Below are 53,113 nucleotides of genomic sequence, written 5' to 3'. Positions count from 1 at the left end.
GGATAAGCTTTGGCATGAGTCAGCATCTGAATTTCTTTATTCACAAAATGTGGCTAAACATCGCATTTTTCAGTACAGTATTTCAATATATTTTCAAAATACTTTGAATGAGGCATGCTAAGAAGGTACTGAGCATTATTACCTGCTTGTACGTTTTTCACACCATTTTTTAGCCTAGCAGTGTATATTCCCAAGATGTGCGCTGTCCCTACAAACACTCAGAGAAATTGAACCTGTTCTATTTCTGAAGCTTCATCCTGACAGATTTATGAAAGAAATGTTTGTTCCTGCCCAATTGCCTGATGGTTATCTATGAAGAAATTTCATCTGAAAGTAGTCTCTTGTGTATGGAACCAGTTTTGTTTCTTAGCAAGGTTTCAGGTTTCTTTCCCTGAAAGCTGCTGTGGAAATGCATGTGTACATGTATATATGTTTCCACGTTTGTATAAAGTCAAAGTTCTAGTTGCACAGAAAGACTTGAAAAATGCATGGCTGTAACATGACACTTTAAGAAGTGTAACACCCTAAAAGCAAGTAAGTTAGATTAGATAAAAGGAGCAACTAAAACGATAAAAACTAGGAAATTGCAAGAAAATATCATTATCTGAGATAGAAGTAAAATGTATCCTAGACATTGTAAAAAGACAACAATCATGCTTAGACATGGGGAGCAGCAGAAATAGAGTGGAAGTCATATGTAATTGGTGAAAATAAAGAGCAGTCTAAATTCTGACAAGTGGCAACATATAACTCGGGTAAAAAGATATTTTTTTTTTAATTGGAAATCTAACAAAGTTGATGGAATCAGTAGGTAAGCAAGATATAAAAGGGGACGTTAAGGTTCCTGCAGAAAAGCTGTGCATCCCTTAGGTTGACACATGCTACGGAGCGGGACTGGGATGTTCTTGATCAGATCATTCCTTACAGGAGTTGATCTGAGGAAATCTCAGGTTCAGGAAGAACGTCTCAGAAGAAACATGATTGCTTAGAAGAAAGGGGTTTACCACAAATCAGTGCAATGAACAGTAACAACTTGCTAGGAGCAGATGACACTCATCCAGGAGTTCAGAGGCAGCTCACGTATGAAACTGCTCGGCTGCTGAGTGAGCTCGGTAAGTGCCGCTTAAATCACCGCAGCACCAGATCTATGGGAAAGTGCAATCAAACTTTAAAAAGGATCCAGGATGAGTGATTGTATTTCTTCCATATCCAGGGTTGGAAGAAATATGTAATAAAAATGGAAATAGTAGACTCAGGGATAAATACCGTATTTTGGGGCTGAATAAACACAGCCTTCACAGACCCTGAAAAGCAATCTTCTAGAGGTCTCTGAAGAAGGCAATGATGATCCAGTAGGTGATGCAGTGGATATAGCTACCTAAGCTGCAGTTGTGTTTACTGGACAGTCCGCACTGGGGTATAGGGAGTGAGGAAGGCTGTTGTAACATGTTTGTAGCTTTCAGGGATGGAGGGTGCCAACAGACCTTAATGGCTCCTGACTGGCCTCAGTGGGGGCCTCCACCCATGGCCTCTGTCTGTCAGCCCAGGGGCTCCATTTAAGCTCTGGCCTTAGCCTTTGCTCCTTGCTTGGACTGTGTTGTAGAAGTACATATAGCCAGTTTGGTCTTGGTCTCCTTGCTGGATCTTGGACCTAAGTTGTATCCTTGTTTTTAGTCTTGTCTCTGCCTTTGGCTTCTGGATGGGCTTTGGATGTGATTCAACACCTCGTCAACAGGCTGTGCTATCTGCCCACCCCTGCTCTGCTGAGGTACTGTGGGGCTGTGCTGGAGTCATAGCTCCTAAGGAGCTCCCCTGGTGGAGTAGCCCTTTTCTTGCTCCCCTCAGGCCCATTTGTCTTGATTCTCTTTCAAGGCAAACCAGGGAATGGGTCAATGACATGTGTTGTGAAGTCAAAGTGGAGTAGGGCAGAGCAAGAAGAGTATTTGGGTTCCAAAAGCTTTTAGGAGGACTTATCAATAAAATATATCTTAAGACTTAAAAATCCTTTAGGGAAAAAGGTGCAGGTAAATGTCTCATTGTCCTAATGGGCCATCGGAGCACCTCAGAAATCCATTGTGGCATCTGTATGTGTAATCTTTAAGTACTTGGAGAAGGTGAATAGTGAAGTAACAAGCTGCAGGTGCTAAAACAAAGTTTTGAGATGGTTCGGGCTAAAACTGATGCATTACTTCTCAGTGTGGATTACAGGACAGACTCTTCATGCTTGCAAGTGTTTTCTGCAGGAAGCAGTTACTGGTGGGTACTGTGCAGACAGGGATCAAAGGGGTGAACAGGCTGTCAGTCATGATGGGGAGGTCCTGACTGTTTCTGGAAACATGTCCCGCTTGCACAAACGGCAATCCACTAGAGAGCAGCAATAGATCAAGACTTTTGTGCCTGGACAACTTATGAATAAAACAAAGCATTAGGGTGATGCTTGCAGTTGGACACTGGTTCCAGATCAGATTTTATTGGAACCAGGGAAACTACAGACCAGCCAGTCCCATCTGGCCCAGCCCTTGGGTACTTAGATACGCAAATACTGAAACCAGCCTTTGTAGCTTGTCTCCAGGAACCCAGCTTTCCCCATGAATCAAGTTCAAAAACTACAATAAAGTTCTCTTCAGCCTACAGCTACTACAAACCAGATAAAACCAAGTGAGCTGTAAAACTTTCAGCCGATTCTTGTCTCTAGCCATCATCTCAGGTTAAGGCTCACTGACACCTGTAGTTATCTCCAGTGCAGAGTCTTTGGAGTTGCGCCTCTCCTTTCTAACCTTATGGTATCATTCTGACACTGGCAAGGTAAAAGATAAATGGTGGTAAAATAGCAGAGATCACGTTGCTGCAGGAATGGTTTAGGAGGAACAGAGTCCAAACATGCTCTGGTTTCAAACTAATTTCAACACATCTCAGTATTTACACTGGAGATTTTTTCTTTAAAAAAAATAAATCTTTCTTTTAAATAAAAATGTACCTAAAATGTGGAAATATGTCAATATATGCTATGGCATAAGATACTCTAACCTACACTAAAATCGACTAATTATATTAAAACTAGCATTCAAGTGTTCATGTATCAAGCATATACTATGCTCGATAGTAACATTTTCAGTGAAAGGTTTGCTTTTGCTGCCTGGTAACTGGGGCAGAGTAAGGACTAGGCACCAGGGAACAGATTTACAAAATCTTATTTTTGTGATTTTGACCTTTTCTGTAAAATCCAAAACATTCTTTCAGACTTGATCAATGTCAATGATTTAATTATTCTAACCTGATTAACTGACTGGCAACTGAAAAGCAGGAAAGCTAATTTTCTTCTCTCTATCAGTAAATAATGAGGCATGAATTGCACGCTTTCACTAATCCTAGCATCCTAAAGGACACAATATCTGTAAACAGATAACTGTTATTTAACATAATTTTAAACACAAAGGAAAGGAAGTTTTGTGCATGTTTTTATTATTTGACTCTTTTCAGACTGGTATAGTGCAGTATAATAGTTTAATTTAACGGCTACAAAGTTATTTTAAAATGCTCTTCAGCAGAATCTGATTTCTGTCCAAATGAAGCATCACACAAAACAGTTTTAAAAAGAATTGTCATGTAGTAAGTGCAATACCTTCTATTATTGTGACTTAAAAAATTAGGACTCTTAATGTAGTAAGAACAATTGGCCTGTTTAAACATGTAGAGATAACTGTGAATCCTCCTGAAAAGTAATAAGCTTCCTAAGGTGAACATGCAGCTGAGTTAAGCCAACTGCTTGTTCACTAGCAATTGTCTGCGTAACCTTTTGTGCGAATAGCTGAGAAACTGAGCATTACAGTGATATTCCACTGGATCCTTAGGCAGTCACATGGCCTTTCACTCTGCTGAATGTTGTTTCCCTTGAGGTTCATACACTCTAATGCTTTAGCCAGGGAAAGTGCCCTCTGCACTTTCTCGTTATGGAAAGATCATTGGACTTACTATTCCTGTTACTTCTGATGATACCTAGCTAGGAATTCTGATGATACAAAGCTAGGAAAAAAACCTGTACTTAAACACCAAGTGTTTGGTTTTTCTGCTTCTGTCATTTAATATTATGCTAAGAGGGACTTGGATTACATGGTGAAAAAGTGCTCATTCTCTGCCGTGGAATGAAGGTGAAACTGAGTAAGCATCACTAAGAATATGATAAACATCGTATTAAAATTACTAACAAACAGCAGTGATAAAATATCTGGCAGATCAAGGACAGTGCGGATAAGAATGAGAAATGTCAGAAGACAGGGTAAGAAAGGGCGTACAGCAGAAAGTATGCAAGTCACAGCTGTGTAATCAAATTATTTGGATAGATAATGAGACTGAGACCTGAACATCTGCTAGAATATCAAAGCAGACAATGTAGACAAGCAGCATCAAAAAGGAAATTTGCATCTATGAAATAACTTCTGATAACGTGCTATCAGGTGATATGAGACTTTGGTCTATTAATTAGCCTTGAAAAATACCGAATTCTTTCTGGCAGTCAGGAAAATGAATTAAACCATGGGATAAATCTCCTGACTCAAAGGTTACTTCCATGGAACGGATATGCAAAGCCGCATGGCAGAACTTCAATAGGCCCTTCTGTCCCTCCTTCCTGCACACCTGGAGTGACCCAGCTCCAGACTCTGCACAGTGACCTGGTCTTGTTCTCTTGCTTTTATTGTCTAATAACTTCTGCTCTCTCCCCTGTCATTTTGTGATGTGTAGCAGCAGAAATGTGCTCCTCTGACTCCCTCTGTCTCTCTTTTCAACCTGATCTCGAATAGACATGGAGGCTGCTTGGAACTGCACGGAAGGACCTCAGGTTACTGCTGTAACAAACTAACGAGGACTTAAGAACTTCATCCTCCTAACAGCCAAGGCAAAAGGGGTCATTTATGTCTGCACCTCGTTACTGCAGTATAATCTACGTGGGGATTGTAACTGTAGATGAATTGTGGAAGTCACAGAAACATGGAATATTTTAGGAAGTTTAGGAACAAACTATTAGTAGGGTAAAAGGAAAATGTTAGTAGCAAAGCTTTACATAATATCAGCTAAAATTTTCCTAGCAAAGTACTCCTCAAAAGCAAAGGACCAGCCCATACATCTCTCTGGAAAGGCACCCTCCGCCATCTCAGTCTGCTGTGAACCATATATATTCCTCTGAATTTTGCCTTTGCAGGCAATTCTGAAGGTTTTCTTTCATGTTTTTTATAGATCTGAGGCAGCAAATTCATAGGATTTTCTATAGCACTAGGTATTTGTGCGGGGACTGAAGCTGGGGGGAGAAAGCAACATCTGCCTGCCTGTGGTGGTGTTCGTGTGGTTTCAACATGAATATTCCCGTTGTGCGGCTTACTCTTCCAGTGTGGGTTTTCTAGGATTCAGCCACTTTTCTAGGCTTGTTGCTATTCGTGGACGTCAAAGGAAGGAGGGCTTCCCAGAAGGTGGGAAACCAAAACTCTGGGAGCTGGTGGTGTTATTTATTTGTAGACTGTGAAAGACACACTGTCGCTGCCAGTGATGATTCTATTGCACGATATGATATTGGAAAAACAATCAGATTCACCTCTGGCTCCACCAGATTTCCCGTGCTCCTGGACAGCAATGCCTGGCTGAGAGCTGTGCCCAGACCAGGCAGGCTGGCAGACGGGCTCTGCGGAGTGGGATGGCTCCTGGCAGCAAGGTAAGGAGTTTCTAGGACAGGTAATCAGTGTGGATGGGTCAGAGTTCCTTGACATTGAGTTTTGCTGTAAACATACTGCTACCGGATATCCTGTCCCTTGGTCAGCAGTGAGGGGACCCTTAGCAGCTCATGAGTTCTTCTTAGAATTAAAGATGAGTCACTTTAAGGTTACTGGATTTTCTTTCCTATTGCTCCACTTCCTCTGTTTTCTGAAGATAAATAAGAAATGAGAGCCTGGAAATTCTCTTGAGAGGTCCTGCAGCTTGTTTGTTTTGTGAAAATACTTCTTGTTATCAAATTTTGTTACACTTGTTAACAACAGCAGCAGTTTTCCCATAAAACTTGCCCCAAGTAAACTAACCACAGCTTTGAGAACTGAGCTGCAGAGCAGAGAAGATCATCTTGGAAATTTGAAGATGAAGTACTTTCTTCTGCCAATTCATTTAGCATTTCTCTATAGCTTTGCACTAAGTAAACCTGTCCAGGTGTGTCCCTGCTCTAAGACGTTGAGAATTTACATTGCTGCTGCTGAGTTGCTCTGACTATCTGAAAATTAGTTACAAACTTTTACTGCTGTGATTCCACATGATAGAAGCTTTCTGCTGTGGAGATAAGCATGTATTAAAAGATAATGCTCTTTTTTTTTTTTTTTTTTCAGATAGCTACAAGAAACAATGACTTAGGTGAGTTTGATTGTAATTATTATATAAATAACTGTAACTTTTGCTGGGGATGCTTCTCTATACCTCGTTCTCATTATTCAGTATATTTTTCTCTTTGAAAATATTTTCCAGCATCAGTGGAAAACAATTCACAGAATGCAGGTGTGTTTTAAAGTCACATTCAGTGTGATTATTTATGCTGTCATAATAAAGAAATTAAGAAGACTTATTGAGCAATTGCTACATGGAATGCTCTTTTCTATATGTAGCCTCAGCAAATCAGAATACATTTCACTTTGATTTCTTTCCTATGTGATATAAGGCACTTCCCTGTCTGCTGTACCCAAGGCTATTGTACATTTTTGGCATAATAACCAATAGCTCTTGTCTGTGAGAAATGTATTCTAAGTATTTTGGAGTCAGAACTGAAGAGCATGTCACGATGTCTTATGTCAAATTAACAGTTAACCTGCAAATTAACAGCTTAATTGTGCATTCAATGTGCATGATAAAAATAGTCATTTCTTTTGTATGATTCATCCCATTTTTATAGAGGTCAGTTATGATTTTTCTTTAATTCCACAACCTCTAATGAAGAGAACAATGACTTATAATACTTATCCTTCCACTCTGAAGGCTCCCAAAGCTTCTTAAGCTAAAATATATTTAGTCATGACTTTGATTACAGCTGCACTGTGACATCTATATTAATATTAATCTTTTCTATCCAGGAAGCAAGGCAGACCTAACCAGTGTTAGCATATTGTGAATGCTAGATTCACTCAGTCTTAATTTACTAATCCTTTTTCACATTATTGCAAAATGAACTTCTCTGAAAGAAATTTCCAAAGGTACAAAAGCTTGGTTAGTGTATACCTCTCATCTCCCTTTTGCACATCTATGTGCCTTCTCAGTGCCTTGTATGCTCTTTATTTTCTTCATCTGCCAGGTAGTGAAATAGCTGTGTATGAAGGAGACATCCTCTTGAGAAGAGGACGACGCAGTGCAATTAACTGTGAGAGTTGTTTATGGCCCAAGTCACAAGATGGACTAGTCAAGGTTCCAATTAACATCTCTTCTGACTTCTGTGAGTGTATGCAAATGGATGCTGTAAAGTTAGCATTGATCTTCCAGTCCCTATACTCTCTGTTATTTTGTGTTTCTGTGGCATGCACCAAAACCAATCTTTGTCCAAATGAGAATTTATTGACATGTCTCCTTTGGTAATCTGTTAGCCCGATGGTAGTTTGGCTAAGACTCCAAATATTTCAGTTACAGACACTAAAATACATGGTTACTTGGGCAGTAGTAGTTATGTAAATACCACCTAATTAATTTTAATTACAAATATTAGCTCATTCCTGCTAGCTACAATGCACTTTGATATTTAGCAAGTACAGAAGAAATACAACTGGTTCATATTATGAATGTATTTTTGTCAAAATTACCACTAGGAGCACTTTTTTGAACACTATAATTTTCTTCCAAATCTCTCACAGAAATGTTCCTGCACTAGAAATCCTGTAGAGGCAAAAATGGAGAAAAAATCCTGGGAGATGTCTTTTCCCTTATTCCCTCTAGTCAGTCAATAGCTCTGTCCTGTGCAAAAGGCTACAGAACTGATGCTTTAATCTACAAAATTTTCTTCCAGAAGACTTCATATGGTCTGTGCAGGTCGTCCATCTCTCCCCTCCTGAGGCTTCTCTGGTCTGAGGCTTCCATACAGACCCTTCTTAAAAGATCTTACCTTGAGAGAAAGTGGCATGGAAGTGAAATACAGCCTGTGCCTGATTCCTATTCCTGGGGAATGGGAATCTGTGTCATCATTTCAGCTGAGGAGAGCCCAGTCCCTGCGTTATTTAGGCTGCTACTCTGCCCACGTGCTTCCAGAACCGCAGCATATACTCTCATGGTTAGGTGAGGGTTATTCCATCTCTATTCCACCTCTCTCCAAACTTTAAAGATGAGGAAATTAAGATACAAATCAGTTGTACGTGATTCATAACTGAGGAAGCTAAACTAGGCCAAAATGTTCAAAAGTAGATAAACACTCTGATCTTTATTTGGTACCTGAATAGAAACAGTCATCTTCAGAGCCTCTGAACGCTGGCTGTCTCAAGTAATTCCAAGGGGTATGTGGCAGACATTTATTATCTCTGATAAACAAAATTGGGTTTTGGTGCTTAGCTACGGTCAGCTGGCTCATTTGGGATACTTTAATCCCATTATTTGTATCTGAAACGGTTTCATTTTTTCCGTTCTGTCTAATGGAAGAAACAATGCCAGTCTTTTGTTTTCCATCAGCTGTCTCCTACAGAATATGCATAAGGGACAGCGATAATTCTTACATCTCCCCTTAAAAGTCCAATCAACTGCAAGATCTCTGAAGGCTTTGTGCTCTTTTTTTATTATATTTGTATGATAAAAAGCTAATGAGTGCTGTGAAGTTTTAAAGGAATGCACCCCATCAATGCACCTCGGTTTTGATTAACTGAGGAAGATTTCTCCTGGCACCTTTCTCTTTCTAGCAGTGACAGAAAGGTCTTGGATTGCTGATGCTCTGCAAGAGATCTCCACGCTGACCTGTGTGCAGTTTGTAAATCGCACTACAGAAAAAGACTACGTGTATGTTGAACGTGGGCAGAGGTAAGCTCCTTGTCTCCTGGGAGTGGAAGCACTCAAAAGGTCTTTCAGCTTCTTTTCTGTTTTGATCTGGATTTAAGTAATTGCCCTTTTTTATCCTAGCAGTCAAGATTCAGAGAGCAGGTGCAATTTTTTGTTTATCTTTAGAGATACTGGTAGTTACATCAGTTAATAAGCTGCAGGAATAAATGTGTGTGTGGACTTAAAGACAATGGGGTATAATTCAAAATGAGATATTTTCCTTAATTGTTGCAAAAATTTAAAGAAGTATAATTGTTTCGGGTTCTTTGCCTGAAACAATTTGCTTGCCTACTTAAACTCTTTCATCTTAGTTTGATATAGCCATTTTACTGTTTTAAAATTTGCCATACTCATCACAAAGGCTTTATTTCTCCCCCTATGCAGTTTGGTAGCTTTTGGAGGCCTGGATATCTCATGCCAGTGACTATTTGCATGTCCCCTTCTGAGGCTGCACATCTGGAGACCCTTGGTGGCATAATCAGTGCATCTATTTCTTTGTATTTGCTAAATGTGATAATTTTTATTATTGATTGCCTATTCTTAGCTGCTGGTCTTACTTTGGAAAAATTGGAGGACGTCAAGCAGTAGGCCTGGTGACAAATGGTTGCATGGATAAAGGAGCAATTCAGCATGAAATGAACCACGCACTGGGTTTCATCCATGAACAGGCACGGAGTGATCGGGACAGGTTTGTCAAGATTATGTGGGAACACATTGTGGCAGGTATGTCCACTAAATCTTAAGAGAAAACATGTACTTTCAGATAAAGGAGAAAGTTTCTTCTGTGAATAGCTATGCAAATAAGAATCATGATTAATGCTGGCTCAGTTGCAGCCACAGCACATTCAGTGTGATGGAATTTCTCATTCAGTGTTTGTACTAGGGGAATTTCTGTGGCTACACTTACATTACTGTGGTCCTCCAAGGCAGACGCAGCCTAAAAGTAATTCTACGATCTTATTTTGATTGCCATCTTGATCCCAGACTCACCTTATGTCCAAAATACCAAGAATGCAAAATATTGCTGGAAAGACTTGGCCAGGAGGCAAGACTATGGGACTTTTAGCTGAGATGGGGTGAAACATAATATTCAGAGATTATGGTGGGGAATTGCACAGGAACTCTCTCTTGGGGAAAGCCATGGAAGTAGGGAAGGCAGAGGTAGGCATCTTGGCAGTGGCAGTGAGTGGAATGCACACAGCCTAAAATGTAGATGAACAAGGGACTCGATGTGGAGAGAATGGAAGCACATGCAACCACTAGCATGTGCAAAATTCTGGGACCTGGCATGGTGTGAGAGGAAGGACTGCAATTATTTCCTCCTTGAGGAGAGAATAATATACACTGCCATGAAAAGAAGGAGCAATGAGGAGCAATCAGGACTGGTAAATCTGTAGGGGGAAAACAAGTGAATGTTATTTACGGAAAGGATGCAAGATGAATAGTTTGTGTGTGTACCTTTGATCTGTGTGCTGGCAACATGGGAGCATATACAAAGCGCCAGGCTCCGGGGAGGGGAGAGTAGAGAGAATGGTAGGAGGTCCCAGGGAAAGTGAGAAAGTGGTACATAGAAGGAAAGTAGAGGAAGAAAGGATGCAAGGAATCACTTGTCTGACAGCTATGAGAGAGCTGGACAACCCACAACAATTGTAAAAAGGTAATAGTGTACTTAGTTCATTATAGAAAATAATAATAAATGAGGCTGGACAATTGAATACCAAATTCTAAGAAGTCTCTTCAACAAATAAGATATTCAATTCTTCAATGGCATGCACAGCTGAAAATATGTCTATCTTTTTCTCCAGATGGAACTTCATTGTTTTTACTGCAAATTCCTAACACACTGTTCTCCAAAGTTTTTTCAGCTATTCCCATGATGTCCTAAGTAAATTCCATTTGTGCTGTTCTTTATTGAAGTTTGAGCTCTAGTGTTAAGGTGTAATTTTGCTATAAATTGTTCACCATTGTACAAGGGTGTGCCATGTTCGAAATGCTAGTAAAGGATGTGCTAGGAAAGAGGAGTTGAAAGCATGAAGTTGTACCAAAGATAATAGACACATGTGAAATCTTACACTAGTTTTGCAGGGGGAAGTCCACAGGTTCAGATGTCATCATTCCTAAAGGACACAGATGTAACCAAGCTCTTATTCAGGCACAGTGTCATGAGAGGATAAAAGAGGGGGAAGAGGTGAAGACAAGACTATGCAAAAGGAGATGGGGTGTATCTTCAGTGTTTTAACAGCATTCAGCAGGAATGGAGGCTGAGAAGACTGGTGTGATGAGGGAGCTAGAATGCAAAACGTGTGCAGCACAAGCACTGTAGGGAAAAAATGCAAAGATATGCAGCGAAAATTAAATTAAGAAATGCAGCTATGTTCATGAGGACTGTTAGTGTATATCTCCTACAGAAACATGCTGCTGCTAACCGTGCTGATGGCAGAGGTCCCCCTGACCTCAGTGGTGCAGAGTTAGACCCCAAGACCTTTCGCAGCTTCCCAGCTCTCCCACACAAGCTGTTTTTCTCTTGCCAGGACTTCAATACGGTGGATGTTTGCTGAGTTTTGTTTTTACCCAGCAATTTGCCTTGGAAGCCATCCTACTTCTTTGTTTTGACAAAATGCAGCCTGATAGGTTGCTGTCTACTTAGCCACTTGAAACTCAGCTTGTTTTTCCCAAACTTTTGGGGAAAAAAACTGTATTCAGAGTCTTCAGCCAAAGCTTCCTCTTCAGCTCTTCTGAGTCATTACATTTAGATTCTGGCAGAGGTAAATTTATCCCTTTTTTTGGAGTGGAAAAGATGGGTTAAGGCCCCACATGTGTGCAGGTCTAGACAGCCAAATCTCTCTGCCATGTGATGAGGCAGATACTAGTCTGCTGGCAGTGCCTCTGTCCAGACAGGCTGCTGTTACTTTTTCTTTTTTAGCAAACAAATTCAGCAAAGCACTTATGTGCCAAACAGTAGCCATATGCTTAAATGTTTCACTGCATATGAGCTTGTGTTCTCTGTTCATCACCTTAAAAGAAGTTGTGCACTTGCTGATAATTCTTTCTGAAGTCAGTATAACAGATAAGAGGAACTCAGATAAAAACCTAACAGAGTCAGGAAAGCCAATGCTGTTGAGAACAAGTTTTGAGTCTTAACTGAGTTTTTGAGCTATGAAAAGCTCCACAGTCATGTTTATCCCCAAACTTTCTGTAATTCAGGATTTTGAAGCTTCTCTTTGTATTTCCTAGCCCTCATTGGGATCAGTGCTAAAGGACATTACTGGAAGAGACTGGCTCTGATTGCAAGCCTGCCAGCCAAGTTGTGCAGACTCCAGAGATTTTTCTGACAAGTGTCCAACACTGAACTCTTGTCCAGATGGTTTGTGGTTTACAAACCACTAGTTACAGTAATGAAGGTACAGATGTTGAACTGGAAAGGAGTTCTCAGTGGTTAGGGCATTAGCCTCAAGGCCAGGCTGACTGTATTCACCTCCCTATTCTGACATTGCTTGCTTGCCTGTCTTACCACGGACAAGAGACCCAGGGTGCAATTCATATTCATGCTCTCCAGTCAATGGAGAGACATAGGTGCCTTCAGATGAAACTCTCTCCAACTGTGTCTCTCTTTCTCTCCCTCTCCTCCAACCATCCTGGGAGCCTTGCTGAATAGCTTCAGTGCCTAACTTAGACAAATAAAACTAGATTACATGAATTCCAGTCTGTATCTTTGCACCCCAGTCCTGTATCACTGTAACACTTTCTTACTTCATATAGGCTTTTTAAGGCTAAAGAGATGAAAAGTGATGAGGTGCTCAGCAGCTGTGATGAGAGGGGCTATTAGTAGCAGCTGTATTTAGACAGAACATTTCTAGCTGATCTTATTGAGTGCCCTTGCTTCACGCGAGTCATATCACTTCACGGTAGTCACTGATGATGGGTTTGACCAGAGGCAAAGCCAGAACATGGCTAATAACATATCCTTTGGTGTGAGTAACAGGAAAACTGTATCCCTTTCTTCTGTGGTCTTATAACCCTTTGGTGGAAGGACTCAGCAAGACAGGTTGGTGGTCACCCACACATACTTCTGAATTTTTGATCGAGATGGTCAGCCAGATTTCCCTCTCAAGGTATGGATGTAGCTTTGGGGACATAGGTTGGATGCTTATAATGTTCAAGATAATGCACTGAAATATATTTGCAGACACCTTAGTGAAAATGGACAGATTAATACCTTTACTTGGAAGAGTGGAATGGATTCATTGATTATACTGAAACTTTGACTTATTTGATTCAGTTTATATTCTGAGACCTACTAGACTGAGTGAAAATGGGTCCCCATGAGCTTCAAAAGGCTACAGTGGTTTTGATGGATCCAATATCTCATGAGAACAAGTATTTGTATTCTAAGTTACTCTTAGGATTATGACAGCAGGCAGTGTACTATTAGAGCAGCAATAATTGTTCTGACTGAAATGTTGCTTTCCTACCTTACAGGAGAACAAGGGAACTTTGGAAAAGTGAATTCCAAAAACCTGGGCCTTCCCTATGACTATTCTTCAGTAATGCACTATGGCGCGTAAGTTGTTTTCTGAGATGTCTTTTCAAAGGAGCAAAGAAGTGTCAGATCTTCAGCTCAGATCTAGGAAGAAGGAGTTGGTCTGTGCAAGGAATGACTTTTGCTGTTCACTTCAAATTGAGTGAATGGACATAATTAAGGGTGAGCATATGTCCTTTGTCAGCAGGATTCCTGAAAAACACAGTTTATATGGATAGAAGAAAAAATTAGGACAATGTTTTCTTTCACTGTACTCCTGTCTCTCGCTAGAGGCCTTTGACATGACTATGGTCTAAAGTCTAACTTTACTGAGTCACTGATCTAAAACAGTTCTGAAGTCTAAATGATTTCATTAATGTAGTAACAGCTGATCATAGACAACAATATTTAGGTACAGAGGGAAGAAAGATGGAATTTTTTTATATCATTAAGATGTTGTGTGCTGCCTCATATTCATCTGGGAACACTGTCTAAGGTTGCATTTTAGTCCATTAATGTACAAGCTTGTATCATGTACCTTCTCCTTTATTTCCACTAGCGAGTAACAACTTCTGAACAAAACTCTGAAATAAAACATGTCTAGCCAGAGGCGGGAAATTGCAGATAGCAGATAAACAATTAGTAACTGAGACAGAGCTACTCTGGTCCTCTGCCTCTGGAACCATGAAGGTAGGATTCAGCTCACTTTGCCAGGACATTGGTGAAAGCTCTCCTCACTCAGGACAGTGCAGCTTTTTCTTGTTTCTTGCTTTCAGCTGCTGCACACAAAATGTCTGCCATGCTGGTTGTCTTCAGGGAAGACTAACTGGGCTCTGATAAGTTTCTTACCCTTTTCCATTGAAATTCTGTGCATGTGGTACATGAATATGATTATGCAGTTAGAGTACTTCACTGTTTAAGAGAAGTGATCTACAGATGTTTTTTTCTTTATTTATACAGGTATGATTTCTCCAGCGCTGCAGGGAAACCAACTATTGTACCAGTTCCTGACCCCTCTATACCCATTGGGCAGAGAGAAGGGCTGAGTAACTTGGATGTAGCTAAAATCAACAAGCTCTACAAGTGCAGTAAGTGCTGTAGATGGAAGGCATGTGAATCCTTATACAGCTGATGTCTGTACACACTGTCAGACATCCCCCAAAGGAACTCAGCCCACTGTCCTTTGAATACATCCCTCCCTCACCCTACAAGAGGGCTGGTATGCACGTGGAAACAGACCTGTCCCTGTGCCAAGCTGCTGCCTTCTTGGAAAGAACAATTTACTTTCAATACTGTCATTCTGAGTTATCCTCACCTAGTCCCTGCTCTTTGCCATAAGCAAAACCCATCAGAGAAATCATGGTTGCTGCCTCTGTCAACTTCCCATTTCAGGAAAGCTCTGAAGGTTGCAAAGCATGTAAGCCATCCTCAGCCATGATTATAGCCTAGAGTCACGTGCATCAGTAGTGCCAGCAGGTTTGTGATTTCTTTCAATGAGAAAATGAAGGCAGGGCATTAGGTATGGGTTCCATTTCAGCTGATCAGAACATCTCTTTGAGGTGAGTTCCTAAGGCTTTTTGTATAGTTATCTACTTTCTCGCCCCATCCATTTCTTAACTCATCACTGTGGTATCTTAAGGTCTAGAAATACCTAGCATTCCTCTGTATGAGGTAGCCTTTAGCTGAGATGCACAAAACATAGGTGAAACACCAGACACGCTCCTGCAGTGCAGTTTTTGCCTTGACTGACAGTACATAGGCTAATTGATTTATATGGTATTGGACTTTTCTGAGATGTTATTCAATTAGTTTCCACCAAAACAGCAAGAAACATTAACATGGCCAAAATATTAGTGTACCAAGTTCTGCTCTGGATTGTGTTAGAACTTAGTTAAATAAACATCAGTAATTAGTGGGAATCAGCATTCCTTCAGTTGGGTAGTTACATACAGAAATCATTGCTGAGAGTGGTTCCTCCCAAATTCTTAAGTTCAGATAAGACAAGTTTACAATTTACATGTCTGTCATGGTATCAAAGATAGTGATAACAAGCATTTAATGATATTTATTCTTGATAGTGGGGCTGGGAATGAATCACTCTTCAATACCTTTATTATGTAATTTCATAATTACATCTATTTGTTTTGGAAGAAAAGGGCTACATTTAAAAAAAGGAGAACAACTCAGAAGCTAAAAAAAAGTGGACAAAAAGTCCAGTTGTCTCAAGGAAAGTATGGAGCAAGAGAAAAATGTCATAAATTCATATGTTCAGATGTCATATATTCATATTTTGTAATTTGGGGAGTTACACATAGTGCAATAAATGAAGACTACATGTGGAAAAATGAAAGACAGATGAGATCAGACTTTGTATACCAGTCACTAGGTCTGTAGCTTAACTTCAGTGCTCTCTGTCACTGTTTTCCCCCAGTGACTACCCCTCTTTGCTTTGAGAGAATCTAGTTTTCAAGCTTGATTTTTGCATGCACTTATGAATACACACACATTTGCTGATGAGAACTGATGCACTAATGTCATTGAAACTACTCCTGGGATTGAGGTTAAGGAAGTTCATGAAAGATCCAGGCCTTTTTTAGTAAACTAAAATATGTGAGTGGATCCCTACTGTCTTAAAAAAAAAATAGTAGCTGAAACAGGTAAGTACCTTAGCTAGCTTTATTTCACTTGCAGATTTTGAATAACTTTCATACTAGGAACATCAACACCACTCTAAGCATTACAATTCATTTTTCTTTTACAAGCTTGACTGATGCAAATGGTTGGAGAGACTTGTCAGACATTTCTGGAAGATTTTTGTGCAGTTTTCATTCTCTTCAACACTGTTTGGTTCCTCCCTTCAGATTGCTGTAGCTCTGTGTTGCCTAAATCCAAAGGCTCATTCTCCTCTGTCAATTACCCATCCCCATACCCGAACAACAGCAACTGCCTGTGGTTGATCCGCATCCATCGAAGTAAGGTAATTTTTATTAGAAGAAGAAAGGCTTGAACCACAGTGTCAAGGCTACACACCATTATTTCATTATTATGACTACCCTCTGGGAGTCGTTTTCGTGGAGCAAGACATTTGTTTTGTTACACGGCGAATGAAAAGACAGCCTCAACAATTTTGATAAGACTTATTAAGACTATCAATCAGATGCATTACTTAACTTGATTTTTGTCCAGTTAAGATTGGATGGCTTTTCAAAGACAAGCAATAGTCAAACATCAATCACTGGGCTCAGTAAAGAGGGTAGCTAGGTGAAAGTCTAAGCTCTTTATATACAGAAAGTAAAATTTCAGTGATACATAGATAGTAAAATGAACACAAAGTCCTAGTTCACTTCATAACAATTAGATGGCTTGAATCTTTCCCTGTGTATAGCACTAAACCCAACACCTGTTTTCTTGTTTCTCAAGATTTTTCTGCAGTTTGAGGCTTTTGATCTCCAACCCTCCTCAGACTGTTCTTCTGACTATCTAAAAATTTACAACGGAAACAGCAAGAATTCCCCTGTCTTGCTGAACAAATACTGTGGGAAGGCACCACTGCCCTCCTTAGTGGCATCTGGATCGACAATGCTGGTAGAGTTTGCAAGTGATGAGAGCATTACAGCCACAGGATTCAGAGCCTCCTATAACAGGGGTATGAACACTCCTTTACAAAGCTTGGAGAACAGAATTAATAGTCTTTGTATGGAAGAACTGAAAATTTTGAACATGTACTCCAAAGTAGTTTTTTTCTGTGTTATTCTTCACACTCCCATAGCAATTGCTAATGTGGAAGGCTAAGCAATGATGGAGCTGAAGGTTAGCAGAAAACAGAAAATGTGATGTTGCATGGGTCTCATGTTAGTAATCCTGAGAACCCACTCACATTCTTCTGAGAGCCTCTGCTAGGCTTCTTCACATCTTTAGAACAATTTATTTAAATAAAAACAATGCAATGACTGTAAGAGGAGCAGCGCAACCAAAAAGCACAAAGACTGCAAAACTCGACAAGACATCTCAACCAATGAGATGTAAAGCTAGTATCTGGGCAATATGTTATTCAGGGTTTTGTGGCATTTTATGCAAGGGGAGAGGTACTAACCTTGGGTAACTTACATTTTCTGAATTAAAGGCTTTGTTATGTTACATGAAACACAGTGCTTACTGTAGTCACTTGAGGGGTGTCTGTTTTACAAACATACAAATGCATTATGAACTGCCGGATAAAATTCTGTTGTGCTGCAACATGCTTTCAGTTAGAAGGCAGTAGCCCAAATAACTTGTTATTGCCTTATTTCAACTCAAAACGCAAACTTTTTTAAAGCATAAGTTGAAGAAGTCTTAGAAATCTGTCATTTTTACTCTTTGCATTAGTCTTGATGGAGTAATTTCTAGATAGCATTAGATCTAGCTTGATAATGCAATCTTGAATACTTGAGCTAATTATTTTCTGAAAGTGCAGTAAGTTCCATTAGAATGCTATGCTAATATGGTTAACACTCAATTGTAAAGACAGATATAGCTTTAGATGCAGCTGTCCTCCAAAAGTTATTTAGCAGACATGTTTTAGTTCCTTCAGTAGAGCTGCTGATACAAATACTAAGCAAAGAAATAAAATATTTCAGCAGTAGATTTTCATGGTAGGGTATTTTTTCTTGGCTTGAAGAAAGAATACAATAAGCAAGCTCACTTCTACTGCTGAAATACTCTTGTTAATATGCCTTTCTCTGTTTTTCTCCTTTATTCTTCAGTGAATTGTGGAGATACTTTCACAGACTCAAATGGAGTCATCAGCTCTCCAAACTACCCCAATAAATACCCCAAAAACCGAGCATGCTTCTGGGTCATCAGTTCTCCAGTAGGATACAAGGTAAGACACAGATGAATTCATTTGTGGGTTTCATCAGGGTTCTCTAATGGAATCTTTTTTTTTTGCCTTGGAGAATAACAGCTGTAATGTCACTTTTTGAGCAGGCATCCTCAGAGTAAAAATCTGAACACAAAAATCCAGTTTAAGAACTTGTGCTGCATCTTGGTATCTGAGGTGTTCATCAAGGGAAAACCTTTACACACGCGTGTGAACTCTCATGAATTTAGCTTGTACCAGTAGGCTTTGTTCAGAATAATGCCTAGGTAAGAGTTCTCACTAGAAAACAGAAATGTTGCACAGGTGCTGTTTTTGTATTTCTCCAGAGAAAAGAATTTAAAGTGTACAAAATCAGTCTTGTCCCTTGCTCTCCTTCCATTGCAAATGCTGATGAACTAAGCAAATAATTTGCTACTAATTTGCATTATAATATGGGATCGGGATGTGATGCAAACGGTGCCTGCACATAAGGAATTTAGACTATTTGTGCTTGAAACAAAGGGTAAGAGAAAAGGATAGGAAAAAAACCTGGAAGCAAAGTGCTTTGGTTGTATTTTCTCCAGATATCTCTCAAAATGTTATCCTTTGAGCTGGAAGATAGTGACAGATGCATCTATGACTACTTGCTCATACATGATGGAAGCCAACCTACATCACCTGCAGTTGGCCCTTACTGTGGGACAGAGACGGTTGCAGACTTTACTTCCACTGGGAACTTTGTACTGGTTGAATTTCACAGTGATATAGTTTGGGAGTTGCCTGGATTCGTGATGAGTTACACATTTGGTAGGTAGTAGTATTACAGATGGGAGTTGGAAAACACAGAATGAAAGTAAGAGACCAGCTAGCCACAAGTAAAAGTTAAGATGCCACCAACGTTAGCAAAAAAATATAGCTCCCTGATACCTTTAGCAAGCTTGAAGCTTGATCTCTTAGTCTTACATCTACAGTGGTGTAATTTGCATGGTGAACTATGGACAAAAATGTTCCTGCCCATGGGATGCTTCTGTCTGAGACTGTAAGTTTTTTCTTACAGTATTCCCACTGCTGGTGTTACATGGTGAAATACAATAGCAGAACTGAAACTACGTAAGCAGATTTTCAAGAACTTCTAGTGTTAGAAACTGTGCCCATGAAATTTCAGAATATGGCTATGCAGTAACTTTAACCTGTATTCTGACAAATGTTATTACCCAACCCTAAAGTATGTATGCATACAGGAAAAACTTTCAGACCCGACTGGACGCGTTCCTGTGCAACCTGCCCTAGGTGATCCTGCTTTGGCAGGGGGGTTGGACCAGATGATCTTCAGAGGTCACTTCCAACCCCTACCATTCTGTGATTCTGTGTGATTCTGTTTATTTACGCTTTGAAGCCAAGCTCACTTAGTTCGTATAGGCACCTTAGCTTAGCCTGGAAATCACCACTTTACACTGCAGGTGCAAACTAGGATATTTGTACAGCATCTCAATTCAAAGAATTGCATTATTCCTCTGTGAGATGAACCAGGTCAGGGAACAGATTTAACTAAAGAAACAATTAAGAGTGGCAAGAACAAGCAGTGAGGGAGAGGGAACAGAATGAAGCACCTATTGTTGCCGCTTTGCCGTGGCCTGAGTCAGGTATTGAAATTGTTCATGGGGTATTACCAAAATATTTCTTAAAAATGAAGCCTGAAAATCTAATGCGAAGTCCACTGAATGTAAATGGAGCCAGTTACTTTGGAGAACATAATAGGTGTGGAGAAATTTTCCACCTCTGAAGAGACATCTGAAGAGGAGAAAGAAATCACCACTGCAGACAGCTAACACTTTGCCTTGACTTGATGTATTCAGAACTAAATGTCAGTGCCAAACTGGAAGGTGCCAAAATGTAATAAATAAACAAAAGTTCTTGCTGCAATTATGCCTTTGTGAAGAAGAGCACATAGAAAATGCCAATTTGTTTTCCTGTTGCTGGGAAGGCAGCCAAGAAAATTTTGAATTATGCTGACTTTTGGTTTGTTTGGGGTTTTTTTTAAGGATCTGTAATGTTTTCCCTTTAAGCACTCATTAATTTTCACTCTCAGAATATGTAAGTTGTGGACATCAGGGTCTGGAGCTTGCTTGCATCATAGTGGGAAAGCGCATGTGCAGCAGGTAACAAATATTCATAGTTCTTACAAGATCCTGTCTTCTGGCTATAAAAAGTATTCCTTCATTTAATTTGGCTCACTATTTAAATTGGCACCTTTTTGGAGGATGTAACAATTTCAGCAGCATGAGAGAAAATTAAACTCTATTTCTATTTTAACTTCAACTTCAGACTGTACATCCTTCTCCCTGAGCCTGAGGACTTCCATGGAGGTGCAAAGCTAATAACCCCATGACAACTGTTATTGTACACAAAGTTGAATGGGTCCCTATTTTAAATATACAGTGCTGAACGGCTTTGTAACTTGAGTATTACTCTAGATTCCCTTCCCATGGCCTGATGTGGGGCTCTACATAGCTCCAATGTTTTAGATGTTCACGCATATTTGGTAAAGGACCATGAACGTGTTGAAACAGCAGCGTACCGCATAGAGGAATATTAGTCTTGCAACTTGTCCCCAGAAATATGGCTTTAAAACCATAGGAGTTTTAAAGGACATAGACACAGTAGGAGTCTGAGATGTAGCAATGTGACTTGATCAGAGTGCTTTATTTGTAAGTAAGCCCCTTCTGCAGACAAGTTGTAAGCCCTAAGGGTACAGTCTGGCTAAAGACTCCAATCTCATTTGTTTTGAAAATATTAATTCAACAGTAATGATGTAGAAATGCATTCCTGAATGTACAGGTGGAAATATAATGTGATGAGTAAGTTCTCCCTTTCACAGGAAAGGCTTTTCAGTCTGAGATCTAAAGGTTCTGCTCTTCATGAGTTCTGTTAGGGGTCCTTGTTAACCACTTTCCTTAAGGGATAGCCACGTTAGCTGGAGCTTCCACACATGCTCCAAACCACCTCCTGACCCTCTGCAGATATAAAAACCTTCAGCTTTCCTCTAATTACTGCTAAAACCTCTGGTTTCCTGCCTGCAGTCTCCACTTTAGTTATATATTACTCATCTATGAATCTGTGGCCCACCGAAGTGGAAAATGCAAGATACAAAACATCCTGATAAATGGTATCCTTCTTATAATGACTGCTGCTCATTTTCACCCACAGTTAGTTGCGAGTCTTAAATGGAGAAGCTATAGAATTCACAAACCCTGCTAAGAGCTTAAGCTGTGTACCCAGCTGCACAGTGTAAGCGGACTTGCATCTAACAGACAATAATCCTCCCACAACAGGCATTGCCCATACATAAAAAGGATTTATAAGCTTGCTATTAACATTCATACTCTGAGATACACAAATTAAGAGTGACCAGCCAGTAGACACAATGGACAGTATTGCCAAAAGTTTAAGATTCAAATACTACTATAGGAGGATTTTGAGAGGTTGTAATGAAAGTTCAGCATTCATTTAACACATCTTTGAAATCCAACATGTAAGGATTTAACCATAAAAAAAAGGAGTATCTAGCAGTGATGAATATATATATATTCCCAATATGTACATACCTCATGACACAAACAGGTATTACCTTAATTGCATATAAAACCAGATCTATCCTAAGACAGGCCTACTTCTACAAGCCTCTGTGTGTATGTGGATGAGACAAGAGTGTTTGTGCCCATGTATTCCAATCTTACCTGCTTTGGGACTGTCCAGGTTCCTATCTGGGAGGCAAATCAGGGCCTTTGAGTCGTATACTTTGGCAATCTGTATGAACCAGAAGAGAGATCTGTCAATTACAGCTGTAAGAGAAAAACAGCCTGTGTTTCTCACACAAAAATGTGTGTTTCTCATAGGTCTTTTTTTGTTTTTAATTTAAAACACATTTCCCTTGCATAAGTAAATAACTGTGGTTGAGACAACGCTTGCCAGCATGACTAGAACCCCAATGCCTGACAGAAAATAAGGACAGCTTTTGGCATGCTGATAGTACAGTTGGTTCCTCATCTAGAAGAAGAAAATGAGCCTATTGAAACAGCAAGAGAGTATTGAAACTCGGTTTTCAGTTTCACTCTGGTGATGATCTGCCCTTTTATCACACTGAACTGCAAGGAGAAACATTACAGCCTGGGAGACATAGTAGGCAGATGGCCACATTTTTAATTAATTCAAACTTTTTCAGACCAAAAGTTTTACTTCTAGATGTGTTCCATTACAGTAATCAAGCCCCAAGATTATCAAGGCCAAGTCTAATACACTGGGGCACAGTTTCACAGCAAGTTAGAGAAGAATACATTTGCAGCTATAACTATGTAGGACAGAGAATGCACAACTTACTGTGCAACAGAGTTTGGCAAGGAGAAGACATATGAACCAAAGACCACTTAATCTCTCCTACACTTCAAACAGAAATTGAAAACCTAATGGGTTAAGTCGACACATAGGATTTTAATAATAGGAGTTCCCTTTATCATGGGAAACATCTGCAGGCAAGAGTACAAAGAAAAGCTGCTGCCGTTCAGCAGCCAAATGGCCTTCTAGTGCAGGAGCTGGAAGAACAGTGGGAGCCGGCCCCCCTCTGGTGGACACCAGCAGGGGAACATGAAGGTGCCTTGTTCGTGTTCTCCTATCCTGGTCACGACTCTCAGTTCCACCCTGCAAATTCAGCCAAGGTGTTTCTAAACAGGTAAGTTAAATTTATTTAACTGTCTTGCTTACTAACTTGTCCTGTACACCTCTGTTGGTGGTGCTCTCTGGGTCACTGCTTGTATTTTGTATTAAAAAGCAGAACTCCAAATCACACCTGTCAATCAGTAGGTTGCACTGTAACATTCAGATTGAAATTTCCTTTTCCTCTTTTCCCATTGACCAGCTTAATAGCAAAGACAACATCAAAATAAGTCTTTCATTTGAGTCAATATTGTTTTATATTTGTTTTGATTCCCTGCCTTATGCCTACAGTACCTGGAATTTCCAAGTGGTCTCCAGTACAATTGCTGGACAGGTGCAATGTTTATTTTCCAAGTTTTATACAGTTGTCTTTACAATGTTCTTTACCACTAAAAAACCCTGAAAGCTTGAGAGGGGAAATCCCAATTTTTTTCCTTTAAATTCAGCTTTGTTCAGGTATCTTCTTCCTTGAATACATCAGTCAGTTTCCTAATTTAATTATGTAGATCTTTACAACGTGGACTTACCTATTAAACCGGAAAGAATGCAAAACGTAATTGCAAACCCACACAATTAACAAATTGACTCATAGGGACCGACAGCACTTAGAACTACAGTCAGTAACTTTTTTTTTTTTTACAAACGCTATAGGACATTCACCTCTGAAGGTGTGCAAACAAACACTGGCTGTGTTATTGGCTGGGCATATCCGGAGTTTTGCAGTTCAGCTGGCTTCATGCTCTTCTGAACTGGGATCTCACCACAGGTTCAAGATAAAAAACGAGAATAACTAGGGCGCAATCCTGTCAGTAGCGGGGAATATGCTTTTTGTCTTATTAACACCCAACAACAGCTAACGGGCAAAAATGCAACACCCTACTACCTCCGCTGTACTGGGAGTATGGGACACCTCTCCGTACGAGGCAGCAACGCCGTACTGAAACTGTTGTAAGCAATTGCTTTAACTACGTAACGAGAAACCAATGAACCACCCAGCCTGCCGGTCCTCCCTCTCTCACTTCAAAAGCGGCAATGCGTTTCGTTACTGCGGGAACAGCGACCGTCCGAGAAAGAGAGCTGGGCCGGGACAAGTGGGCCCCTGACGGGCGGGAAGGCTGAAGCGGCGCCCACCCCGTGGCGTCGGGCCAGCCGCCCTGTAGGCCCTCCTGGAGAGGACAGGCGCAGGGGTGAGGCGCTGCCGGCCTCCCTCCTCCCCAACCCACCGCGGGGCGTGCAGGCCCACCACCAGAAGCTGGCCGTCGCCGAGCTCCCGAGCCCGCCCGCCCGGCGCGCTGCCTCTCGGGAAATTGAGTCTTCCCAGGCTCCAACCACTCTGTGCCGCGCTACCGGCAGGGCGGAACAGCGGCACCAGACTACAGGCTCCACAATGCATCGCGCGGTAGAAGCGGATGTTTTCACGTCCCGCGCAGCGACAGGTGTCTCCCGGCAGGCACGGCGCTGGGGGTCGGCGCGGAGCCCTGGGCAGTGTAGTTTGTCCGCGGGGTGCCGCCTGGTGGCGGGAGGCGGGGAGGGCTGCTCAAAGAACTACAACTCCCGTCGGGCCGTGCGCAGGAGTGGGGCGGGGCGCAGTGTCGTGCGGCGCCGGCCCGGTGCGTGAGGGGCAGGAGGGCGATGCTTCGGCCTCCCCGTTACTGAGCTGTCGCGCTTTGGCTCTGCGGTAGTTAAAGAAAGACTGTGGCGCTTGGCATAGCCGGGGCGCAGCGCGGTGCCTGAGCGCCAGGCCGGGCCCGGGCGGCGGCCGCCGCGCCTCCGGTAGCGCCATGGATAGCCGGTGCTATGGGTGCGCGTCCAAGTTCTCTGTCTTCAAGAAAGAGGCAAGTCCGGCTGAGGGTCAGGAGCGGCCGGTCCCGCGGGTGCCTCCCCCTCAGTGTGAGGGTCTGAGAAGGGAACCGGGAAACTGCCTCGCCTGGTGCCGAGACACGCTTTCCGACCGGCATCGAGGCATTGCTGGCCTTGCTTGCTTACTGAGCTCTCGTGGTGCCTAGCTTCAATATGTCTTTAAATACGTGTGATCACGAGGAAAAAAAAATCGTCATTAGATGTCATTCCTCTAATCCAATATACGGTCATTGTCTCAAAGATTTCCCTGCATATGCATTTTATTATACTATGGGATGAAATGGTGACTCAGCTTCCAGCAGGAGTTATGCGCTGGTGCTCAAAGGCTCTCAAGAGTCTCCATATCTTCAGCAGCAGATAATGATACATTTCTCTTCCAAAACCAGCATTACCTGCAGTGGTATTTTCAGTGCACCTTGGCATGGACATCGCTCCTGCATACGGCCAGCCAGAGCAACGGGGTGTGTTTGGTGACTAGGTGATGAAGCCCTGTCCTGTCCCCCTCTTGTATCTCCACAGTGTGGGTGCAAGAACTGCGGACGGTCATTCTGCTCAGGCTGTCTTAGCTTCAGTGCTGCTGTTCCCCGCTGTGGAAGCACTCAGCAGAAGGTGTGCAAGCAGTGTCATGAAAAACTAACTGGGTAAGATGGGAGTGTTTCTTCACCCAAAGACAGTGTCCTGCTTGTTTTTTTTCATTTTGCATCCCAATGTTGTGTTGCAAATTTCTGGGTAAGTGCTGTGCCTTGCACTTGTGCGTGCATACAGCCTGTACCTTGGAGTTTCAAGCCAGGCCATTACTGAACTGCTGTTACATGAGCTGCGCAGTCCAAGGGTAGGAATTGGGATTTGTGAGGCTTGTTCTCTATGTAGTGTCAGAGTAGTCTGAAAGATACAATTTTAAATCTTCATGGCTGGACACCGAATGCCTGTGGATATCTTAGCTAGAGGAGTCGAGGTTAATCCCCACTTGTGTTTTTGCCTAGAAATCTACACCTCTTTGAAAGCACTGGCAGTCTTTTCAGATGTATAGTAGTTGATCGGCCTGCCAGTAAGTTGTTCAAAGTGTTATTACTATCACAAACAGTGATGCAAATTTTTGTTGTTGCTATGTGTAGCCTGAAGACTTAAAATTTTGTAGCATAAAATTGGTGGCTTTTAAAAGAAAAAAAAAATTTGCAAACATAGCCTGTAGATTGCCTGTTGAAAACAAACAAAAAAAAAAGTAATTCAGTAGCAGTAAGGGTTATACACATGAACAACTAACACAATAGCACAAGTGTACACCAGAACCCCTCTCTCAACCAATTCTTTTGTGTTCTCTTCCTTCTCTTGCATTGCTCTTGCCTCTCTTCCCCACTTCACTCTTACAGCAAAGAATTTTCACCAGTGAATGGGGAATTTTCTGTCCCTGCAGGTGTCTAAAGGAGAAGAGCCTCTCATTAGAAGAGGTCTTCATTTCAGAAGCACTGGCTCGCAAAAACAGTGTGAGCTATTGATGGGGAAAATACAGTATTCAGTCTTTCAGTTTTGAAATTTTTATTTCCCTTTACAACTCCAAAGCCATTAAGAAAGCAGGGCAGCCTTTCCCTGTGTTTCTTTCGGGGTTTTTTTCTCATCTGTTTAATATCAGTACTACAGAGTAAGAGCAGAAAAAAATCCTCCCTGACTAGATAGCAGGTAGATAATACACATAGGCTGCAGCTCTGTAAGCTGTGTGTATTGATGTTCTTCATGCAAATAGCTTTCAGAACTGAAACCTTAGGACTGGAAAGCTGTCCAACAATCTTGCATTCATTCATTAACTATACAGGCAGCGTGGATGTGTTTGTAGCTGTGACTTCTAAGAATGAATAAAATATGCAAGCTACCTTACCTAAGTGTGTAGTTGAGCAGCTCATCCTGAATACAGCAAAGTAGAACATTATTACACAAGATATGTTTGTGGTGTACAGTATTTAAGTGTGCTGGGAAGATGTTGTTATGATACTGGTGGTTATATAATAATTTTTGTAACATTTTGTTTAGCTTGTGCATTATATAATTCTGTTTGTTGCATGCCACAGCTCCTTTCAGAGTGTTCTGCTGCATGGAAGCTAATTATACCGGGAGTCTTACCTAACTACTCTCTATCTGCTCTCTGAACTGGGAGGTGCAGGCTGTGGGAGGCAAGCGTATTTCAGCCCCTCCTCCTTTGGATCACTGGTGACCATATTAAATCACATTTTATCCTGATGCAAAACAACTGGAGCAAAGGACTAGAAATGAAGTCCCCTGCTGTCCCAAGCAGCTATATCATCTTAATCCGTTCCATAAGCTGATCGCCCTCCATATTAATGAGGTTATGAAAGGGGCTGTACCAGGAGGTCGAGAAACGTATACTGTTTCCTCTTGAGTTGAGAGAGTAGGTCATTGAAGCATTGCCAGTGTCTTGAGTTCACAGAGGTAGTTCTTTTTGTCTTCCAGGGAGGGATCTCAAAGCAGTTCAGCAAAATGGTCACCACCAGAAAACTACAAAAAGTGAGTTGCACTTGCCAGTCGGACAGTTGTTTCTGCCACAGGGTAGCCTTTTAGGCTCTCACTCCTCTTCCCCTATAGATACGAGCAAAAGTGGGGGTTGTGATGTGGATATTTGCTTGTTCAGAATTAAATTAAAGATGGGGATTTTGTTTTGTTTGGGTTTTTCATTTGTTTGCTTGGGGGGATGGGGATGGTGTGCTTTTTTGAATAGACTCCTGAACAGCCACCTGCCAACCTTTATCATGACTGATCTGCGTTGGCTTAGAAACAGGAACCTGGTGGTGAAGTGTTCCTTGTCTCCTTGGAAGTAGTGCCAGGTGTACTGCTTCTGTGAGCTAAGGTTTTCCTTACTCTTGGGAGTACCTCATTGTACCAATGTGGGAGAGCCTGGTACAGGAGCGACTGGTTTCTGTTCTGTTCTACACTGATGTTCTTCAAATAGCCTGTTGGGTTCACAGAGGATGTTTTCATATCTCAGGGTTTAAACCCCTGTTCTCAATTGTCATGTCTTTTTTCTATCCTTGTCACAGGCGTGTAGCAGCTTTTGAGGCTAAGCAAAACCAGATGAAAGAACAACAGAAGGCAGCTGCAAAACCCCTAGGTCAAGCAGGCTCCAGATACCAGGGGCTCTCAAAAGAAGATAGAGCTATTGCAGAGAGACTGGAGAGGCTCAGAGAGGAAAGGAAACCGAGTGAGTTGCGGAGGATACTGGTGATACCTTGGGTGGGAACACAGCTACTTGGGAAACGTGGAACCTGGAGGGAGAGGGAAGTGCTGGGCTTTCAGAGCCTCCCTTTTTAGGGAATAGAAGGGTTAAAACTGGACAGAGCTTCCACCTCCTGCTGCCACAGTGGCCAGGTTCTACAATGATTTTAGATTAATGTTCCACTTTCTTTTTGCTTCTTGGGGTTTCTTGAAACTGCTTCTCAGTGTTGGGGCAGTATCATACTTGTAAAATCACTTTCTCATTTTCCATTGTTTGGGGTAAAAGCCTCTGTCAAGTCCAATAGGAGCAGAATGAAATGAGGGTCTTTGGCCAAACTAATTTGCAGAAGGTTTCCTGTGGGTAATTTTCCTGGGCAACAGCAATGCCAGGCTTTGTGGGATTATCTTCTGGCCAGCACTGCCTCACAGAGGAGAAAAAGGGACACCAGTCACAGCTGTCAGGTTCTGGGACAGCCTTGTGGTGCCTGTGGGAGAATAAACTATTAAAAAAATTGTATGTGGTCTCTCAAAGGGAAAGAACACTCTGCAAAGTGGTTACCTGATTATGTGGTGGGGGAGGGTTTCAGTCTGATATGCCTAGAATTACATTAAGGGATGTCGGAGCAATGGACTGTACTGCCTAAATGACACTTATTTCTCTGCCTGTCCCTAATATCCCGAGTCAGCTGATTGCCGAATGACATTACTCTAATACTCGCCTTATGGCTAGGAGATAAACTGTGAAGGAGGCAAGGACTCGGAAGAAAAGGATAGCAGTTAGGGTAGTCTCCTGGTCACTGCAGTATGACCCTTCATTCACGCCAGGGGTTGAGGGATTTTTTTCTCAGGTATTCAGAGTCTGATTCCAGAAAGAAATACAATGTTAAGAAAAAAAAAATATTGAAGCCTTTTGTTTCCAGTAATAGAGTAACCTCCTCCTGTGGCTTATTCTGAATTGCAGAGTCCATCCCTACTCAGGCTGAGATTGAAGCTAGGCTGGCTGCCCTGAAGGAGGATGGCCGGGGACCTGTTCCATCCACACAGGAAATGGAGGACCGGTTGGCTGTCCTGCAGGGGAGAGATCCTCCTTCACAGGCTCCTAGACCTGTAAGCTCCCTCAGCTCCTTGGCCAGCAATATCTTCTGAGCTGACACAGTAACTGGTGTCCCAGCATGTTAGCTGTTCTTGCTTCTTCGGCTTTTTTGTGTCTAGGTGGCTCTCTTCAGAAATTTCCATTTCCTCTTTGTGTCATTGCTCCACAAGCAAATGGCCAGCCTTTACCAGTTCGCTGCTTCAGTCTGAATGCAGTATGGTCCTTTATGTCAAATCTAGTTCACGTAGGTTTTTTTAGCAAGAGATGCTAAGTTTTTTCCTCTCAACCCATTGGTATACCTAAGTGGTCTGATACTTTTTCAGAGCTGCTTGTCTGTGTTTGGGGCTTATCAGCCTTACCTTGTAATTGTGTCTTGTAGTTGTTACTGCATCCCGGCCGGGCAAAATCCTATTAATTATTTCAGAAATCAAAGCACTGAGTGGTTAGTCTGGGATTGCAGAGGAATGAATTGGATATATGCCTTCAAAGCCCATATGAATGATCTTGTCCCTAAGAAATTGTTTCCTCATGCTCCTTTTTCAACAGTGCTGCACACCCAGCTCTTATAGGCCTCAGTGGGGCTGCTGGCTGGCACTGTTGAGAATAGCACTTTTTTTGCATTGGAGATAGTGGCAGAGCTGGGGTTGAGACCCAGCAGCATCTACTCCTATACATTCAGCAGCAACTTGCCTTGTTTGTGTGACTGCTTTTAGAGGTGTACACATTCAGCATCTCTGAGAATGAAGCCCTGAAACTCTTACAGCAAATAACTGTAAGCTGAAACTCTCAAGATCAGGGGATGCATCTTTTTATGCTGCTCCCACCTAGGGTGATCTTGGTTACCAATCTTTTCCTTTGATTGAGTATGCCCCTTTTCCTTTCATTTGCCTTTTCCCATGCCCTCCTTGTTTCTTAGGTACACCAACCTCCTGATACCAGAAGTCTGGTCGAGCAGACAGATGACCTGTTAACTCAGCTGTCTGAGGAAGTTGCCATTGATGAGCATTACAGACCAAGAATCCAGCCTCAAGGTATCTATTTTGGCTTCCAAAGAGTTGTTTCTATCTAATAATATACATGCTATAGTGAGAAGGGAATATGCACCTCCCTATCTAGCTTACAGGTGAGCTGGCTGTCCAGTTTTGTCCTTATCTCCCCCTCATGACTCCCAAATTGACCAAAAGCAGCAATCTGGCTTCATACTGGGTCTCACTGTCTTTGCTTGGAGATGGTTCCTTTTTGTCAGTGTTGTATTATTCAGATTGCTCCTGTCTGTTTCTCTAAGGTGACCTTTCCCGGGGGAGAAGCTATTGATACTCCTAACACACCTGTGTTCTGTTACAAAACATCGGAATCTGGGATAGCATTATCTTCCTAGTTGTGGTGCTTTCTCTGTAATCTCACTATAAAACACAGATTAGCTCACTTTCTTCTCTTCAGGTACAGTGCAGATCCTACTGCGGCATGCCTTCTCCTATTATTACCCAGATTAATGGAGAGCTGCAAGCTGCTTTCATACCATTGCTTTAGTCACATTGTCTGTACCCAAGGGACATTGCTGCTGAGTCACCAGCATGTTCTGTGTGTCTGTTTGCAGCTGTTGGTAGCCAAAGTTTGAATGATCTCAATCAGGAAAGTGACGATAGTGTTTGCCCTGCAAATCTGGACCCAAAACAGCTAGAGGAAGAGAAGAATAAACTTCTGGCAGAAGCCGCTGCTGAGCTGCGGGAAGAGAACACTAGGCAGGAAAAGATTCTACAAGTTGCCAAGAGACTGGCAGCGCTCAGAGGCAAGAACCCAGAGAAAGGTGGGTAGCAGACGAGAATACAGTGCCAAGAGAGGAACCAAGTTCCTGTGACAGAGTAATTTCTTTTCTGAGAGGCATTTATCCATTTAATTCCTCTGTTCTGCAAGAAACAGACGGAGATTTGCTTCTGTCTGTGAAGTTGTGCAGGTTGCTTCATCACGAAATCAGTTTAAAGATCTTAATTGCGGGTAAAGGCTGGAGCTGTAAGGTCAGACGGCTTTGTCTCACACCGTTCTTTGAGATAATTCTAGCATGCTCTGGTGAAGTTAACAAAGCTTTTGAAATCAAAGCTCTGTTTTTGGTGGGGATTTTTTCCTTCCCTCTTCTAGTATGAAAAATGAACAGTAACACCCTTTTTGAGGCGTCCCCATCTGAAAAGGATCTGTCTGTGCCAGAGCTAGAATGCCAAAACCAGCTCAAGCCACAAAGGACTGTCTCTGGCATTTTAAGTGGGCACAAGGTTTGAGGCAGGTGTGGGTTACAGTCTCTTGTCTCTTACACCTGCAGTGACACTGGAAACCTACAAACTCCCTGACAGTGACGAGGAAGTGGCTGAGGAGGAAGCCATTCGCAGAGTGCTAAAACAGGTCAGAAGTAGCAGCTGTGGCCTTGTTTATCTTCCTCTCAATTATTCCCAGTGTGTAGGTTACCTGGTGAGTGCACAAAGGATGTGTTTCTGTTCCTGGGCAGAGTTTCATTCCTTCCCCTCCTAGTGCTTTTCCAGCGCTAGGTCCCATGGGCCGTTCCACTACAGGCCATTTGACAGTATGTCTAGTCTGTCAGATTGTCTTTCTCTTTCATCCTTAGTCTCTTGTGGTATGTCTCTCCTCTCCCACCCCACTCTGCTGCTACTTCCTTACTTCTTGTTTCATCTTTTCCACCACCCAGCTAGAACATGGATGATGAGATGTGTGCTCTTTAGTGCAGCTTATGCCTACATTTCTCTCTAAAATGTCTATGAATTGTCTTGCAGGCAGAGACGAGCTTTCTGTGCTTAAGTTTCTTCCTGATTACAGACCACACAGGTGTGATTAGCATGATATTGAGGGTCTGCTGATACCTGCACTGCAAAGCAGAGTGTGTTAGCTGAAGGCCCCTGCCGCTACACTGGCTGTTCACAATGTACACACAGTGTTCAGAGTGCAGACAGAGCAAGCTCACATCTGTCTGGATAACACCAGATGTAGTCAGATTTGTTATCTCCTGTTACTGCATGAGAGCAAGGAGAAAGGCGGGAGGTTTAGAGCCGAGAATGAGGCTCCCAACTGTGTTTGAAACAAGAGGCTTCTTGCTTTCTGTTTGTTACCAGCTTACAGAAGAAGCAGCCCTGGATGAAGCAAGTGGATTCAACATCCCTCCAGATCAGACCACCCAGCCAGGACCCTCGCAACAGAACCTGCATAAGAAAGCAAAGCAAAAGGTCAGTGAGGTAAGGATCTCTTGAAGTATGTTCGAGACTCCCAGGAGAGTACAGTTCTGCAGCAAAAGTTTGCTGTATCCTACGCTTGATGAAGGGGGGGGAAAAAAAAAAAACAACCAGCTTCTCCAGAGCAGACAAGCCAAGTGGCTTCTGAAGGCTGACCAGCCTGAGCACAGCTGTGAGTCATCCTTGTACTTTGAAAAGGAATTGCTGCCTGGAATACAATTCCTTTCAGGGTGGCTTTCTGCTGAATGGGATGGTATCTTCTAAACCCAGAGAAGTCAGCATAGACCTTGCAAGATGAATATTAGAGAAGGGATATTTAACTCACCAATAAAATTAGACCAAGAAGGCCACGGTCTAGTACCATACAGCCTGAACCAGGGTAAGTGGGAGATTTGCCAGTGCTTTCAGCATGTGCAGCATAGAACCTCTAGATAGTAATCGCCTGTCTGTGTTCTCATATAACGTCAGAGGAAGGAATTAGTAACAAGATAGCCTGTGCTCAAAATGGATTCCAGCCTATTATGGAAATACATACACCTTCTCTAATGTATATTACAAGAATTAAATGGACTTGTGAGTCACAGACACCTGACAGGCCTGTCCCCAGTGGAAGAAATTATTTAATTGTAAGCATTATTGAAAACATCCATCTCATAGGTATGCCACCTTGCGCTTCTGGGATTACTGATGTAAAAGATAGTGCCATCTTATTGCTGTTGTGTTAGGAAGTTGCCTTTGCCAGTGTCCAGGCACTGTGTCCTAGTATGTGTATGGCTGTTCAAGAGTTCTCTGTAAAGCATAAAGAGGAGATAGATGGCCTTATGGATAGATTGTAGTTGATGATTTCAGAAGATCTTTTCTACCCAATCTCAGGTACAAATGAGTAGTAGGGGCCTTTTGGCAAATCGCTTCCTTTGTCCCCTAGTTTTCTTTCTGTAACAGCCACCCCCACCTCCCCACTGCTTTCCCTTCCCACATAACTGCTTTCAGGAAAACTGCTTGATCCCTTACTTTTGCAGCAGGGATTGTCAGTCACTTGGTATTGCTGTGGTGCCTGCCAGAAGATCTGGGATTCATGCCCTTAACACAGTATGGACAATCTTATTGTACATTGCTGGAGACACTAAATGAGGGTGCATACCTGTTTACCCTCTGAGCAACATAGATTCATGAACAAATGGTAGGGAGTACCTTGGATTTTTATTTAACAGTCTAGATACATATGGATCCTCTCCTTGGGCTCTGGGCAAGTTCATCTCACAGACTTAGGAGCAACAGAGGGTGAACTACGGACCATGTGACATGTCATTGTGGCCATCATGCATTACAATGAAAGTCCAGTATTGTCTCTGCTGGGGTTTGAATTCTATGTCTCTGTTTTCTTTGCGAATTAGAGCCAGATTACATCTCCCACAGCTCTTGCCAGGGCAGATGACAGCGATGAGGATGAGTTACCCTGGTGCTGTATCTGCAACGAAGATGCCACTTTGCGCTGCCATGGCTGCGACGGGGACCTCTACTGCCAACGGTGTTTTCGGTAAGTCTTGCAATTCCTCTTAGTCTGAGAGGCTGGCCACAGGTAAGCTTGGCTGCTTTTGTTCTTCCTGTTGGGCAGAGAAGTAGGCAGTAGGAGGGAAGATTTGAGGAACCCAGATCTGAGCTGAATGCAGGTCATTATGGGAATACTTTGTGCAATAAGTAGTTATCTCAGGCTTCAGGGACTAAACTGGCCCTAGGCAGAAATGTTCTGTCTGTACTGCTCCAGTGCATGTTTGGGCACATTGTCTGTGTGTTCTCTGGAGCAGCTGATGTAGTGCATTGCGTGGGATGGGATAAACGAGACCATTGTTCAGTGACTCCTAGGGCTTGTTAATGACATTGTTGGATGATCTGGGCTGGATTCCCATAAGAAGGGAGATCAGATAGTATAAATTCCTGCGGCTTTTCTTAGGTTGAGACTCTTCAGTCTTAAACCATATAAAAAAATCTTTGTTGAAATATTTATGGGCGAACCCTTTTTCCTTAGTCAGGCCCTGCAGCAGCTATAGTCTTGGTTCTTAAACATCTGTAGCTTGATTTTTGACAAAAAAGTTGCATGTGTCAGATTTGGAGGGTTAATTCCTTTGAATACAAAGCTATTCCTCTCAGCTTGTGTGGCTTCTCTTTTTCATGCCTCAAAAGTGTTGAGTAGTTGGCTGGGTTCTCAGATTAGTGCTGGATGACATTTAGACAGCAGGACGCTAAGAATCTGGTTGGGATAGTAAGAGATGCTTTTGTGTATATTCTCATTTCCTGCAAATGTTTTTGTAGAGATATGGAAATGAAGTGGGGGAGAACATATGAAAATGGTAAGAAAACATATGACTGGTAATGTTAGATGATTAAAAACAAACCAAACAAACAAAAGTATCAGACAGCAAACATCAGTAAGAGCAGAATCAGCAGTCTGGCAGGTCAGTGAGTGTATCAGTTGCATGCTGCAGATGCAAGCTTGTGTCTTACTCAACACTGCCAATACACTGCATTTTAGCCACAAGTTATGTTTCAGAGTTGTGTGGAGCAGACTATCATTTTGACTGTTGTCATAGGAGTTGCTAATGTGCCTAGAAATCACAGACATGGTGCTGAAAATGAGCCACCAGTTACATGAATCTTTCAAAGAGGAAAAGAAATAGAAGGACCTATTGTCACTTCCCATTCCAGCAGCCAAGGATGAGCAGACCTTTCCACAAAGCACCTCAGAGGTTTCTGTTACAAGCAAATATCTTAAGTAATCAGTCCACGTGGCTGCTAGTCAGGTCCTCACAGCTAACCCTTGGGAGAGGTTTCTATTTAAAGGCTGCTGGGAGACATCTTGTGCAGTGGCTAAGGGTGAGTTCCCTGCCTGGGTATTTACTTCTGACTGCACTTTGTTTGCTTCTCAGGGAAGGCCATGATGAGTTTGATCTGAAGGACCACCACACCTCCCGCTATCATCTTCCTTGCAAATAGAAGTGATCACATTCTTCGTGGGCAGAAAAGGAGATGGAGAACAGGAAAAGAGAGGAGTCAGCAAGACAGGAAGAGTCCAACTGGATTTGCAGCCAAAATGGGTGATGTTTTGGACAGTTAAAGGATGTGCTGTAATCTGAGAGAGGCATGGAGAGCGTATGGCTTTGTCCTCACAAATACAACCAGAGAAGTGCTGGTTTGCTGTGCATGCTTGGGGATAAATGAGGACTTGATGTGAGGAGGTGGACACGCATCTATAAATGCAGACAGTAGGGCAATGCAGGTAGCAGTAAAGATGTGTGTTTAAGGCAGTATTGGCTGGCTGATAAGTAACTTCCTGCTTTTGCTAACAGCTTACACACTGGTTCAACAGGCAGCAAAGCATTCTCCACTAAGAAAACTGTCTTTGTGATCACATGTGTTATGAGAACTTCCAAACCATAATAAAAACTATTTACGGAGGCCTGTGGCTAAAGTCTCTCCTCGAAATGCCTGATATAGTCCTTTACAAAGTGTTGCCCTCTTGTAATGGTATCCTAGTCCTAGTGTCAGGTGGCATAGGGAAAGAAATGAAGGATCATGAAGGCACCAAAAATGTTTCTGTGGTGTGGCTGGAAAAGGTGCAAGGCTACTCTGCCTTGATGAGCAGTGTTGATCACATACATACTTGAAATGAAGGGTGCTTTGTAAAGGTAATATGCTACTAATGCACAGCGTTGTGATCTGCAGTGGCTATGCCAAGGTTCTGTGTGGTCTCTAAGAGCAGCATGCTAGTCTGGAAGAGTTGTGTGTTAGTCTGAAAGCAAGGTTTGGCTCTGTTTATTATTTGGTCCCCTGCTAAGATAAAGATGTTTCTTGTGTGATGCTCTGGCTATGAAAGAAGTTCAGTTTAATACACTCATATCCCTCCCTGGGGACAATCCAGATGCAAGCAGCACTTGCCAGTGACCAAAGCACCCAGAATTGCTTCAACTACCCGACGAAACTTGTCTTAAATTTGCTCTAATGTCCCAGCCGGATGAGCTCTTCCCAGGACTATAGTGTGACTTCCAAGACAGCTCTCTAAGGCTGACAAATTCCAGTGGCAAAAAAATCAAGGATTTGTCTTTGACAGGGAGTTTCCAATGAATCTTGCCTGTCTGGTTTGACACTGCTGCTCCTGGCTGTCTGCCCTGCCCCTGTGCTTAAGGTCACTGCCTCTGTAGGTGAGTTGATGAAACAGTGTTTGCCTGCACATCAGGCAACCCTGGTTGGAGCACAGCAGATAAATTAGACGACTGCTGAAGATGATTTTGTGCTAACATGCTGGACTGTATCAGGCCCTTCAACAGAAACCTGTATTGGACATGTAGAATAGTAATACTGCTAATACTGCAGGTTGATACACTGAAAATTGCAAGCATATCTGGCACTGCCATCAAAACCCTTTGGTAGGAACAGGTGGCAAAACCTGACTCTTGTTGAGCATGTTCTTTCTCCTGGCAGTCCTTGCTTCACCAGTGCCATCTCTTAGGGACAGGCAGATAGGAAAATTGCTTGAGTTGTTCTGATGCGAGAGCTCACAATGAGCCCTGAGGCTCAAAATTTGCATGAAATTTAAGTAGAGAGTTACTGCCCTGAGGAGCTTGCAGTCTTAAAAATGAAAACAAAATGCTGTTCTGGCTTTATAGCATTGAAAATGTGTCATTCCTACAATAATATTTGACCTGGATATATTAGTCTGATAGCAAGATAGCCCAGTTCTGTCTTAGCTTAAATCCTTTGTGTTTTGCATGTACAGGAGAATAAGGAAAAACCTGTTCTTATTTCTAAGACTGATCTACTCCTTTGGGCTTCAGTCTGTGTCCTTTCCAAGCAGTTAGTAGACATTTTAATTCTTGTTTTACAGCTGCTTTTTTTTTTTTTTTTTTAAATCTTACTATGAACTTGTGTGTTACTTGCAACATTTTGTATGCTTCATCAGCCACAACCACACTTGAGATCCTTGTGCAGTTAGGCAGCCTGTCTTGTAAGCCCTGCCCAGTTCACATTAGTAGAAAAGGAGCAGGTTACAGCTGGAAGCAGTTTATTTAGTTTCCCAGGCTGGTTTCTGTGGGGTCATCCCAAGGAATCCAGAAATGCACCCAACCCAATACCTGAAATAGAACTTAGTCATACATGGAAGAGTCTCTGCAGTCATATACACACATGCTGATGCTTTCCCTGTACCACTAATGGACACTTTTGTGGCTGCTGAGCTTTCTGCATGTAATTGGCCATTTTAGTGCCAGCCCAATCACTTTCCCCCGAAAAGCAAGCCATTCCTAGCTGTTGCCTCAGTGACCTCCATGTAAGAGGGGCAGGAGGGGTATCTAGGTCAACTGCCTAGCTGCATCTGTCATTGTGAAATAGGAATGCTGTGTGACCTTTAAGTGGGCAGTGCACTTTTAGCTGTGTTGCTTACTCCCTGTCCTTGTCTTTCAAAGGTGCTGGTAAACGAGTAAAGATACTGGCAAGCAATCGGTTCCTCACAGGCCAGATCAGCTTCAGTCATAGCCATTCAAGGACTGAAAAGAGCTTGGTATCTATCTTCAAGAAAGAGAATCAGCTTCTTTGCTTCTGTCTTTGTAGCATACCATGAAGGCACAAGAAAATTTTCTTTCCTTCTCACAATGTTTTGTATGTGAACTATCAAATGTAGGCCCCACCCCAGCAAGAATTCAAAATAATGGTAACACAAGCTTGAACCCAGATTAGCTGACAGAGAGGTCTCAGCTTAGTTAAACTGGATTAATTTGCATTTGCTGTGGTTCATGAGCGTGCATGTCCCAAGTGCTACAACATGGTCATGTGTCCAAATATAGCAGCCAGAATATTTTTAAAGGCAGTGGAAGTGCTGATCATAACTATGGGAAAATTGCATTAAAGGTTATTTTATACACCTTCATAAACGTCCAATTAAAAAAGCACATGAACTTTCATACACTCTGAGTTACCCTGGTACAACTGAGAGGGCAAAGTTCTTTTAAAGAAACATTCTAACACAGTATCTGTGTACCAGACATTGCAGCCTTAAGCTAGTGATGGTGCTGAAAAACAACAAAGTTAACTTGAAGCTGTTTGTAACAAAAAAAAAAAAAATCTATCCTTATGGTCTAGGCAGAGAACAGCCCAAAAGTAAATAAAAGCAAGTATGATTTACTACTTTTAAGAACTAAACAAAAAAAAGTTGCTCTGATTGCCTTATGTTGCTTTTTCTTTTGCACCAGTGAGCTGAGAAGTCATCTAGCACTAGCCACATCTTGATTTCTTCACCATGATCACACCATGCTTATTTGAAGTACTCTCACGTGGTAGTGATGTCCTTATGTATCAGAACCAACTGCACATCATAGGGGCTGCAGCTTACTCTTTTTTTTCTGCTACTTGCAGAATAAGCACAAAGACAACTTCTGTCAAGCAGAGTTTTAAGAACCTTCTTTTTCCTGGGTTCTATCAATGTCTGCCTTCAAGCATAGAGAAAAATTCTCTTTGCATCACTTCATACTGAGGGAATACAGAACAATGCCCAGGGTGGAGAAAAATCTATCTCTTGGGCCAGAGGAGAGACATCTCAGGTCTTTGTGCTGTCACAGCTCAGCAAAATAAAACAAAGCCTCTTGGTAGGGTACGTAATTAATCTTGACTCCTATGCACTACTGTGCTGCAGCTAATTACAGCTCTAGTTTAGGATACTCGGGTCATGGCCTGTCCACCTTGATCTTCTACCTGAACTTCCGTTTGAACCTAGTCTGTGTTTTTAACAGTGCTCAGAGCTCTTTGTCTGTGTGATGCTCTCATTTCTGAAGGGGTGTGATACATGAGTCTTAGCAGGTGTCAATCCATGAGCAATGCCAGATCTACAGCCAGTGCAGCTCTGCATTTAATTTTGTTGTTGTTATTTTACTGACAACGTAGAGATTTCAGGAGGGCAGGTATGTCCTATTAGCCCCTTTACTAAGCCAAAAATGGCATGTCCCTAGGGCTACCATAGATATATGTGGACCTGATAAAGACAGACCATTTCTCCAACCTAGTGGATGAGTCTTAGGGTCTCTTGGAGTAGCCTTAGGACAAGATATGCGCTGCATGGCTTGCTAATTTCCAGGAGGCTTATGCATACAAGAACAGCATGTGAAGGGAAGCAAGCCCTTACACCACAGTTGTTAGTGCTGCTTGGATTTTGTCCTCTCTGAGAGATGTGTATAGCCCACACCTTGTTCACTGACGCTTCTGCTGGAAAATAGGAGGGAATCAAAAGGTAATAGTCATCACCCTGTTACTGATAAAGATGAAAAGACTAATATATTTAAGATATTATTGGTCTAGCCCAAGGGTTCTTGTTTGTCTTTGTTAGCGAACCCGCGTGTCCCTTTTGTTCTAGGGTTGGCCCCTTCTGTCCCTGCCTGACAAACCATGTGCTCAAAAGCTACCCTTGAACATACTGGTACATAGGAGCCCCTCTGGATGTTACTCAGCAACTCATCTCTTGTGTTTGAGTGGCATTCATGAGAGTGTAGGGGCAGGACATAACATGAGAATCTTCTCTGCTTAAGTAATCAGCTTCCATTTGTTGTCTTACTTTCTAGCCACATGTGTCAAGTTACTGACTTGCTGAGGCTGGATGTAGTTTTCTCTGTATTTTTCCAGCCACGTGTTAGTTGTAGCCAGAAGAGTTTGTGCAGCAAGATGACGTGTCCTACTTCACTTCTCATTTGTGAGACCTACCTGTCTGCAAAAAACTTGCTCTGAGATGCTCCCTGCAGGGAAATTGGGAGCAGGTATTTTTTCATTTCAGTTTTTCTTTAGTGTCCAAAAAGAGAGAAAAAGCAAGCAGTGCACAGCTTGTTTTCTCTGTTTTAATATACAAAAGGTGCTTTTTTACCAACATCTTTTTAAATGATGAGAAAAATCATTCCCAGACCTTATTCCTTTAGAAGACGCTTCTAAATCATTAAGTTCTAAATTCCACAAAAAGGAAAATCCATCTCTCTTCCATTAGCCTTAGCAGCTGTTTCACTAATTTTCCCTTAAGTAGACCAAGTGCACTCAGACATTTTCCTTCCATCCTACTGTATCTTTTCTGTCCAACCTTCATGAATAACAGAGGCTTAATAAGACTTAGGAAGTATGTGCCATGCTGTAGACTCAGGTACAGCAGTAACAGGCAGGAGATCACAGCTGGGTCCCAGCCAGACTGAAACAGGGTGCAGCTTAACGGTAACTGATTTTTCCATGTTGATGAATGAGTGATAACCAATGCCTTGTTTTCCTTGCAGTGGACAGAAGGAAAGAAGTCTTGATGAGCTCCTGAGAATTGTATTCAGTGCTCCTCAGCCAGCATGGAAATTCCTAGAAGAAACTAAAGGAAGGACATCTTGTCCTGTTCCCCAGGTTAACATGCCCTTTAAGAATCAGGAAATTGTACAATGTGGCTCCCTGCTGTGTGCATAGATGCGGAAGGAGTGGAGACTTAAACCACTGGTACAAAACTCACAAACTTGGTGATGTTTCTCAATAACAGTAAGTCCTAAATATATTCTGAAGTGGTGTTGCTGATCCTGGGAAGACACATGTTTCCTTGTGACTGAACCTGGGTGTTCCATGTGGGCAAGGTCATTTCTTCTGAGGATTGGTGACTCTCCGGAGACCTTTCAATCGACTAAGCAATTCCGTAATGAAGTCCTACAATGAGAATTGGTTGAAGAAGGATGTCATGTTAAGCCCAGTGCTCACTAGCCCCAAGAACACTATGGTGCTTGCATTATTCCCACATTCACCATCATGTTGAGCAGAAACCAGAATTCTGACATGTATTGAGCAAACCTATCTTTCAGCTTAGGAAAGGAGACCTTTTGATGGATGAGGACAGTCTAAAAGCCCCTCTACTTCCCTTCCCCTGGCTCCTTCTGGAGTAGCCATGTTCACTTTTGACCCAGGAGCCAGCCTACCCCTCTTCATCCCAGATACCTGCTTTTTCCACCTTGAGATGACCTCAGGGTGCTGTTGTCCTCTGTTAGGTTCCACTGCTTCCTGTTGCCACCATAACCTCCTGCACACTTCTGCTGCCCTCCCAATCTAGGGCAAATCAAGCTATCCCTCTTGTTGAACCTGTAAAGCTCCATGTGGTGGATTGCAAACCATCTTGGACCTGTGCCAATTCTACAAGGAAGTGGCTGGCAGAGAAGAGGTGGAGCAAAACACACATAGGACTAATGATAACCTGGAGCAGGGGTTGAGGACAGGCAGAGCAGATAGATGAGCAGTTAATGGAGATAAACCCCGACTACCTTGCTGACGCAGCCAAGGACTATGAACTAAACTGGACCATCTGGTTATTCCAAGCAGAAGTCAATGTGACTAGTGCAAACTTTACCCTCTGCATGACAAGTAACATCACCATAAAGGAGTGTGCAGCCTTTCTTCAACCAAAGGGATAGCTACATGTCCTTGTAATTAGGCAAGGTCACTGGAAGTATTGCAGCTTGTTACCATTTGTGCTGTGTGGTAGCCTAGCTTCCTCACTTGGGTGATCAGAGGTTGCCTGCCACAGCATGCTCTGGGAGGAAATGCCTAGGATCATATATACATTTTCAGTCAGACCCTTCAGATGAAACCAGTTTGTTTCCTCTGTTTTCTGCAAATAGGCTGCTGAGATCTTTCAAGGGGACTGGATTCAAGATTGCTGGGATGAAAGTAAATATTTTTGCCAGTGGGGCAGCAATATCTACTTGTAGTTAGCAAATACCATGCTGTCCGCAAGATACCTTCATGGCTCATGAATCAGTAGAGCAAACTCTTTTCAGTTTTCTCTCTGAGAGTGTGGGTTTCTTGCCTAAGATCTGAAATTCAGACACTCTGAAAACTAATTCTCTATTGCCAGCCTTGTCTGCTGAACACCTGCTAGGAGACTATCTGTACTGATTGCTACAGCCAAGTTTAATTGCAATGATAGTCATGCATCCATCTCATTTTCTGTATGTTCACCACTGTACAGCTACATAGGCTTGACAAGAAGTGGAGACCGGTGAATGATAGCCAAGCACAACGTTCACATGCAATGCATGTGACTGACACAGTGATGGGGGACCACATTTTGCACAGGTATGCAGTGCAGTGAAGGCAATTGCTGTGTGGTGCATGCATCACACTACAAAGTATTGGGCTCCACTCCTTTGGACATTGTGACAGCTTGTGGGATTTCTTTAACTCTCTAACTCAAAGCCAGTACTTGTAAAGTTCACATGGGGAAAAAAAAACACGTAGAAAACTGACTTTCATGGTCACTGCTCAACAATTATCTGCCCAATTCAATCTGAGGGCCATCTGACATTCCTGTTACTCATAACACTACAGTGGTTTCAGCTAAGAATGCATTTCGTTAACAGTGTGCAAGATGGCTATGTGAGCTGTATCACTGTATGGCTTTTCTACACTGAGGACCAAATAGCAACTCAGCCTGGTCAGCTTACGAAGTCCAAAACATGGAATGAACTTTCTTTGGTTGTAAAGCATAATTCCTTATTTGCTCCACTGCTCTGCCTTCAGCTCATCCATGTAGATTTACATGTATTTTTCTAACAGAGCATAATAAAGTGGCAAACACCTCCCACAGGGAATTAAACAAATCTGCAGTGTGATGTTAGGCACAGTAATATCTTGGCTGTTCAGCCAAGCAGCAGCAAAGACATACTCTTCTAGCACAGTGTAACATATGTATATTGATGATGCTTCACTCACCTCTGTTGGGCTGGAGCACTCATGGAGGATTTCCTAAAGACCAAGAAGGAGTCATTTTAGTATTTTATGAGTTAACCTATTCTCCCCTCCCTACAAAAAGGGCATATAATCTTACTACATTTGACAGGCTAAGACACAGAGAAGCATCATGCAACACTATACACATATTCCGTACCCCACATACCACTACTTCTCTTAATGAAGGAAGTCCCTAACTCAAAGTCACCAAGTCCCTCTATCTGACCTGTAGTCTTAATTTCTGTTCTTCATTAGGGACCTCCAGGAGATCTTCAAGATCAATTTGTGGCTCAGGAACTGCTGCCTCTGTTTCCTCTCTTAGCTAAAAAGAAAAAATACACAGTTAATAAACTAAACTTCTAAGAACTCTAGAGGCCATCTTTGAAGAACTGAGCATCTGAGAAGGAACTAGTTACAATAAAACTATGCTGCAAAGTTGAGGTCAAGACATAAATCGTTTCAAAATAAGGAGGTTCTTATAAAGAGGGCACAGATTCCAGCCCCTCTGTGGTATCAGGTACAGACATACATCCTGATGTACACATTCTTCATCTTCTCCCACCTCAATATTTGATACCACTGCTCTAGGATCGTGGTCCATCACAGGAAGACCCATTCACGAATATTCAGCTGTGATTGCCAACTGCAATGCAATGTAAGCCAGCCTGGGACAACCCTCATCTACAGTCTACAGAGCACACAGACTGTGCACAAGCATTCACCAAACAGAAACCCAGCAGGCTTAATCTTAGAGAGGCACAACTAATACAAGATGATTTCAGGCTTTTAGGCTAAATACATTCACCTAGTTGGTATTTCTACTATGACTTTTATCAGTAATGGGGAGAAAAACACACGTTTGAAAGGTCTAATAATATTTTGCCAGCTTTCTCTAACAGACGTGAGGAATATAATAGTTTCCTTTAATGTAAGAGAGACCCCAAGCTTTTGTGATTTGAGTAATAATCTTGTAACGCAAGGGGATGGTAATTGGAAACATCTGTAAACCTGATCACAGACACATTTTAGCTCCACATGTCTCTACAAGGCTGTAAGGAAAGCAGGGTGTGGTTTCCAATGTATTTGCAAAATGAATCTTTGACAACACAACAGTAGGGATATTTTAACACAGTAATCAGCAGAATAAGGATACTGAGTAAACAGCACAGTACCTGACTGCTGGGTAGTATTTATGGATGTGTATGTAAAACATTAAACAATAAAGGCAATACTTAACAGAAAAAAAGAAACTTGTTCTGAGCAGTCTCTGATACTAAGCCAGAAAGGAAGTAGAAAACCTGTGTTCAGCTTTGTTACGCAGCTGACTTAACAATAAGTAATAAAACAGTTAAATGTATTTGTACTGTGAGCCACACAACATTTCTTCTTAAAAGTAATAGTTTTCATGTGACTGTTTAGCCCACAGGTGTTGATCCAGCCTGACTTCACCTCTGGCTAAGAGGCTAAATAGACAGGAGGGTGAGACAGGGTAGGAATTCCCTATGGCTTTCTGGTTCTAGTATGGATGGTGTTCTGGCTTCCACGTGCAGGGAGTCATCCTGAAAATCAAAATTGTCTCCTGAGTCTTAGTTTTGTTGCAAAAAGCCTCACGACAGTAAATAGCAGAGCATTCAGATTATCTGTATCAGGAGGCGAAGTTTGAACTAACCTTGCTGGCATTTGAATCTGCAATGCTGTTTATTCTGACTCTGTCACACAGGTTTCTGGAAGACACTGAGGAACACTCCACCTCCAAGGGCAGGTGGAGCAAAGGAAGAAGCTTTCACAATGTAATGGAAGTCGATGGATCCAAGGAAGCAGGGCTAACTAAATAGTCTGTCCACAATGCACAACGGAGAGCAGGAGGACCTGCTGGACACCTGAGTGATTACAAGTAATTTACTGTGTGTCTTGGTTTAACCTCAGGACACTGTGGCACATGTATTTATTTGAAAAGATCCTATGTAACACCCTGTTGTACCCTATTAATAGTCTTTGGCCTGGCACAGCATCATGTTATGTAGTTCCTAGCAGCAAATCTCTTAGGTTGGCCCAAATACACCGGGAAGTTGGGAAACCTGTTGTGCTGGAGAGGTGCTAGCAAAGGCAATCCACTGGCAATCTGTTCTTCTAAGGGCATGGCTGGATTTCTCATTTGTGCTTGCTGGCATTTTGTAGTGGGGAAAAAGTATCCCCTTTGGGCAGCTACTGTGATGACAGCAAACAGCTCCTAATTTTCAGAAAACCAGAGCGATAATGTAACCTGACTTGTTTTCCTGACACCTTTACAAGTGCATATCTGTAGGCTTGGGCAAGTAAGAGTAGCACCCAGGGAGCCTCATCTTGTGTCATGCTACTGGTGCTACCAAGTGCTTCTCGTCCATCTCAAAAAAAACCCCAAACATTCTCTTTAAAAGTGCAATAATTCCCCAAAGGGCAAGATGTTCTGTTACTGAAAGCAGCAGCCATTCTCCTTGCTTATCTCTGGCAAATCTCAACAGTCAGGCTAAGTACTCTCTGAACTGATCCACCAGCCCCAGGAACAGTCCTTTAAATGCCAGTGCAGGCATGGCTGGCAAGCAACACTACTGCTGCCGCTGTTCTTTTGAACAGCCTTCACTCACAAGGACCACCACTCCAGCACTTCGCAGACATCCTGAATTTTGCCTATCTGACTAGGTCCAGCGATAGCATCTGCTCCTATGTACACTATGTAATGTTTCATGATGCATTAAGAGACCTAACATACAGATGAGAATTTATTATTATAATTTTATAAACAACTGGAAATTCAGAATTCAGTCAAATGTCAAAAGAGATTATTAGCTTTTATCCTTTGTCATTTTTACTAAACAAGCTATAAAATTGTTTGAGAAGTCTAAAAATGTTAATTAACAGAACAGGAGCAATAACATACTCCTTTTCAGAGGAACCACACATTTGCGACAGAAGGAAGGACCTTTTTCTCCATACTTGTTTTCTACTGCATGTTCTTTGCATATGGCATAAATTAAAATGGATATTAACTATTTTTTGTCTCCCAACATGGGATAAGAACCCGGTACATTCCCACAAGTATCAAATAGGAAACAGTCACCCAGAAAATTATTACAATAATGATGAGGATGATAATAATAAGCAACAACAACCGCAACAACAATAATAAAGACAGCCTGAGACAGTTCCTGAAGTTTGGCTCTTCAGCTGTGGAGCCGACATCCTTCTATGGCTCTTGGGCCCAGAAAAACAGCTCAGACCTCTCCCAGGGCAGACAAAAGCTTCTCTGTACCATCATGGCATATAGCACAAAAATCTCCTTTCCTGGGCTGTTCTGACATGTCCACTTCCACCACTGACTGCAATTTGAGACTGCTGATGCTCAGAGCGGGAGATTCTAAGCAGTCATCAGCTCGGTCTTCCTGGTATCTCAAAAATGTACTTAACGCTGTGCTGGGGTGCAAATACAGCAAACAGGGCAGAATGGGCTTGACAGTTCATTTAGTCCATCCCCATCCAGGACACGAATAAGCGGTTTTACACAATTTATTAAACCCATGTATGACTTCTGTTGAAGTTGTACTGGGTTGTGAGTCAAGAAAGCTATGTTGTCTTACTGCATCAGCCATTGCCCTACAGATAAAAGCAAAACCCTTAGTCAAGCTATTTCAATAGGTTTAAGACCATGATGTATGATGTAGGCAAATCCTTTCACCTTTTCCTGTACCACACTCCAAAGGAATTCTCAAACATGGAAAAGCATGATCCTTTCTGAAAACTCCCAGTGTAATTGCCATCCATCAAAGCACAAAATATGAATAGAAGCGATACTACCAGGTTAAAATTTCAGTGTACCCAGACACTGCTGGAACTTGACTAACTTAAATATCACACCACCCTGAAGAAAAAATGTCACATACCCTGCAACAGCTCGAGTAAAATCTGATACCATTCAGGCCCTGGACCTAGGCACTCCGGGATCTTTCTTAGTGGGACAGCTTTCAGATAGGCGGGAAGAATTTAGGAGCAACCGTTCCTGGTGCAAAGGGAATCTCAGGTAAGGAAGACCACTCTGGGCATTTGTGAAGATGAAGGCGTAAGATCTCCACACTCATCATTTAAGCATGTATTTTTTTTCCTCTTTCTTCCCCTGCTGCCAGTAGTGTGTCCAGACTCTGCAGCTACAGATACAGTGTTATCTGGAGCATCTTGTTGAAACAGCAACTACAGCTACACTGTTGTGACCAACAGGAGCAAGGATGCACTGATAAACCCTAACTCAGCTAGCTTGGATACTGCTTGCAGCATAGCCACTCACCCCATGGAGCTCAGCAACAAGAAGCATTCCGGGCTTGCACATCTCTCCAAGTTCTGCTACTCGCGCTGAGCAATAGCTGCCCCCCGCCCGCAGGTGCAAGACTCGGCACTTTAAACCTAGTTGGACTATATCTCTGCAAGCTTCTCTGACTGCAGACACACCAGTCAGAGAGTGCTGTAGCAGGTGGAAATTAGATACCTAATGAAGACTGAAGATGAGAAGCTATTTCCAGTAAGGCAGAGCAAGCAAACTTCTGTCCCAGCACGCAGGGCCTTTGTAATCCCATTCCCCTGACGAGTGAGGGGCTGGTTTGGCCCAGCTACTCACCCGGCATTGGTACAGCTCCTGCAGCTGGGCGTTGATCCATTCCTCCAGGTCTAGCCAGCGCTGTAGGTCTTTGCGGTTGTACTTTAGGGTTAACTTGCCCAGTTTCCTGTGGGCCGATTCCTCACCAGGTTTCTCTGGCATCTGGAAAGTCACCCGGGGCAGTGCGCTGGAGTCACTGGCCATGCTCAACCGCTTCCTCCTCCTCTGACAGCAGGAGCTCACCTTCTCGCGGGCTCCCTCACTCCTTTTCTCCGTCTCCTTTAACCAACACCTCTCTGCAAGTAGCGGCTCACAGCACAAGCTACTCGCAGACGCCGACGGTGGGCAGCATCGGTGGTCCCAGGGAGAGAGGCGGGGGAGACCGCGCGGCCAGGGCAGCAGCCAGGCTCCGCGGGCAGAGTTACAGCAGCAGATCCTTGGGTTTCACCATCTGCCGTGCTGACAGGAGCGGGGAGGCAGGCAGAGGAGTTGTTGTAATAACATCTGTTGTTAAAAGAAGCCAAGTGAACCAGGGAATTGATGAACCGAGTCTGTTAATATTTAATGCAAGTCAGCTCCAAGAGGTGGGGAAGAAGGAGGTTTTAAATGACTGTTTTCCTACAGGCGTAACTTTGGTGCATGTGCAATTCCAGAGGGCTGATCTGTACACAACACATTGAATCCTGCCGTGTTCAAGCTCCACGAGCCTCTGTAAACTATTTTCCCTGCAGCTACAGGGTTTAGCTCCCATTGAAATGGCGTATGTGGCATTTTCCAGCTAAAACACTGGACTTGGCACGGATAAGGAGAAGCAGTATGGAGTCAAGTGGCCACATCCACTATTTTACAAGGGTGGGAATACTAGGTCAGTGACACTGCAAGCCAAACTTGGACTCAACAGTCCCATTTTACATTGTTCTACAATCTGCAAGTTTATTCCAGCTTACTCAAAAGCTTCTGTAGAAATCCCAGCGGCCTGAATTTGAGATCATTTGAGCAAGGTGCTTCTGAGATAAGACAAAATATCTGTGCTTTTATTAAAAAAAAAAGTACAGTACTTGATGTGACGACACTGCAGGGGAAGGCCTGTCTAGGGATATAGCACCACCTCCTTCCCACAGAAAAGTATTCATGGTAAACAGGTTCACATGCTGAAGCATCATAAACTGCTATCATACTATGTATTATAAACGCTTGGTTTACAATCTCTTTCTTACTGGAAGACAGGTTAAAGGTCTGCAGCACTGTTGCCCTATGCCATTTTAGGATACGTGTGAGCAGCGCTGTTCAGAGGAACAGACATCAGGCTGGGTGGTTTTTTGGGGCTGCCAGGGCACTGGGACACCTGCATTCCCTCCAGATGCTGTTCACACCTCTTTATTCATCTGTTCCCAGAGCCCTCCGGTGACCTGCCCAGGGAGCCGCCCCTTCGAATGGACAAACCAGCTGAGACCCTCCATTATGAAGCAGACCCAACAATCCTCAGTCTCGTGACTTATGTGGGAAAAGCAAGTAAGTCTTTGCTGCCCCAAGGCACTCCCAGTTTGGAGACCAAGAGCTAGTTAAACCAAAGGAAAAGCGACCAACCCTTCTCCCACCGACAGCTGCTGCTGGGCAGTGTGGCACAGTCTGCAGGGGGGCTGGTCTCCTCTGGAAGCCATACCCAGTCCCCCTGCCAAAGCCACATTCCTGTGCCCAGAGGGATCGTGGTACAGCCAGCCAGAAACATCTTGTACACAGGGTGATAGAAAAATGGTCAGGGCCATTCCAGCTCTTCTTTTCATCCTGAATTTGAGCAAACAAGTCTGCCTTTTCTGATGGAAAATTCCACAAAATGCTGATCCTGAAACTTGCATACACATCAGTGAGAGATGAAATATTAAAGTATACCTGAAACTGGTATCATCTCCTCTGCTTTTCAGACAGACTAAAATTTCTGTTCAGAAGACAGCTGTCAGCTATTCAATTTAAGCAACTTTACCCATTTTTCCTCACTGCTTGGCTGTATCCCCCCTCTAACCTCACTCCTAAAACTGTCTTATTTAGACCAAAATTTCCCAGAAAAATCCATGTTGTGAGAGGCTAAGGGCATACTCAGGGAGTGCAGATTCTTCAGAGATCCTTAACTGTTAGAAACCTTGCAAAACCCATTGAACATCCTGCAATATTTTTACAACTATTGACTTTTCAAAGGTTAGTATGCTGGCCCAACATGGGCAGATTTTCACAAGGTAACTCTGGACCAAAGGACACACGCTGCCAGGTGTCAAGTTCCCATCTCCAAATAGAAGTGCTCCATTTTGTTCTTCAAGGACTGACATTTTTTAACAGGGGAGAACAACCTAGATTTTCCTCGGTCCCAAGGAACTCCAAACTGGCTGGCATTAAGACCACAGAAAAAGGACCAGACTTGTAAGAGAAGTTACCTGGCACCCCTGAGTAGTCCAAAAATTTGCAGCAGCTGAAGGGCTAGCAGGGAAGTTGCCCCCTTCCTCCATCCCCTGTGCTGACTCTGCTGCTCTCCATTGAGCCAGTTCAGCTGTACATGGATGATGGTGTTTGCCTTGTTAATCTTCTGCCAGCATAGTTGAATTTATGAAGCACAGGATCCAGAGGTCACAGATTAGGCGTGAGGAAGAGGGACAGGGGAATATCACCTGCCCTAATGGCTCTTCAAACAGCTTGAGTCGCTGTCGGCTTGTAAGCTCACTTGTGCATGAGCAATGTGCTGAGATACCACATCTGAGAAGGTCCACAGACAGGCTCACCCCACCATCCATACTCTATCGACAAAGTAATAAGCAGTCCCTGGTGCCCTTGTGCTGCTCTGTCGGATCACCCTACAGCAGAGCAAGGCATCAAGAGGGGAATGTCAGAGGCCCTCTCAGGAAAGCTGTAAGCCAAACTGAGCCAGACTGCAGGATGCTCATCAAACTGCTTTGGCTTATATCAGCTTAGTCATGAATGCTTTGTAATAAGGAGGTGTCAACATAGAAATAAATGTTTACAGATAAAGTAGGCCTCCTCCAGTAATAAACTATTTTAATCTATGATTAAAGCAAGAGGAAGCAGCAAAAAGACTGTGTGCAAGATCACCCCATGAGGGTGTGGTAGAAGTTCCTGCAGGCACAGGATCAGGCGCTTCATGCAGGATAAGTGATATTGTCTCCTTTGAACATGGCAGCATCTCCTGCCGGTGCACCAGCCACGTGCCAGTGCTGGTAAGTGCCAGCTGCCACTGAACAAGAAGCTGCCATGTGGCTCTTTTCGCAGCGCTGTACCACATCCTGTCCTTTTCCTCGCATCACAGCAGATTCAGGTGGCCAAAGAGACGGAAGGACATTCACCATTTTGTTGGGACATGCACAACGTGGGGATCTTGGACATCTTAGGCATGGCTGGGAGATGAGATCTCATTTTCAACCTAGTTACCTCTCCTTGTAGCCTTGGACTTACAACCTGGACAAAATTTCAGAAGTGAACACACATACTCGGGCAACTAAGTCATCTAATCAGACAACATGTTTTTTCACAAGAGCTGAGCACACGTAAGCTCCAACAGACCTCCTGCCACACTTGCTGGTGATCAAGTCGTCTGCAAATCACCCATTAATGTAGGTGAATAAAGGGGATTTCGAAGTGGCCAGCATGTTTGAGTGTTAGACCAAAACACTGTGCCTCAGTTTCCATGTACATGACCTGGGGTCACTGCTCCTCCAGGCCTGCCCTAAGAGTGAGGTTTTGCCTCTGAGAGGTGGGAGGGATTCCATACTGTGGTCTTGGGTTTTTGTGACCATCCATGGCCCCAGAGAGGGCCACCAAACCAAGCTGAGCATCTGTGTCATAGTGCCAAGAAGCTTTGACACTGATCCAGGCAGCAGAGCAACCAAGTGCATGAAGCAGATCCGGTTACACTCCTCTTCTTGAAGCTAATAATCTCCATCCCACAGCTGTGACCTAACTTGGTGCTTCTCCTTCTCTCTGAGCTGACGACGGCAATGCATGCTCAATAATTCAGCAGGGCCCCAGCTTGTCTTTCTAGAGAACTAGGTCGGCCTCTCTCCCGTGCGTCCCAGCCTAGAGAGGAACATTTCCCTTCAAGACAGCCAGAAGCCACTCTCCACCTGCTTTAGAAAATAATCACTTTCCCTGTGGTTGCAAACGTGGTAGTTAACACAAATTAAACCAGGGAAGGCAGCAGAGGTGACTGTATCAATACTATGTTGACGCCACAAGGTAAAGAGGTTCTGCATCCTCCTGTGAGCAGGAACAGGAACAGAAATAAGTTGTGCAGATCAGAAAATGTAGCCAGGGCTGGAGATTTAAAAAGTCCAGAACCCCGACTGACCAGCTCTGGCACACCCAGCATCCTGACCTTCCTCATCCACCTCCCTCATCCTGCAGTGTCTCCAGTGTCTCCACTGGAGAAACCAAAAACTGCACCATTGCCCCAGAGCTCTGGCAAGAAGAGGGAGAGCACCTTATCTCCCCTTGCCCTCAACTCCTGGAGAGTTAGGAATACAGCCAGGCATTTCCAGCTCACACAGTTCCCACCTCTCACCTGGGCAGTACTGCTACCTTCCCACTAGCATGGGCAGAGGAGCCTATATAACTTCAGTCAGGCAAGCAGTAATCAGTCGTACTCCTCTACCCCGATAGTCTCACCTGTCATAAGGCAGCGAGAAGGAAGAATGCTGAGAGGCCAAGGAAAACATTTCCCAACTTAGAATGTGCCTGATCGACCCAAAATTGCACTGTTTGTCACCACCTCAGAAAACAGGCAGGTCTCAGCAATGAAGAGAAGAGGTCAGACGAGCCAACGTGCCTGCCCTCCCTCCTGCCTGTTACTGGCAGTCAAGTGAAGCGTAAAGGCTCATGGCTCGGCAGCAGCTGAGAAAGGTAAATGAGAAATACTTGTATTTACTGCTTTGGCACACCAGAGGAGTAGCAAACCCTGGACTCTCTCCTTATTTAGGCAGTTAATTCTGCTTATCTGTGTCTACCCTCAGACATCCCGTAGGTAGTGGCATGAGTAAGCATCTCCACTGAGGAGGAAGTTCCCCCACCATTGAATACTTAGGTGAAGCTGACAACTTGAATTAGATGCCAAATGGAGCTGACAACTGGAATTGGATGCCGAATTGGAGATCTCTGAAAACCTGTCCATGTTGTTTTGTTGCCCTCCCTCTTGCATTGCTCTGCTGTTTCCCTGCAGAAAGAGGCC

At 42.9% G+C, this 53,113-nt stretch overlaps 3 protein-coding genes across 3 annotated transcripts; 2 read left to right on the top strand and 1 right to left on the bottom strand.

The window, feature by feature from the left end:
* Nucleotides 1–6,015: 6,015 nt before the first annotated feature.
* Nucleotides 6,016–19,198, top strand: LOC309405242 (embryonic protein UVS.2-like; the record flags this gene model as incomplete). The annotated part of the gene is made up of 11 exons (XM_081999959.1): nucleotides 6,016–6,186; nucleotides 6,360–6,384; nucleotides 7,313–7,450; nucleotides 8,892–9,009; nucleotides 9,572–9,750; nucleotides 13,507–13,588; nucleotides 14,507–14,634; nucleotides 16,408–16,523; nucleotides 16,967–17,192; nucleotides 18,289–18,407; nucleotides 18,968–19,198. The coding sequence occupies exons 1-11, from the start codon at nucleotides 6,118–6,120 to the stop codon at nucleotides 19,196–19,198; spliced, it is 1,431 nt and encodes a 476-aa protein (XP_081856085.1). The 5' UTR covers nucleotides 6,016–6,117.
* A 5,676-nt stretch (nucleotides 19,199–24,874) lies between these two features.
* On the top strand, nucleotides 24,875–35,492 carry ZFYVE19 (zinc finger FYVE-type containing 19; the record flags this gene model as incomplete). Its single annotated transcript, XM_082000917.1, has 11 exons — nucleotides 24,875–24,928; nucleotides 25,473–25,594; nucleotides 27,417–27,470; nucleotides 28,001–28,161; nucleotides 29,137–29,282; nucleotides 30,185–30,299; nucleotides 30,866–31,075; nucleotides 31,583–31,662; nucleotides 32,385–32,495; nucleotides 33,896–34,038; nucleotides 35,426–35,492. The coding sequence occupies 11 exons, from the start codon at nucleotides 24,875–24,877 to the stop codon at nucleotides 35,490–35,492; spliced, it is 1,263 nt and encodes a 420-aa protein (XP_081857043.1).
* Nucleotides 35,493–41,126: 5,634 nt separating this feature from the next.
* On the bottom strand, nucleotides 41,127–48,093 carry PPP1R14D (protein phosphatase 1 regulatory inhibitor subunit 14D; the record flags this gene model as incomplete). Its single annotated transcript, XM_082000112.1, has 4 exons — nucleotides 41,127–41,195; nucleotides 43,251–43,283; nucleotides 43,495–43,590; nucleotides 47,911–48,093. 4 exons carry the CDS (start codon nucleotides 48,091–48,093, stop codon nucleotides 41,127–41,129), a joined length of 381 nt encoding a protein of 126 aa, XP_081856238.1.
* Between the last annotated feature and the right edge of the window lie 5,020 nt (nucleotides 48,094–53,113).

The sequence above is a fragment of the Phaethon aethereus genome (genome assembly GCF_964289735.1).
Source record: "Phaethon aethereus genome assembly, chromosome: 5".
NCBI classification, from domain to species: domain Eukaryota; kingdom Metazoa; phylum Chordata; class Aves; order Phaethontiformes; family Phaethontidae; genus Phaethon; species Phaethon aethereus.
Note: the sequence above shows the minus strand (reverse complement) of the source record. Positions and strands in the feature narration are given on the sequence as shown.